Source organism: Typopeltis vanoorti, chromosome 26 (assembly GCF_054136105.1).
Source record: "Typopeltis vanoorti isolate ZY-2024b chromosome 26, IOZ_Tvanoo_1.0, whole genome shotgun sequence".
Lineage (NCBI taxonomy): Eukaryota > Metazoa > Arthropoda > Arachnida > Uropygi > Thelyphonidae > Typopeltis > Typopeltis vanoorti.
This window is the reverse complement of record NC_143574.1, coordinates 38640607-38712695: the sequence shown is the minus strand read 5'-3', so window position 1 is coordinate 38712695 and position 72089 is coordinate 38640607.

Genomic DNA, 72089 nt, shown 5'->3' with positions numbered 1-72089 from the left:
GTATACATATCCACATAGGAAATGTGTTTTGCATTATGGGAGATACTGGGTTAGAAGTGCCTGGTAGCTTGCTCCACCTTTGCCACGAGTTGCCTTGGTGTTGCACTACTTACTGGATAAGATAGTACAACACTATATTTAGTCCTGAAGATATTTTCAGGCGCAAACTTTGTTTGCTCTCACTGGGATAAAGGATTAAACTAAATCTATTATAGTCTAACCTAGTGATAAATAAATTTTCAACATCTTTCTCTAAATCCAGAGTAATTTTTAAAAAAGGTGATAAACCTTTTGGCAACTCCCATTGGCACAGATGACTTGCTACTGCTTCTGCCTGGTATCTCCAGCTCTGGGCCTGGCTCCCACTGAAGAGACCTCAATAAAGGTCGAAACTAGTCTGGGTAGATGGCCAATCCCTTTAATGCATAAGAGTATACATATCCACATAGGAAATGTGTTTTGCATTATGGGAGATACTGGGTTAGAAGTGCCTGGTAGCTTGCTCCACCTTTGCCACGAGTTGCCTTGGTGTTGCACTACTTACTGGATAAGATAGTACAACACTATATTTAGTCCTGAAGATATTTTCAGGTGCAAACTTTGTTTGCTCTCACTGGGATAAAGGATTAAACTAAATCTATTATGGAACTGACATTGGCATGCCTGTTTAATAAGAGTCTTGCATCAGCACAGGTTCCAAGGGAGTGGAAGGTGGTTAAAATTGTCAGATAAGGCTGTAGCTTTAAATTATAGGCCAGTCTGTATATCTGGATTGTGGTGAAGGTATTGGAGTACTTTTATGAGTTCCTCTGAAATATCATTGGATAGAGATTTTTGATATTAAAAAAAGTCTCACAATTGGAATGTGAGTAATGCAATTTAGCATCATTTTTTGTTCATAAAAACAGAAAAGCTTATTTGAAGCATGACAATACGTATAATGGTATTTTGCAAGAAAAGAATACAAAATTCATATTTATTTGAATAAATGTTATTTGAAAAATATTATAAATTAACATAATTATTTCAGAGCAAGTATTTCAGAATTGCACAAAATAATTTCTGCAATAGTGTTATTAAAATGAGAGAACATGAATTGTCTTGTTCCATTGCACTGATTATTTGAAGAATAAAAGACAGCAAATTTACTACTACTAAATGAATTCATTGCAAAGACTGATCTGTGGTCATTTTATGATTGATTATTTATTTTCACACATGTGACATTCATTTTTATCTTTAGAAACATACACAGTAAATAAATTTTGCAGGAAAAAGTTCAAATATTGAAAGACAGTGAAGGAAATTCCAAGTAACCAGTATATTTTAAGTCAAGTGTGGTAAAGGTCATTCCATTACATTTAATCTGTTAATGGCTCTATCTACTATTAAGGGATTAATGACAGAGGAGGATAATTACATGACAAAAGTAAAATGCCAATTATGTTTTGTCATGTAATTATCCTCTGTCATTTTATGACAGAGGATAATTACATCACATTGCAATTAGATGTTTTACTAGCCAGAAATGTGCATGTTGCCAGAAGTTAGTACTAAAAGCTGTGAAACTGAAAGTATTGGAGTGAATAGAGTTCCAGGTTTAAACGATGGATGAAACAAATAGGAAATAGAATATAAATGAGGTGATTGAAAGTAGTGGTAAGATAGCATATACGAAAATTGCTGTGGCAGAAGTTCAGGATAAACTAGAAGACCTGAACAAAGAAAGAGCTCACTTATATGTAGTCCTTCACAGGACAAAGTGCGAGATTGAAAATCTGCAGAATCAGCAAGAGATTAGTCGAAATGAGAACAGCAAAAAAGCATGAAATTCAAAGTTCAAAAAGAAAGTTGAAAGAATAAATGAGAGAAAGAGCATTAAGTAGATAATATTTTATGGTTATTCTGTGATAATGGGTGTACTTCATAAAAATGCTACAAAATCTTGTTTCCCTGGTGAAAAAATAAATAACATTAGTAATGCTCTCCGAATGGAGAAAGGGAAGGTGAAAAAATGATTATTTTGGCTGGAAAGAATGACCTGAGAAGTGAGAAGTATTGCATGAGGGAAGATGTGAAAGAATTATTGGAAGAATCAAAACAGAAGAGCGAGAGGGTGAAGCTAGTAAGTCTTCCTGCCATTCTATGATAGAGACGAAATGAGAAAAAGGGTGATGATAGCTAATGAATGAATACACAGGTTGTGTAGAAGGAATGATGTAGAGTTTCTGGACCTGTGGTCTGAATTTGATGGATAAAAAGATTTATACAATGCCGATGGACTGCAGTTAAATGGATACAGAGTTAGGTGTCTAGACAGAGAGAGAGAGAGAGCTTTATCACTGACAGTTTCTAAGTGCAAAGTGAGGAAAACTAAAGCAAGAAGAATGGATGCAGACAGTGTGTGTGTGTGTGTGTGTGTGTGTGTGTGTGTGTGTGTGTGTGTGTGTGTGTGTGTGTGTGTAAAGGCATCCATGAGTCAAATGACTGAGAGAATGACCAAGTTCATAGTCTAGTCTCTAACACAAAAATGTTGAATAGGGTAGTCACCTCAGTAAGTAAACATGGTTGAGGATCTAAAGGGATGCAGTAGTTTCTATATACTAATGCCAGAAATATCAGTAATAAGAGGGAGGAGTTTTAGAATTGGTTAGTGTAACATTGCCAAACATTATAGCCATTAATGAGACTTGGCTAACAGCAGATGATGTAGTTATAGGGATTGAAAGTAATCAACTTAGTATTTTCAGGGAAGACGGAGTTGACAAGGCAGGAATATTGCTGATGATAGCAGATAAATTGCAGCCAACAAGAGTAGGAGTTAGTCAGGCAAGTGGTAGTTCTTTGGAGTCTATCTGGTGTGAGATTGAGACTAATATGAGAAAATATAAAATGGGTTACTGCTATAGGCAATGGGGTGCCAGGGATGATGTGGATGGCATGCATCAGCAGATTAATATAATGCAGCAAGTCCGGCAATCATAGGGAACTTAATCTTTGGAGACATAGATTGGAAGGATGAAAGATTACATGGCAGAAAAGAAATGGAATTTGTACACCTACTGAAAGATAATTACTTGAAGCAGAATGTGATGGAGGGGATTCAGGGAACAAGAGTGTTGGATCATGTTATAGGATAAGAAGTCCTGTCCATAACTAATGTGATTATATTGCCTCTAGTTGGAGAAAGATATCATGTGGTCTTGACTTGGGTGGTTACAAAACATCGAAATTCCAGTTAAGAAGGATATGTGTAACTACTAGGCAGGTGATTATGACACACCTAGATTTTTATGCCATGGTACTTGAAGCAGCACCATGGCATAAAGATCTGCAAGGGAAGAGATGTTCACAGTGCATGTGGGATGGACAAGGGGTATCTGGAGGAAGCAATATCACATTGTATGTCAGGAGAGTAAATTGGGTTGGAGTTAGATCGGTGAGTAGTATCAAACAAAGAAAGAGAAATGTGACATTTCTTGCCTGAAACAAGGAATCAGGCAAGAAAGGTGACCAGCATGGTAAAAAAGTTAAAGAAGTCAAAATCAGATTAGGAGAACAGATTATCTGAACATGCAAAAGGAAATTCAAAAGAGTTCTTTATGTGTCAAGTAGGAGGAAGAATGACTATGAAATGATAACTTTCATCAGCCCAGATGGTAGAGAGATTATGGAGGCAAAAGAAATTGTTGACATACAGAGTAATAATTTTGCAAGGATATACCATCCAAGTGAAGATATTGCTACGACAGATTCTGATGTGAGAACAGAGTTGGAGAATTGGAGGTACGTGGTATATTGCAGAATCAGAATGCAAATACATCTATGGGATTGGATGAGATACCAGTTTTCCGTTTTGAAGAATGTGCAGGGGAACTGGCAGCTAGCAGTATATAAAGGAGCAGAATCCAGGAGAAGTTGTGTACTACAAGGCTCTTTGCTGGGCCCACTGCTGTTTAATTTCTACATAAATGATATTGGAAATAATCTGTAGGGAGCTATTCAGTTGTTTGGTGAAGATGCAAAGTTGGATTGGATAATAATTAATCAAAGTGATGTAGAGAGCTTGTGAGATGATTCAAATAGACTGACTGTATGGACAAAGCATAATGGATGTCAATTTAATGTGGAAAAGTGTAACTCACACATTTTGGGATACAATGCTTACAAACTGTGTACTACATTGAATGAACTATAGTCCAGGAAATTGGTGAAGCCATAGATCTGAGGGTAGTGATAGAGAGCTGAAATTTAGAGGGCATATTGATAAAGTCGCCAGGATAGTTCACTGAATTTATGGTTATTGAAGAGTACACTAATAAGCAGAGATAAGAGAGTTCAGATATATGAGATAAAGTTAAGAGACAAAAGATTAAGCTTTGATATAACCGCATTTGGATTACTGTTCTCAAGTCTGGTCACCTGGGCTTCATGGAGATGATCTGTGGAATTACTCCCTAATGAGAATGGATCATGAGTTTGTGGATTGCAAAAGTTGGTTAATAGACAAAAAATGGTGAATGTGATAGAAACGTTTACGTTACTTAAAGGATTTTATAACATTGATGCAGGGAAAATGTTTCCACACTTGGCTGGCTGGGGCTGGTGGAAAAAGCTTAAAAGTTGGGTAATGATGTTAGCAAGGATGTCAGGACTAGATTTTTAACTTGAAAAGTAGTAAATGAATGGAATGGGTTGCCTGAGTCAACTGTGAGTCCTTTGTATGTTAATGGTTTTAAGAAGAATAAGATTGATATTAAGCGCCTTCGTAGCACAATTGGAAGAACGACGGTACATTGCGACCTTTGATTCTCGAACGTCGCGATGGGAGGAATCTTTATCTGGACGATTTTCAATCGAAGGTGAGTTAGCCGATCTTATACGGAGGCAGCAGGTTTTTTCTCCTGGAAACTCGGGTTTTTCATCCCGCATATAGACAAATCGGCCCTTCAGAACACACGCAATTTAAAGACATTGAATACCAGTTGTGGTGGTGGTCGAAATGGGTGGTAGATGGCGTTGATGGAGACGATTCATAGTAGAGGTTTGGTGTAGTGGTTGAGACAGTTGTGTCAGTTGAGACAGTTGTGTCAGTTGAGACAGTTGTAGGTGTCCTCCCGGCGATGAGTCTTCGGACTCCTTGGAGGCGTCAGGAATAATAATAATAATTGTGTTCATAGTTTAGGTCTCCCAAGAGGTGTCTTGGGACTCTACGGAGGTCCAGTGCAATAATAATAATAACAACAATAATAATCTATGACATTTAGGTATAATGAGCTTCTAAGTTCTATGCTTTCAATGATGTTTCTTAAGGGAAGAATGTGATGTACAATACTCCCATCTGTTACCAACTTGCTCATTCTTTTACATGTTCACACTGGGCTATTTCTGCATGTGTAGATATTGCCCAACCAAGCTATGTCACTTCCACATCATGCAGGCATGTTTTCACACAGTTTATATGGCACATTTCAACTTTTCAAGTAGAAACTTATTTGTAAAATTAACATTTGTGAAATCCTTAATGATATTGAAAATCTCGAATGCCTTTCGAACTGATTTCAAGTGTTTTTATTAATTAAAGATCCCAATAAATTATACTTTAGGTTTAATCCTTTATCCAAGTGTAAGCAAAGTTTGCACCTGAAGTAATTTCAGGACTGAGCAACTCACTTGCCCTAGTATCCCATAATGCAAAACACATCTCCTTATGGACATGTATTTGTAGAATAGTCTGAATTGTCCACATTGGAAACATAAAATTTCCACAGCATAAAATTTTCAAAATTATTTAAAAGATGAAAAATATAGTGAAAACCTTTTTTTTGCCTTGACAAAAGTCATAATAAACTGGTAACGATAATTTTTTCATTATTATAATATCCAGAATTCAGATAATATTCTAAATATTATTATTATTGTTATTCAAGTGAAGTCAAAGGACTCATCTTGGGAGGCCCTTCCTAAGAACATAGAGTCTGTCAAGAGTCATCGAGGGGAGGTCCCCACTAAGAAACACAGTCTATCATACCACTCCTTAAACTCATTGACCGTTCTCGCTCTCACACTCCACACTCCATCAGGCAATGCATTCTACGGTTCAACCACCCTCCATGCAAAGAAACCACTCCTCACCCTCTTTCTCACAGTTTCATTTTGTAACTTCCAGGGATGGCCTCTTTTCACACTCCTTCCCGCAATTCAGCCAAGTGAAAGAACTCCCCAGTGTCAACCCTGTAACCACCTCTCAACAGTTTAAAAGTCTCAATCATATCACCTGTCCTTCTTCTATCCACCAAACTCTGCAGTCCACATTTCCTCAGCCAATTCTCATAACCAAAATTGTACAGTCCTGAAACCATCTTTGTCATCCGTCTTTGTACCCTTTCCACAGTTAATTTATCCCTTTCAAATGCTGGGGACCAAATCTGAGAACAATAGTCCAAGTGTGGTCTGATCAGAAACTCATACAATGGAATGATAACCCTTTCATCTCTGCAGGTCAGTGTCCTTCTCATAATTGCATATATCCTCTGTGTTACCCTCACCACCTTTGCAATATTTCCCCTCAATTTCAGGTTTCTATCAATCATCAACTCCAGATCTCTTGTCTCCCCTACTTCCTCCAGTATAACTCCTCCCATACAGTATGCAGCACCCATCAATGTTTCCCAAACCTCAAGACCTTACATTCTGCTGCAATAAACTGATATCTCCATTCATTTGCTCATCAATCTAGCTTATTCAAATCCTCTTGCAGGGCTACCACATCTGCACTATTACTAATAATCCTTCACAGCTTCGCATCATCGTCAAACAACTGAATATCCTCTTGCACTTCACTGGCAATGTCATTGATATAAAGGTTAAACAATATAGATCCTAGTACTGAGTCCTGTGGGACCCCACTTGTAACCCTCTGCCTCCTTGAAACTGCTCCACCATACACAACTCTGTGATACCTATGAGACAACCAATCCCGAATCAAGTTGACCGATGTGACATCCAAAATCATGTGCAGCAACTTAAATATCAGCTTATCATGTGGCACCTTGTCAAATGCCTTCGCTAAGTCTAAGAAAATTGCAGTATATTCCTTTTCCTCATCTAATGTTCTTGTAACTTTATTATAAGAGGCTAGCATATTGCTAAAAGAAGAGCACCCTTTCACAAATCCATGTTGTCTCTCACAGATAACATTATCCTCATCTGCCCAATGCTGTATACAGTTCCCTCACTACTTTTTCCAAGATCTTAACTACTGATGACACACAAACTGGCCTATAATTAGACACTACCAGTCTGTTCCCACCCTTATGCAATGGCGCTATCTTACCCTCATTCCATTCCCTGGGCACCTTTCCCGCAGCCAGACTTTCATTGAAAAGCCAGGTTAAAGGCACTGTCAGTTCATTAGCACATTTACTCAAAACTCGTGGTGAAATACCATCCAATCCCAAAGCTTTATTGACATCCAGAGTACTCAGTATCTGAAACACACTCTCCTCCTGTCACTCTAAACTCGAACCAGCCCTATCCATCTAGCATTAAATCCTCCTCTAGGATGAAATACTCCAATAAAGTGTTCATTGAACAATTCCACTATGTCCTCTGCATCAGTCACTCTATTCCCATTTTTATCCCACAGTATCATTCTTCCACAGTCATTTCTCCTCCTACTGGCCACATAGCTAAAAAATTCCCTAGGATTTTCTTTGGATCTTAGGGCCAATCTCCTCTCATATTCCAGTTTCGCTTTCCTTACCACACTAGTCACTCTTCTGGCCTGTGTCCTGTATTCCTCATGCATCTCTTCATCTGTCTCCTTATATCTCTACCATAGCCTCTTTTTTGCATGCAATTCCTGTTTAATATTGTTTGTCATCCACTTTACTCCAAATTGTGTCCTCTTCTTCACTCGTGGTATACAACTTACCATTGCTGCTAACAAATATTCTTTCACAATTTCCCATGCACTAATGATATCCTGGCCTTCGAATTCCTCCCTCCATGAAACTTCCCGAAGTTGGCGTCTAAGACTATTATAATCGCTTGCTTTATAATTACACATAAGTTCTTGTCTCTTTGATACGCCTGCATGTCTATTCATTTTCCAAGTCAAAACCATATGGTCACTCTCTCCAACAATTGGGAGAGATGTCATCTCAGTTATTATGAACTCTTCTGATGCTATAACCAAATCTAAAACTCTTGAACCTCTTGTTCCCTCTCTTACATGTTGCCTAAGATTTGTCCCTCAAGAATTCTAGAAATTCCATTCCACTATTGCTACATGCATCTTCCTCTCTCCAATTTATACTGCTGAAGTTAAAATCTCCCATAACAATCATTCTTCTTGCACTTGCCAAACTTAACTGTCTAAAGATTTCCTGGTCCCCATCCTCAATGCTCCTGGGTGTGTAGCAACACCCCACTAAATATCCTGTCTTGCCTACCTCTACCTCACACCACACGCTCTCAAAATCATTTGTCTCACTTGCTTCCAAAGCCTCCACGCTTAGAGGACATAGGTCGTCGCTTATCATAAGCAGTACCCCACCGTCACGTTTTCCCCTCCTATCCTGCCAAAAAATGCTGAACCCAATGACTTCTATTCCTGTTATGATATCCTCTTCTGTCAACCACGTCTCAGTGATCCCAATAATTTTTGGCCAGGCTAATGCTATCTGAGCCACCAATTCCTCTCCCTTATTCCGGATACTCCTTGAATTAGTATAAAACATATAAATGCCATTGTTTCTATACCCAGCATTATCCCCTCTAGACTCCACTGGGCTCAGTGTTTCCCAATGTTGTCTCCCTTCTCCCAAGTATCCATTCCCACAAGAGGCCACTCCTGCTATCATTCTCCCTGGCTCGTTCAGAACAGCAATCTCTCCAGATGCCTACGTCCTTCCTCATTGAAATGTAAGCGGTCTCTCGCATACAATTCCTCTCTTTCCTCAAATGCACTCCAAGCATCCACATATACGAGTCCTCTCTTGTCACACATTCTAGCTATTATGTCATTCAATATTACTGCTCTTCTTCTCAGCTTGTCATTATCATACCTAGGCAACACGTACACTATTTTTCTTCTCTCTGTCTTCTTCCATACAGCCTCAAGCAAAAATCTCATATCTCTCACTGCCTGACTTACATTACCACTCAAGTCATTTGTTCCTACCATCACAATCATCTTATCCACTCTTTCACCTCTCTTAATTGCCATAGCCACCCTTTCTATTGTTCCTCCTGGCAAACACTCCTCATTCATCCTATCTTGAACACCACAGATCATTGAGTCCCCATACATTATACCTCTTACCATTCCCTCTGTCCTATTGTTTCCATTCTCTCCTCTTCTTTCATTCCCATAGGTTTCTCTCCTCTACTTATATTCATATTATAGCATTCCCATACCTCTCTCTCCTACTGTTTCCATTCTCTCCTCTTCTAGCACTCCCATATATAACCTCTCACTCATTCTCTCTCTTCTACTGTTTCCTTTTTCTCCTCTTCTAGCACTCCCAAAATTCTCTCTCTCTCCTGTACTCTGATTTGCCTTCCATTTATCTCTTCCATTCTCCTAATCTTATCTTTCATACTTCTGCTCTTATTCACAAGACATTCCACCTCCTCTTTCAGCTCATCTATCTCCTTCTGCAGGTCAGTCACTCTTAATATAAATTCACTCTCTCAAACAAAACCATCTCCTAAACTTTCAGTCACTCACGCTTCTACACTATCAACTATTATTTTCTCATTCATATATATTTTTTTTTCATTCTCTCCTATCGCACTACTTGTCTTCCTACATTCATTCCACATTCCTGGAGCAACAAGGTCAGATATTGATATTTCTAATGCACTCATTTCCTCCCACTGCCTGCATTTTGCACACATACATTCTCCGCTCTCTTTCACAAGCCACATATCCAATTCTCGAGATGCATACATGTCACAAAGTCCCTTATGATATTGCTTATAATAGAGTTTTTAAATGGCAGAGGACTCGGCAATATGCCACTTGCGACTGCAGCTGAATCCGCCATCATTCCTTACTGCCGAGTAGCGTAATCGTTAATTATTCAATTAATAAATTCCGTTAAATAAATAAGAAAAAAGTACAAACAATTACAAGCAAAAGAAAACATTTAAGTACACTAAATAAAATGAAATATAACTAAATACAGTAATGAAAACTTAGCTTCGTTTTGTCTTCCACTGTTATGCATTCGATTCAGACGGTAACCAAAATATATTATATCGCGACAGCAACTAACTTCAAAAAAACAACCACTGAAGTACGCTCGTATTCAGAGAAACAATTTAGCACTCAAAAACGGGGGGGGGGGGACTGACTATTCACCGATTAAAAATCGCTTCTGAAAAAAAGTCATGCTGCTCCTAATTACCTAGATTACCTTGACGGACTTGTGTTTTATTAATGGATTTCTCCATGAGAGCAGTCATGAGGTCACAATGATGCCTCCAATGATCTCGATCTTGAGCCTCTTTCTCTTCCATGTTATACCCATAGATTTCACTAATGGGTCTTCCCATCTTGTGGGTGGTTTTCCTAGTTTTCTCTTTATTCTTGGTTGCCAATTAAGTATTCTATATGTCCATCTGTTATCCCTGAGTCTAGCTATATGGCCTGCCCATCTCATCTTGTTTTCGTACACTGCAGTTACATCTTTTACACCAGATCTCTTTCTCTCTCTCTCTCTCTTAGCTCGATTGTTGTGTTCCATGTTTCTAATCCGTTTGTGAGTGATGGAAGAATATCACTATTAAATAGTTTTGCCTTCACAAAGATGTCAAGATTTGATCGATGAGTGTCTTTTAGTCTGTTGAATTACATGCAACTTTCTTTCTTTACACTAGTTCTTCAGATAAATCGTAATTCATTTTTATTGTTTGTCCTAAATAATTGTTAGAGTCAACCTGTTCTATAGCGATGTTATTAATACATAGGTGGATGTCGCTTATGTGGGTGTTGTTTAATCCGTTTTTTTTTTTTTCCCTAGATTCATTTCGGAGCCCATGTTGCTGCTGTTTGTATATATTTTTTCTCCCATTTCTTTTAGGTATTTTGAATTTTGAGATATTAGTACTAGATCATCAGCAAACGTTAGGATTTGTTTCTCTGTTTAGGGCTATTTTTCTCAGAATATATTCTAAAGTGTTGGTAAATAGATTTGGGAGATCACATCGCCTTTATAGGTTGATCAAATACAGTTATTTGTGCTGTTTGATTTTTGTTAATTTCTTTTATCATTTTGATGTGAGTAGGGTCTGCATTTATTTGCAGTAAGGCATGGATTACTGTGTTGTGTGGTATCAAATGTTTTTTTAAATCAATTTTAATATCAAAAGAGGAAACATAGAGATATTCGATATTCTCTGCATTTTTCTGTTAACTGCAAAATAACCTGGACATGATCTATTGTGGAGAAGCCTCTCCTGAATCCTGCCTACTCTCTACTGGAATTGTCTTCAAGAGTGTTTGGATTCTATTTAGTATTACTGTGTTCATGATTTTATATATGTGAGAGAGTGGACAGATCGATAATTGTTTTTTTGTCTTCCTTTTCTCTTTATTGAGAAGTATGATTTTTGAGATGTTCCATTCCTCTGGAATCTTTCCTTCTTTCAAATACCATGTGAATCAGGTAGCCAAGGCTTTGAATATGGTTCGTCCACTTCATTGGATTTCTTCAGCCTGCCTTAACATGATCAAGTCCTGAAGTTTAGCTTTATTCATTTTATTACGGGTGTGTTCTATTTCTTCTGGAAGTACATCTGATATATTGCTTGGTTTTGGAATAATAGGTCCTGAAACTTGCCATTTACTTGAATAAAGGTCATTGTAGAAATTCTGCACAACTTCTGTCTTTTTTCTATTAGTATCATTTTTTTTTTTTTTTTTTCATTTTAATCCTGTAGAGCAGATGGAACTGACTTTCAAATTTAAGCCTCTCTATTTTTTTTAAGGCTGGTTTTTCCAGTGTTACTTCTCTTAGATTTCTTTAGGTCTTTTTTCTTTTACAGTAGTTCTATGGTTTGAGGTGAGAATCATTCTCTTTTCTTTTGTTTCACAGGAATTTCTGATTTTTACTTGTACTAGTTGAATTTATTAATAATTTCAGTATAGTCATCATTTACGTAGCAGCTCTTAATAGCCCATTCAGTCTCTTCTATGCACTTCCTGAACTTGTGGTAGTTTATTTGTTTGGGCTGTCTTTTGTGGTTTGATGTTGCCCAAATATGTTCTTCTTTTTTATGGTCTATTCTTATAATTGCTCCGAGAAGTCTGTGGTCAGACTCTATGTTGAAATATGTTTCACCAATTGTGCCAACATTTTGTACTATTACATCTTTAAAATTGTGGAAGCAACTACCATGTTAGAGTAAAATTTCAGGCAAGCACGTTCATTGTCAATCACGCGATATCGCGTGATGCGAGTTCTCACCTCGCGGCCGATCGCGCGTTATCGCGTGGGCGTCGTTAACTAAATAAAAAAAATAAAAAAAATTTGGCCACCACGAAATTCCAATTTTCAGCTTGGCAATGAAAACGATATCGGGCGATGAGAGTTCTCACCAAACGGCCGATCGTGCGTTATCGTGTCGGCGTCGTTAACTAAATAAAAAAAATTAAAAAAATTGGCCACCACACGAAATTCCAATTTTCAGCTTGGCAATGAACGTGTTAATATAAACCAAAATAATCACTCAACATTTTGACCTTCACATTAAGGTTATCAAGCATACAGTCTACATGATGTGCTAAAATAACATTGATTTAGTCAGCCATTAAAACTACCTTGGAGCAGAGCTACTGTGACCAAGCGGGTCCCTAGGTGGCGGATAGGGGAATGGCCATCAGAAATGGTGGTTGGCTGCAAATACCAAATAAACAGTCCCAGACCAATTCGGACATATCTGGAGGCCCTAAGATGGCAGCCCCATCACCAGAGTAGGCTGCTGATGGTTGGTAACTAGCCCAGATGACAAATTCTTTTACTCGGAAATTTCAAGGGAATAAAAACGGACAGCCTAAACTGATAACGAAACGGAAGTGGAAAAAAGGACTATAAACTGAATACGGATTGGAACAGTAAACATAAGCAGCATCAATCACAAGATCAAACAAATACAAAAAGCTTTAACAGAAATGAAAATAGAAATAGCAGTAATTTCAGAAACAAAGAAAAAATCAAAAGACTGTACAGAACTTCAGGACTACAGTTACAGTTTAGTATCCAATATCCAACGAAAAACGAGCAGCTTCAGGTATAGCCAGCATGATCCAGTAATAAATGGAAAGACAAAATTGAATCATATAACTGTATCTCTGAAAAAATAATAATGGCTAGACTTAAATTAATTAAGAAATTTATTACATCATAGGAATATATGCTCCTGAAGAAGGAAAAAAGTCTGAAACAGAAGAATTCTATAAAAACCTCCAAAACATAATTCAGAACATAAATAAACAAGACTACTTAATCATTGCAGGTAATGCATTTCACTGCTAGAATTAAATCAAATACATTTAAAGATTTAATAGGTAGTCGAGGAGAAAACATTATAAATAACAATGGAAGAGAACTCAGGGAAGTTGTAGCCTATAATAGTTTGAAAATCACCAACAGCTTCTTTAAACATAAAGATATACATGGGAAGCCAGAAGACATAAAAGCATCATTGACTATATAATAGTGGATGAAAAACTAAAAAGTTGGTAAGAAATTGCAGATTATACAGAGGATACAATATTGACTCAGACCACCATTTATTAATCAGTACTGTTAAGATCCCAAACCAGAGAAATGGAAACAATACAAGAACACAAAAGCAGGAGCAATTTAAGATAAAGTCATACAAAGAAAATAAATGAAGATACAAATATAGAAAATGAATGGCAAAACATTAAACAAATAGTAAAACAGGCAGCATATGATGTCATAGGAACAAAACTGTGAAGAAAAAGGAAAGGACTCAGAACCTGGAACCCAGAAATATTTTCTTTAATAAGAAAGAAATCTACCTTGAATGGTTAAACAACAGAACCATAAGAAATGAAATAGAATATAAAAGAATCACAGCAATAAAAAGAAGAGAAACTAGGAAAATCAGAAAACAAGACTTGGAAAAATTTGTATCGTGCTCAAATAAAGAACTATAAAATCATTAAAAAATGACTCGAGAAACAAAGGACAATCTACAATTAGAAGGCCCGTCCACAAAAGAATGGACCAATCACTACACCCAACTTCTAAACAATAATAATCAAATTGAAATAAAACAAGTAATAAATCAAAAAAACAAATGAAGAACCAATACAGCTAAATGATATAAAGAAAATATTGGAAAAACTAAAAAATAGAAAAGCTACAGGAGAAGATGGAATAAATTCAGAACTATATAAATACAGCTCTAAACCATTTCATTTACTATTAATTAAATTTCTAAACAGAATATGGGAAGAAGGAAAATCCTTCAAGAATGGAAGACAGCAATAGTCATACACATTCAAAACAGGAAACAGAAAGGATTTTGGAAACTACAGAGGCATATCCTTATTAAATACATGCTATAAAATATATCTAGGCATAATTAAAATTAAATTAACACCATTGGGCGAGGATATTATTGGAGAAGAACAATGCGACTTTAGGAAAGGAAGATCCTGCACAGATCCCACATTTACACTCAAACAAATTATAGAAGAAAGAACAGAATTTAACCTGCCGACATATATGGCCTTCCTGGATTATGAGAAAGCATATGATCAAATCAACAGAACAAAATTAATCAATGTCCTGTATGAATTGAAAGTTCCACCTCAAACCACAAAACCAATAGCAAATGTAATGAAAGAAAGCTATATAAAAATTAAAATTAATAATGAAACAACCGAAAAAATTAAAACCTATAGAGGTCTCATCAAAGGAAGTGGCTTATCACCAATACTTTTCAAAAATTAAAATAGGAAATGAAGAATTAACTAGCCTTTTGTATGATGACAAAGTTATTTTTGCTGAAAATGAAGACCAATTACAGAAAAATCTACACATATTGAACAAAACAATAGAACAGTATGACATGAAAATCTTAAGAAATAAAACGAAATCAATAGCATTTCAAGATAAAGAAATTAAAAGATGCAAACTAGTCATCCACAACAAAGTAACAGAACAAGTGAACAAATTTAAATATCTAGGAAATTACATAAGCCCCAATGGAGAAATCGACACTGCATATATAAAGCAAAAATTCCTAGCAGTCATTTGAACTTTGAATAGACACTTCAGTAAACAGATGTAACCCAAATAAAACTATAAAAAAAAATAATAGCCAGACCAATTCTGAAATATAGCATTGAAACATGGACTTGGGGAGAACAAGATAAAAGACAAGTGGCAGCTGCAGAAATGAAGTTCCTAAGACCACTTGTAGGCTATAAAAGAATAGCAATAGATAAGATAAGAAATGAGGAAAACAATTATCCATAATTTATATAACAGAAGACATCATAAACTATAGAAAGAACTGGAAAAAACACACAAAGAATGAATGAGGAGAGATGACCAAACATTGCTTGGAAATATAAACCACAGGGACACTGATCAAGAGGAAGACCCAGGAGAAGATGGGCAGAAGACTTCTTAAACCCTTGAAAATGTTACACGCAAACAATTGCGGCCAAGAAGATGAAGAAGTTAAAACTACTGCTTGACCTCTGGTGGGAAAAAACAACAACCTTACTACATCAAAGCTAGAGCCCTGTCATTATTATTACCTATTAGGTTACAAAATTAAGCTACACAGCAACAAGTTCACACAGAAAAAGTTACATAAGTATACATATATAGCCATATACATGTAGGCTGGCCTGGTTGGCAGAGAGATTCAAATCCCGCTATGGGAATGGATGTTTGTGATTGACTGTGAAAATACTAGTGGTGGTGATGGCAGTAGGTGGTATATGGCATTGGTATAATTGCGGTTCATTGCAGTTGGTGGATTGAGTGGTGGAGACAGAGCTGTAGAGTAGGTGCCCTCTGACGATGAGTCTTTGGACTACCTGGAAGTGTCAAGTAATAATAATAAATTAAAACAAACCTGTATGGATGGTGGCCAATAAAAGTTAAAAAATTGCTTCTAGTCCAAAACTCACGGTTTGCTGGAAAACTCAAAGAACTGAGTGGGCTGAATGTGTGCCATCCAAATTCTTGGGATTTTTATGCCACCATTATTGTCAAGATTAGGGCAGTTAATCAAAATTTCACAAGCTTCTTTAAGTTTCCGTTCATACCAGGTTTTTGTATGATGTAAAGAACAAGTACTTTTCCAATCAATTTGATGTAGGATGTGAAAAGCATGATCTGAGAGGCCTGCTTCACCAAAATTATTAACTTTAATGTGACGTTTTTGTTCTTTTTTACAGATAGGGATTGTACGTCCAGATTCCCTAATATAAGGTAGGTTACATGTGCAATAGATACAATAAACTCCACAGTGAGCCAATGTTGGGAGAGGATCCTTAAAGGAGTTGAATATATTTTTTAATTTTATAGGTGGTTTAAAAGTGGCATTGAGATAATCATGTAGAATTCTATTAATTTTTTCTGATAACCCTTTAATGTATGGAATAACTAACATTTTACTGTAAAAAAAAAAAAGGAAAAAATCAGCTAACGCCTTTTTCTTATTTCGCCTTATTCCCAACCAGACATAGCTGGTCCAAGGCTATCACTAATTAAGCGGCACACAGTGAAGAGGCAGCTCAATAAGTGCAGCCATCTCATGGTCCCTAACCCTAACACAATATATTTAATGTATAAAATAGGGTGGGTTTTACGGTCGATTTCTTGGGTTTACGGGACAAAAATCCCTAGTTTCCAGGGGAAAAAACCGGCTTGCACACGCCAGAGATCAACTAACTCGGGAACAGGTTGAAGAAAGGCTTAAAAAAATTTCCTCTCTACTCACTGACTAGATTCGAAACCAAGTCTCTCTTCGTGCAGTCAAGAACTGTGTGCAAATGCCACATGCACTGAGCTATACAGGCTTGTGATTTTACTGTAACCTATATTATTTTTTGATGAAGTTTTATGAAAAACTTTATTAATAGTATTCTCTATAGTGAATATTTATAAATGTATTGCTATTAATTAGTAATTCTTGTTTAAGAGTTTGTTCATTAGAGCAAATTGTTATAGCTCTGTGTTTTGAGGGTTAATGACTCCAAGTTTTTACGTAGGGTGATGATATGAGTTAGCATGTATATATTGGGCAGTACGTGTAGGCTTGTGGTAAACAGTGCAGGATAGACTGGCTGAGGGAAGAGGCGTGATCAGTGTATCCAGAAAAGAAAGAGAATTCTGATTTTCAATTTCAATAGTGAATTGTATGTGATCATGTTGTTTCTTCAGGTGGTTAAGGAATGTGTTTAACATTTGGTGGCTGTGTGGCCACATAACGAAAATATCATCACCACATCTAAGCCAAACTGTGGGTTTTAGAGTAAAGGAATATAGAGTATTTTGCTCAAAAGCTTCCATATAAAAGTTAGCAATTGGGGGAGTATGGTGGAGAGTCCATGGCCATACCTTCTTTTTGTAAATAAAAATTATTTTATTATTATTATTATTCTTTAGGCCTCCATGGAGTCAAAAGACTCATCGTGGAAGGTCCTTCCTAAGAACATAAAGTCTGTCAAGACTCATCGAGGGGAGGTCTCCCCTAAGAAACACAAAGTCTATCATACCACTCCTTAAACTCATTGACCGTTCTCACTCCCACCACTCCATCAGGCAATGCATTCCACTGTTCAACGACCACCACTCCTTACCCTTTTGCTCAAATTAAGTTTCCAAACCTAGGAAACACAAGTTTATCAAGACTCATTGTGGAGGTCCCTCCTAGCAAACACAAAGTCTATCATACCATTCCTTAAACTCATTGACCGTTCTCGCTCTCACCACTCTATCAGGCAATGCGTTCCACGGTTCAACCACCCTCCATGCAAAGAAACTACTCCTCACCCTCTTGCTCACAGTTTCCTTTCATAACTTTCAGGTATGGCCCCTTGTCATCACTCCTTTTTACTGTTCCACCAAGTTGAAGACTCCCCAGTGTCAACCCTGTAACCACCTCTCAACAGTTTTAAAGTCTTGATTGTATCACCTCTTCTTATATCACCAAACTCTGCAGTCCACATTCCCTCAGCCAATTCTCATAACTAACATTGTAGAGTCCTCACACCATCTTTGTTATCCATCTCTGTACCCATTCCACAGTTAATTTATCCCCTTCAAATCCTGAGGACCAATTTGAGAACAACAGTCTGAGTGTGGTCTGATCAGAGTCTTATACAAAGGAATGATAACTCTTTCATCTCTGAATGTCAGCGTCCTTCTCAGTATTGCAGCAATCCTCTGGGTTACCTTCACCACCTTTGCAATTTGCACCCTGAATTTCAGTTTTCCATCAATTATCACCCCCAGATCTCTTATCTCCCTGCTTCCTCCAGTACAGCTCCTCCAAATGAGTATGCAGCCTCTTATTGATGTAGCCTAAACTTCATTTTGCTGCATTAAACCAATCTCCCATTCATTTGCCAATCTTTCCAGTTTATTCAAATCCTCTTGAAGGGTTGCCACATCTGCACTATTACTAATAACCTAGACAAGCTTCATCATCTGCAGACAACTGAATATCGCCTTACAATCCATTGACAATGTCATTGATATAAAGGTTAAACAATACAGGTCCCTGTACTGAGTCCGGTGGAACACCACTTTTAACCTTCTGCCTCCTTGATATTGCCCTACCATACTCAAATCACTGATACCTATCAGACTGCCAATCCTGATTGACTAACCAAACATCTAAATCCATGTGCTGTAACTTAAATATCAGCATATCATGTGGCACCTTATCAAATGCCTTTGCAAAATCCAAAAAAGTGGCATATTCCTTTCCCTCATCAGCTGCTCTGTATATGGTGCCTCACTAATTTCTCCAAGACCTTCACAACTATTGATGACACACAAACTGGCCTATAATTAGGCACTTCCAGTCTGCTACAACCCCCTTATCCAATGGCACTATCGTACATTCCTTCCATTCCATGCGTACCTTTCCTGTAGTCAGACTTTCATTGAAAACCCAGGTCAATTCTCAGTTCTTTAGAACATTCTCTCAAAACCAGTGGTGAAATACCATCCAGTTCCGCCAGCTTTACGGAAATCCAGAGTACTCAGGATTTGGAACACACTCTCCTCTTGCACTTCTAAGCCTCGAATCCGCCCAGTCCCTCTTATTAAAACCTATTTCTCTAGGATGAAATAATTCAATAATTGTTCATTGAACAATTCCACTATGTCTTGTGCATTAGTCCCTCTTTACCCATTGTTATCCCACAATGTCATTCTTTCACAATCATTTCTCCCCCTACTGGCCACATAGCTAAAAATTCCCTAGGATTTTTTTTGGTTCTGAATGCCAATCTCTTCTCATATTCTTGTTTTGTCTTCCTTACCATAATAGTCACTCTCCTGGCCTGAGTCTTATATTCCTCATGCATCTGCTCTCCAACCCTCTCCTTATATCTCTTCCATAATCTCTTTTTTTCACCTGCAGTTCCTGTTTGATATTGTTTGTCATCCACTTTACACCAAATTGTGTTCTCTTCTTCATGTGGGGAATACAGCTTACTATTGCTGCTAACAAATATTCCTTCACAATTTCGCAACCCTTCCAATTCCACCCTCCATGGAACTGCCTCTAGTTGACATCTAAGACTATTATAATCACCTGCCTTATAATTCCACATACGTGCCCTTTTCTTTGATACACCTGCATGTCTATTCATCTTTCAAGTCAAAACAACATGGTCACTCTCTCCAACTGACAGGAGAGATGTCATCTCATTTACTATCAGCTGTTCTGATGCTACTAAATCCAAAACTTGTGTACCTCTTCTTCCCTCTATTACATCTTGCCTAAGATATTTGTCCCTCAAGAATTCTAAAAATTCCATTCCCTTATTACAACATGCGTTTTTGTTTTGTTTGATTGATTGTTTCCCAAAACAATCAATCTTCTTGCACTTGCCATGCTCAACAGCCTAAACATCTCCTGCTCCCCACCATCTGTGTTCCTTGGTTTGTAGCAACACTCCACAAAATATCTTGTCTTGTCCACCTCCACCTTACACCATATGCTTTCATAACATTAGTGTTATTGCCTTCAAAGCCTGTACTCTTATAGAATGTAAGTCATCACTTATCATAAGCAGTACTCCACCACTGCAAGTTTATTTTTCACTTGGTTAGACTGTAATAAATTTAGTTTCATCCTTTATCCAAGTGTGAGCAAACAAAGTTTGCACCTTTAAATATCTTCAGGACTGAATATGGTGTTGTACTACCTTACTGGGGTAAGGTAGGTGGTGTACTACCCGACCGGGGTAAGGCAGTACAACACCTTTGCAACTCATAGCAAAGGTGGACCAAGCTATCAACACTCCTATTCCAGTATCTCCCATAATGCAAAACTCATCTCCTTGCAGATATGTATAATGTTATGCATTAATGGATTGGCCACTACCCAGGCTAGTTTCGACCTTTATTGAGGTCTCTTCGGTAGGAGCCAGGCCCAGAGGTGGAGATACCAGGCAGAAGCAATAGTGAAGTCATCTTTATCTATAGGAGTTGCCAAAAGGTGTGTCACCTTTTTTATTAAATTACTCTGGATTTAGAGAAAGATGTTGCAAGTTTAGTTTTCACTTGGTTAGACTATAATAAATTTAGTTTAATCCTTTATGCAAGTGTGAGCAAACAAATTTTGCACCTGAAAATATCTTCAGGACTGAATATGGTGTTGTGCTACCTTACTGGGATAAGGTAAGTGTTGTACTACCCTACCGGGGTAAGACAGTACAACACCGGGCAACTTGTAGCAAAGGTGGACCAAGCTAGCCTTACCCTGGTAGGGTAGTACAACACCATATTCAGTCCTGAAGATATTTTCAGGCGCAAACTTTGTTTGCTCACATTTGGATAAAGGATTGAACTAAATTTGTTATACTCCACCACTGCGTTTTTCCTTCCTATCCTGCTGAAAAATGTTGTACCCCACTACTTCTATTCCTGTTATATCATCTTCTGTCGACCACATCTCAGAGATCCCCCTTAAACTTTGGCCAGGCTGATGCTATCAGTGACACCAATTCATTTCTTTTATTCCGGATACTCCTGGCATTAGTATAAAGCATAAAAATGTCACTTCTTCTATACCTATCATTATCTCCTCCAGAACCCACAGGACTCAATATTACCTTATGTCGTCTCCCATTCCTCATGCATAGAGTATAGTAGAGATGCGAAATGTAAATAGTGGCAAAGGATTTGAGGTGAAGGTGGAGAGAAAAAGATCTTTTGCTGAATGCTACTATAGACCAGGCAGTGTGGAAGGTACTAATGAAGAAATGTATAAATAAATTGCTTTACTGAACAAGGGAAATGATTATTATGGATGATTTTCGTTATTACAGTAAAAACTGGAATTATTATTACATGTTGCCAGAAGGCATCCAAAGACTTATCAAGCGAGCACACCTACTCTACAACTATCCCTCTTTATAATTTAATCCACCAAACACTGCAAACTACCACTACCATAATCTACACCAACGCCATCTACTGCCCACCATTACCACCACCACTAGCATTTTTTGGATGAAATTTGCATATTTACTCAAGGCCAATTTGTCTGTATGGATGATGAAAAACGAGCTTCTGGGAGAAAAATGCTCTTAACTCCCTGAGATCACCTAACTCGCCTTCAATTGAAAAAAACCATATAAAGATTCTTCTCATCAGGATGAGAATTGAACTTAGGTCTTTTACAATCGAAGGGCGCAATGTACTGTTGTTCTTCCAATTGCATTACAGAGGCACTTGAATGAAGCAGAAGGATATGGAATGAAGAGGGAGCATTTATAAATAAGAAAAATAAATGTCTTGATCCTCTCCTTTAGTGTTACATGGTGATCAGCATTCATTTCACTAAAATTAATGAGACTAAAAACCATGTTAGGAATAATTACTTTAATTTCACAATGTTTATACCTTCAATCCCACCAATGGCATGCTGTTTGTGATTGTTTGTAAAAATACTAGTGGTGGTGGTGGACAGTAGATGATGAGGTTGAGTGTTGGAGACGGAGAGTTGTAAAGTAGGTGCTCTCCCTCGATGAGGCTTTGGACTCCTGGAGGTGTCAAATAATAATAATAATGCTGACCTGGTTGGCTGAGTGGTTAGCATATCTGCTCTCCAGCAAAAAGTCTGTGGATTCAAATCCTGCATTATTATTATGAATATGATTATTACATGCCACTTAAGAGATTCCAAGGACCCATTGTCTGAGAGAGCACATTACTTCATTATGCACACAACTCACCTCCTCTCCTACTTAATCCTCCAACTACAACATAGAATGATACCACCGTCATCAGCACACAACAGCATCTGCTATCCACCAATAGTAATTTTCATCTGTAAATTTTGATTGTTGAAGAATGATGGTTCTGGTCATTCATTAAAAATATCAATACAATCCCTTTCTCACTGCAACCTGAAAGTCATGCTGTTAATGCATGAAAGGTCCAGACATCAGTTTTATTTTGTGATAGTGAAAGAAGAGTATTCTTATAAATTATAAAAGATAATTTTTTCAAAAAAACTATACCTGGAAAAAAAAAATGTAATCTCACTAATTTATTTAACATATAATAAATGATTAAGCTAAATAATTTTAAGTGTTTAATTGCTGCATGAATACTATGCATACAAGAAACTATGAAAACTTAATTCTGTTTCAGATGTGTATTGAAGAATGCAAGTTGAATACTTCTCTTATCAATTCAGGATGTGTGCATAATAGTATTTATTATCTAAATATAGAACGGTTATGTATTACCCAAGAAGGTAAGAGCTAAATAATTAAGAGTGAAGTAGTGATAATATTTGATATATTGTTTAAGCTCGTATTGCTTCTCGCATTGTTGCCTTTCAATAAAAATAAATACATTTGCTAGTCAAATATTATTATCATTATTATTACATGGGCAACTGAGTAAAATCTGCAGACTCAACATTCACACAACATCTGTCATTATTATTATTAAGGTATCTCCATGGAGTCAGTAGACTCATCACAGAAGACCCAAACTGTCAAAACAATATCTATCATACCTCTTCTTGAATTCATTTACAGATGAAGAACTGACATCTGAGTCAGGCAATGCATTCCACTCATTCACCCCTCCTGCAGGAGAAAACTCTAGTTCTCACACCCTTGTTAACCATACTTTTCCTTAATTTCCAGGGATGACCTCTTGTTCTTCCATCACTATCACACAGCTGAAATATTTCCCCTGCATCAATCTAATAAAAACCAACATTATTTCAAAGCTGAATAGAGAAACTACAAGAGTCTCATGCCAAATATAGATAGAAACTATAAAAGTTTCGGCAGGTACAAGCGTAAGCCAACCTTTCATGACAGGGGCAATTCATAGTAAAGGTGGAGTAAGCTCCAATCACTATCCTTAGTATTTTTCCCATAATTTAAAACACATCTCCTAGGAGATGTATGATGTTATACATTATGGGGATCACTACCCAGACCAGTTTGGACCTATGTATAGGTGAAGTGGGCTCTAAAAATTAAACAATCCCGAAAGATCACCCAACTCAGCATTGTTCCACTCGGTGACAGGCTCACCCCAACACTAAGCAGAGCCATAATCTCAGTGGCTGCCCCATTCAGAGACAGGCAAAAACCTATCCCCAAGCACAGCCTCTCAGAGTCAGGCCTCAACCAGTTTCGACCTTTGTTGAAGTCTCATCAGTGGGAGCCAGATCCGTAAATACTCATGTTGTAGTGATTCAGAACTTATACTTTACCATACGAGTTGCTGAAAAGGGTGACACATCACAAAAGGCACCAAGAATTACTTAAAATGAGAGCTAAAAGGCTTCACTCTCTTTTTAAGTAATTCTTCATGCCTTTTGTGATGTGACACCCTTTTTAGCAACTCATATGATAATGCATAAGTTCTGCATTGCTACAACCTGAGTATTTACGGGTCTGGCTCCCACTGATGAGACCTCAACAAAGGTCAAAAACGATCTGGATAGTGATCCCCCTTATAATATATAACATCATACACCTCCTAGGAGATGTGTTTTACGTTATGGGAAAATACTAAGGATAATGATTGGATCTTACTCCACCTTTACTACGAGTTGCCCCTCTCATGAAAGGTTGGCTTATGCTTGTACCCGCCAAAACTTTGATAGTTTCTATCTATATTCGACATGAAACGCTTGTAGTTTCACTTCGGCTTTGAAATAATGTTGGATTCAATATCTACTTAATTTGAATAATTTTGCATTGCTGAAGTGAAGCCTTTTGGCTCTCTTTTTAAGTAAGTTATAAAAACCTTTTAGTAATTTAAATGTTTCTATCATATCCCCTCTTCTCACCTGTCAACCAACCTCTGCAATCCACAAGCTTTCAATCTATCAATCTAGGGAGCAATTTTTACACCATGCACCAACTTAGTCACTCCCCTCTGAGCCCTCTCCACCAATTCCTCATCTCCAAGGATGAGACTCTGGTCTCATCCTTGGACCAGGTGACCAGACTTGAGCACAATAATCCAAATGTGGAAGTATCAGTACCTTATAAACGGGAATAATAACTTCTTTATCTTTGAATGTTAGTGTGCTCTTCAATGTTAGTATGTTCTTGGACACCTTAGCAATATGCCCTCGAACTTCATCTCCCTAATCCACCAACACCCCGAAGTCCCTAGCCTCATGAATCTCTTGGAGTAGCGTTACATCAATGTAGTACACAGCTAGTAATCTTTTAATCCCAAAATGCATAACTTTACACTTTTCCACATTGAACTGACATCCATTACCTTTTGCCCATTTTGCCAGCTTATTTAAATCATCCTGCAAACTGTCAACATCAACTTGATTTTTTATTTCGCTACCCAACTTTGCATCATCAGCAAACAACTGAATATTTCCCCTCAAGTCATTTCCTCTTTCATTTATGTACAAATTAAACAGCAATGGCCCAAGCACAGAGCCCTGAGAGACACCACTGGTCACCTGCCTCATCCTGGACTCTGCTCCTCCATACACCACATTCTGGTATCTCTCCCTGAGCCATTCTCTTTTCCATATCACCAGTTTAGTATCCATCCCCATCTGCTCTAATTTGTGCAACAGTATTCCATGGGGTATCCTGTCAAAAGCCTTAGCAAAATTCAGAAGTATCATTGTGTAGCCATTTCCCTTGTCAAATCAGATGTCATTCTATTATAAAAAGTTCATAAATTGCTAAGGCAGGATCAATCTTTAACAAAACCATGTTGGTCCCTATAGAGTATCATATTCTGATACACCCATCAAGACGTCTTAGATGTCAAGATTACCATGGATGCGAAGTGCATATTAAAATTGTAATACCGATATTACATTGAAATATATGATGGATACGAAGTGTATGAGTGTATTTTATCCATATGGCTGGTAGTGTGGTTAACCTACTTTTCCATTACTTTTACCACCTCTCCCGAGATGGAGACTGGTCTGTAATTAACTACCACAGTCTTAGAACCATCTTTATACAAAGGAACCGCTCAGGGGCGATTCTCTATGATTGCTGTGCAAACTCATTAATTGAGAAAGTAATATTTATTTGTCAATAAATGCATGCATTTATAAACATTCCATTTAGGTTTTATTTTTGTGGACAGAATACGTCGTAAGCTTGCATGGCAATAATTCAGCTTTGCGTTGTATCGAAGGCCGATGCTTGCAGGTGTAGTCAAGCTACCTTGGCTTGCTCAGTTGCAGGAGCCCTCCAGGCCCTCGCAGCAGCACAGTGATTTCATGCGCAAGCATCGGCATTTCACATCGTCTCACTATGTTGCTTAAACACAGGCCATGACATAGCTCTAGCTAGTGAGCTTCAGCCAGCCTTTACAAGTGTGCGTGTTGTTTGGGAAAATTAAATTAAAACCAACTTTTTATGACTATGTTATTGACCACTTCATAAAGAAGAACCATAGAGTAGAATTCGTATTCAAGTAGCTAAATTGAAAAAGATTGAATATCATTTGTAAAATAATTTTTTTTATTTCTATGATTAAATGTCCATAAATTTCTAAATATATAGTTTTAAATGGTCAGTAATTCATTATTCAGCTTATCAGACCAATCACACTTCTCACTCCCTGAATGATAACAAGAGCAAGCATGAATTTCAAGACCAGCATTCGACCCTAGAAACCACTTTGCCTGCCTTTCACTGCCTTCTTAGGGACCATACAAGAGTTCAAACTTAAGCTCAATAGCCAAGTAAGAGGCATTGACTATTCCTTTGCACATTCATGCAACACCTGAGCTGACAGGTTCAGAGATATTCTCATTTGGGTAATAGACTTTGAAAAGTAATCACTCAGTAACTTTACTATTACATCTGAGTTGATCACCTCAATACCATCAGCACCCACTAAGGTTATCCTTCCAAAGTATTCTTCCTTTTACTTGACACATAGTGGAAGAACTCTTTGGAATTATCCTTGATCTCCTTGGCTAAGGTCTTCTTATAATCTGATTTAGATTTTCTTTCTATGCTGGTAATCTTCCTGGCTTGAGCCTTGTACTGCTTATACCTTGTACTGATCGCCTTTCTCCTTGTAAATTTCTATAACATTTTTTTTTTTTTTTTTTTTTTTGCAGATCAAGCCTGATACTACTACCCATCCAACTAATGCCTACCTTGTTTGTCTTCCTGACCATGGGAATGCATTCTGATATTGCCTTCCTCAGATACCTGCTGATTATATCTGATGCACTGCTAACATTTTTTCCTTGCAATATGTTGTTCTGCCATGGGATGGCTCTAAGCTCACTCTGAAGCTTGTTATAATTACTAACCTATAGTTCCATACATATATATGTGTGTGTGTGTGTGTTAAAGATACCAAGCTATTTTAAAACCTGGTTTTACTCCATTTCCCAAGTAAGCAAACAGACAAGTAAGTCAAGTTTACCCCTGCAAGTAGTGCAAGTCTGGGCAACCATGCATGTAGTATAAGTCTAGGCAACTCATAGTAAAGTGGAACAAGCTCTGATCACTATTCTTAATATTACCCTTAATGCAAAGCACAACTCCTGGAGGAGATGTATGATGCTATGTATTAAAGGCAAGTGGCCACTACCCAGACCGGTTTCGACCTTTATTGAGGTCTCATCAGTGGGAGCCAGGCTTAGATATACTAAGATTTAAGTAATACTGAGCTTATAAGTATTTTACCAGAACAAGTTACCATAAGCAGGGCCGCATTTATACTTTTGGAGGCCCGAGGCACAACATCATTATGAGGCCCTCAAAAATAACCATTTTTTTAGTGTATTGAAAATAAAAGTCAACATTTCCATAATAACCCATTTTAATAACACAATACAACATTGGTATACATATATTTGCATTTTAAAAAAAGTATAAAAATAAATCGGTTCAAATTTAAATAAAAAAATTAATAACTAAAAGTTTTTTTTTTCTGGCTTTGGTTTTAGCAAATATATCTATAATGTCATCATAATTGATCGGATCCATTACATCTGATTCAATGCATAATAACGACAGGTCACTTGTTTAATTTTGGTGCAATTTTCTTCTTAAATAATTTTTTATTCGTTTCAACACTGAAAATTAGCATGTGAGTCCCTTTTTTTTTTTTTTTGACTTACAATTACTTACAGTATAAACACACTAACCACAATACATACAAAGAGTTCTTATTCTAATTTGCCAGTTGTTATTTCTTTTAAGACATAGTTAAATTGTGCCAAAATGGTAAGTATGCTCGTTTAATGGATATCTTCTGTTAGACCCTGGAAAGGTGACCTCATTTAGAATGAGGTCGCCCATTTCAGATCTAACATCGTCGTGGCCAGTTGGGGGGGGGGGGGGTAAATAAAAATCTCAGAATGAGAGATAGATGCAGAAAGTTTTTTACCTTGGGTATAATATATGTTAAAGATACCAAGGTATTTTAAAAACTGGTTTTACTCCATTTCCCAAGTAAGCAAACAGACAAGTTAGTCAAGTTTGCACCTGCAAGTACTGCAAGTCTGGGTGATCCTGTACATAGTGCAACTCGTGGTCAAGTGGAATAAGCTCTGATCACTATTCTTAATATTTACCCTTAATGCAAAGCACAACTCCTGGAGGAGATGTATGATGCTATGTATTAAAGGCAAGGAGCCAGTACCCAGACCGGTTTTGACCTTTATTGAGGTCTCATCAGTGGGAGCCAGGCTTAGAAATACTAAAACTTAAGTCAGGGGTTCCCAACCTTTTTGTTTCCTAGAGCATATTCTAAAATACCAGTAGGGCGACGGGCACCATCTATTTTTTCAAGCAAATTTTTTGAATTCTTTTGTTAAATGAATACATACAAAGTTTACATTATAATCAAATGTTTTATTACTTAAATGTTTACATTATATAAAAATGTAAATATATATATGTAAGTTAGTGTGATCTTTGGCATTGCATTTCATTGGCCAGTGCTTCATAATTAGGAGAATATGATGATATTCCAGTTCTTAAACTGGTGGGTGGGGGGGGGGGGGGGTGGGGGGGGGGGGGGGTGGGGGGGGGGGGGGGTGGGGGGGGGGGGGGGTGGGGGGGGGGGGGGGTGGGGGGGGGGGGGGGTGGGGGGGGGGGGGGGTGGGGGGGGGGGGGGGTGGGGGGGGGGGGGGGTGGGGGGGGGGGGGGGTGGGGGGGGGGGGGGGTGGGGGGGGGGGGGGGTGGGGGGGGGGGGGGGTGGGGGGGGGGGGGGGTGGGGGGGGGGGGGGGTGGGGGGGGGGGGGGGTGGGGGGGGGGGGGGGTGGGGGGGGGGGGGGGTGGGGGGGGGGGGGGGTGGGGGGGGGGGGGGGTGGGGGGGGGGGGGGGTGGGGGGGGGGGGGGGTGGGGGGGGGGGGGGGTGGGGGGGGGGGGGGGTGGGGGGGGGGGGGGGTGGGGGGGGGGGGGGGTGGGGGGGGGGGGGGGTGGGGGGGGGGGGGGGTGGGGGGGGGGGGGGGTGGGGGGGGGGGGGGGTGGGGGGGGGGGGGGGAATATTCTGTAAATTAAAATATTTCATATTAAAAAAAACCCTTTATTTAGAAATAAAATCACATTGCAAAATAAAATATATATATGAAAAAGCATTTCAGATATACCATCCCTATATTGGTTTTTGCATGGAGAGTTGTTGCTGAGTGAATGCATTTCCTCAAAGTGTGGTGAGTGGAGTTAAGGCTCACTGATATTTTTATAAGTTGATTTTTTTTTGCAAGCGTTGACCTTTATTTATGAGCAGCGCCGGCGCCTAGTATTTTTCTTGTGTGCATGATTAATTTTCGGTGCCTTTCCAAAAAAGTTTTTTTTGAATAAAGTGTGAATAAGTGGAAGTGACGCTGTGTCCTCTGCGCTTGGCTGCTTGTAGTTAGACCTAGGTTCTAGTCTAGTCGCTGACTGGAGGAACTTTTTCTAAGCCTGTCTTCGACCGGTTCCCGAGTTAGTCGATCTCTGGCACAGGCAAGCGGGTTTTTCGTCCCATAAACTCAAGAAAATCGACCGTAGTACATGCATTATTTCAGACATTGACATATCTTGTTAGGATTAGGTACCAAGAGATGGCAGCACTTGTTTGCCGGCCTCTTCATCGGTAGCCGCTATAATTAGTGATAGACATGGGCCAGCTATCTCTGATTGGCTACTGGTGGAGATTGAACTGCTTACTCAGTCTCCAAAAGCTAGATAGGGTATAAAGGCCTCGCCTACTCCCTATTAGGGAATAAAAGGCGTTAGTTGATTTTTTTTTTTTTTCAGAACCGCTATACAGTATGTTACCTATGGATTAGTCCTGCTTATACAAATTTTTTCAAGTTATACAAATTTTTCAAAATAATATAAAATAGTAATATAAAGTTAAGAGAGTTATTCAAATATTCTTTACATTAATTTTGCTAAAAGGAACTCTTCTGGCTTTCATTTTAGCGAAATCCTGTCACAGTCCATTGCGACTCTGTAGTCAACAGCACACAGAGGCTGTTTTTTTGTCTAGTATCCGGATTTTAATCAGATCGGATGCATGTGGTCTGACCCTTACACGGAGCTCAACAATTAATCATAAGTTGATTTATGATACATCAAAAAATAAAGAACTATTTTAGGTATATTTTCATAAATTTTAATAAAAAAATTACAGTGATATAATCGGGTCCAGGATACAATTTCGGAATTTATTTGTTCGTTTCCGGGAAGATCTGAAGGGGCCCGAACGGAAGATGACGTATATTCATAATTATATGTACCATTCGTTGTTCGTTTAAACTCTTATCTCATATTTTTTGACATCTTTTAGGCACCTTTTCTTCTGCGGTGCCTGTGTATATTGCACACTTCGCACACACCACCAGACGGGTGTATCAAGTATATACAGAGCTAGTATCAAAAAGTTTTGAGACTAGCTCTGTTTACGAGAAATTACTTTATTTATCTATGTTTACACACTATCACCTTCAAAATCGTCCCCTTGCATATCAATACAGCGCTCCCAGGGTTCTTGCCACTTCTGGAATGTGTCCTGAAAGTCTTCTTTTCGAAGCATGTCCTGCATCTTCTGCGATTCGCAAGTCTGCAGGAGCCAAATCTGGTGGAAGTGAGATCATGTTGTTTCTGGTGATAAACTCATGTGCAGAGAGCTCGGTGACAATGTGCACTGTCGTCATGGAGCATCCATTTTTTCACACGCCACAGATCACTTTCGCCGAATGTCCTCCTTGAGGTGCCTTAAAACTTAGCAATAGAACTTGCTATTGACGATCTGGCCGCTGAGGACAAATTCTCGATGCACAATGCCACAAATGTCAAAAAAGACGATGAGCATACACTTGGTTGAGCTGCGGACCTGCCTCGCATTTTTCGGTCGTGGAGATGATGGGCTCTTCCACTGTGAAGACTGTTGCTTCATCTCAGGGTCATACCCATACACCCAAGTTTCATCACCGGTAATGATCCTCGAATTACACGTTTTTTCAAACGTGAATTTCAGGTTTGCTCTTTGTTCTAACTTGCTGTCCATGATGAAATCACAGATGTGGTAACGCAGGTGGTCAGGGTAGCATCAGTTGCACAATGTACACAGAACAATGTCATTTGGCACACTGACTTATGAAGGTAGGTGCTCCCTGTGACTGTGCGTGCAGCCTTATCTCTTTTGCGTGTTACAAACCGAAACCTTTTGATACCACCTCATATATACACCCACATACAGGGTGTCCCATAAGTTCCAAAATATTTAAATAATTCATAAAAATTAGAAAAATTGGTATATTAGAGTGCAATTTGCATGAAGATGAATCAAAAGGAGGGGAATTTTTTCTAGCAGGGAGAAAAAAAAATACTTCAAATTTCACCAACAGAGGATGCTGTACCACATTCATTATTTGAAAATATGTGCAAATGAGAGTTCTATAAAATGCAGGGTGTACTGCTGACAGCTCATAATGAATGTGTGCAAATTCACAGTCATTGAGGGGAACAGAATTGTTTTTATGAAAAGAAAAATATCTTGCTATGATGCTTACTTTGGTGGATAAGGCATTCTTAAGGGTCAAAGCTGTATAACTGAGAGGAGACCTCCACATAGCCTTTAAAGGAATGCGGAGAACCGACAGGGCTTCTGACCTAATGTCCATTCCTCACCTTCTCACTGGTGGTGCACCCTGTTTGGTATCTACCTGAATACTGAACGAACGAGGATGGGCTGGCAATTTGGGATTTAGCCAACCAAATTGTATTCTTATTGCGTTTAAACCAAAATACAAAATGATGGTACAACATGACAAAATTTCAGGCCGGCTGGGGCATTGCCCAGTTAAACAAGGCCCCCTGTTGTTTTCGCCAGGGAACCAGAGTGAACAGTGAAAAGTCAGCTACTGGAACAAATCTGAAAACATACCCCAACTCAACATCACCAGAGTTAAAGATCGGTACTATCAACATAAGAAGCCTGAATGGCAAAGAAATGGAGCTAGCTAAGATATTAGATAAGAACCAGAATAGGGGTGACTGAAACAAAAAAGGCAAAAACTGGTCAGATCTTTTTGAGCAATAAATACAAAATGGTATATTTAGGAAATGACAATCAAGGAAAAGGAGTAGCCATAGTATTCAACACAAAATACGAGGCTCATCTTCTTGAATGGCAGGCAGTCTCAAGTAGAGTGATGTGGGCAAATATGAGAATGGGAAACTGGACAATGAGACTTATTTGTGCCTATGGGTCCCACAGAAGGTTCTACTAAGGTAGAAGTGGGGGAATTTTTTGATGCTTGAGAAAAAGCAACTGACACAATGAAAAAGGAAAAGTTGGTCCTTGTTGGGTATATAAATAGCAGAGTAGGAAATGATTGTCAGACATACAAAAATATTTTGGTAAAATTTGGAGAAAAGAGCAAAGCTAATAATAATGGCAAATACCTGTTGGATTTCTGCTCAGGACATGGATTGGTTATTACTAACACCATGTTCCAACATAAAAATGTGCACAAATTCACATGGAGAGAAGAGGCTAAGAATAAGAAAGTCTCATTGACTATGTTATTGTTGATAGTGATGTTTTCTCGCTGGTGCAGGACCAGAGTGTACAGAGGATTTGAAATTGGAAGTGATCATTATTTAGTCTTGAGCTGGATAAAATTGAATTTCATATTGAAAAGAATAACGTGAGAAAATTTTAAAGCAAATCAAAGTTGAGCAGCTCTCAGATGTAAACTGTAGACTAAAATACACAAAGATTATTGAAGAAAAAATGAAAGAGTTTGAGAACAGGAACCAAACCTTGGAGATTCAGTGGCAAACCTTGAAGAAAACTAATTGATTCAGCCAGAGAGGCATGTGGTGAGGTTGTCTGCAAGGATAGAAAAATCAAAACTTCATGGTGGACACAGGAAGTAAAAGAGGCAGTGAAGGAAAAGAAGAAAGCATATCAAAAGTTCTGGCAAATAAGACAGCTTGTGCTTTTACAGAATACAGAGACAAACGTAAGAAAGCTAAACACTGTGTAAAACTAGCTGAACAAAAGTCATGGGAGGACTTTGGCAAGAACATAGAAAATAAATATCAAGAAGGTGGCAAAATATTCTGGAGGTTGTTGAGGAAGCTTAGAAATGAAGGAATGAGTGCTTTAAAAGGAATTACAGATGATAAAGGTGACGAAAACAGGAGAAAAGATATCCTTGAAGTATCGTGTAATTACTTTGAAAAATTGCTAAATGAAACAAGCAGTGATAGCACAGTGGTAAAAAACACTCCAAAGGCATACAGTCAGGAATACATATCCATACTTGAAGTAGAAAAAGTCATCAAAGGCTTGAAATGTAGAAAGGCAGCAGGAGTAGATGATATTCGACCTGAAATGCTTAAATATGGTGGTATAAAAGTCTTACAGTGGCTGCACTGCATAGTTCAGAAGGCGTGGACAGAAGGATGAATTCCCGATGATTGGAGTAGAGCTCTCATAGTAACCATATATAAAAAGGGATATAAAACCGAATGTGAGAATTACAGAGGTATTTCCCTACTGAGTGTTCCTGGTAAGATTTTTGCTAATATACTTGAGAAACGGTTGAGAAGAATTGTGGAAGAAAAGCTTGGTGAAGAACAAGCTTGATTCAGGCCAAATAGAGGCTGTCAGGATCAGATCTTCACTTTACAAACAAATAGTTGAGAAAGCATGGGAATATAACAAAGATCTGTATTTAAGTTTTGTCGATCTGGAAAAGGCATATGACAAGGTGCCAAAAGAGAAGCTATTCAATATGCTACAGTTATATGGTGTCTATGGGGCATTATATCAAGCAATACTTAGTCTTGTTTGAGTTGTAAATCAGCAGTTAGGATTGAAGGAAGTACAGGAAGATGGTTTAATGTTAAATCTGCTGTGAGTCAAGGATGTATATTATCCCCTCTGTTATTCATTATCTATATGGATCATATTATGAAGGAAAGTGGTATTAAACCTGATATCAAAATTGGAGATGTTAATGTCAGCTCTTTGCTTTATGCAGACGATGTTATAGTTCTAAATAAATCTGCTACAAGTCTGCAAGATTCCCTGACTAAACTGAATAACTGTTGTAATAGATATGGTATGAAGGTCAGCAATAAACAGATAAAACAATGAAAATAGGCAGAATCATTGAAAATGTCAACTGCATTGTGAATGGAGAACCTGGGGAACAAGTAAAACATTTCAGCTACTTAGGCACGATTTTTAGTGAATATGTAAATTAAATATGGGAAATAGACAACAGAATCAACAAAGTTGGTATAGTAGGAAGTCAATTGAATAAATTCATATGGAATAAGAGAGAAATTAGTCGGAACACTAAATTAGCTGTATGCAAGACAGTGTTTAAACCAGTTTTAACTTATGGATCTGAGAGCTGGGTCAGAAGTAAAGCACTTAACCAAAGACTAGAGACCGCAGATATGAGAGTCCTGAGAAAGATTAGAGGCGTGAACAGATGGCATCAATGGCAATATCATATTAAAAAAGAGGATATTAGGAAAGAACTTGACATTGTCAGCATTCAGGAATGTGTTAGCAGAGCTAATCTCAGGTGGTATGATCTCTTAAACAGAATGGGCGAGGAAAAATTAGCAAAACAAGTATTCTCAGCCAAGTTGGCAGGAAAACGACCCAGAGGAGGACTAAGATATAAATGGATTGATACAGTACAAAGTGCCTTAGACGATAGAAATATAAGATCTGATAATGTTGGAGTCTTGACAAGTAACAGACTGATTTGGAGGAAAATTGTAGATGGGAAGTTAGTAATGAAGTACATTTTTCATGTAGTACTATCATATCCTGTACCCCCCTTGGAGGGTACATGGCAGGAATTTGATGATAGTTTAGTTGTCTTATGTAAATAGGAAATTAGTAGCAGAAGTTTTACAAACCTTTCGAATGCAGAAAAGAATGAAGAAAGGTGAAGGTCTTATCACTCCTGTCAGAATACAGTATCTAATAAAACGTTTTGAGAAAACTGGAAATTTGTCAGATTGCCCTGAAACATGCAAAGCAGTGTTATCTGAACCCCATACCAGCATTGTGATATCACAAATGAATGCCCTAGTGGCATTCAAGCAGTGTAAGCAGTGCATGGGAAGCTTTAAGAATCACAGGCATAGCGAAAACATCTATATTCTGCATCCTTCATGGTGCATATGCATCGCATCACTAAAGTAAGCATCACAGCAACAAATGTTTCTTTTCACGAAAAGAGTTGTGTTTGCCCCAATGACTGGGAATCTGCATGCACTCATTATGACCTGCCAGCAGTACATCCTGTTTTATAGAAATCTTATTTGCATGCATTTCCAAATGATGCATGTGGTACAGCACCCTCTATCGGTGAAAAGTTTAAGTAATTTTTTTCTCCCCGTCAAAAAGAAATCCCCCCCCCTTGCAATTCAGTATCATGAAAACTGCAATTTGATGACCAATTTTTCTAATTTTAATGAATTATTGAAATATTTTGTTGGAACTTATGGGAGACCCTGTGTGTGTGTGTGTGTGTGTGTGTGTGTGTGTGTGTGTGTGTGTGTGTGTGTGTGTGTGTGTGTGTGTGTGTGTGTGTGTGTGTGTGTGTGCCATGTTATAAGTATATATAACATGGTACTTTTCAAGTCTCTTGGTCACCCATTTGTAGGGTGGAGTCATACTAGGCAGAAAAAAAAAAAAAAAAAAAAATGGCTGTAACATAAAACATTGCCAAACATTCCTGCCACAGCCAAATTCAAACCTATAGCCTATTGGTTGGAAAGTAGAATGCTATGCACTCAGCCAACAAGATCTATGAACATGTCTGTGTTATTAGTATATGTTATCAAATAAACTTCACATTACGAAATATCTAATTCGTAAGTCTTTTCAAAGTATTTGGATAATTATTATTTTTTTAATAATCAGAATTTTCAAATTAATTAGGGTTGTGGGACTCAGTTATTGGAATGTTGAGGATAATTTACAAGAGCAGATATTTTGTCCCGTGTATAGGAAAATCAGCTATAAGAACACATGCAATTTACAGACAAAAAATACTGGTTTTGTTGGTGATGGGCAGTAGATGACGTTGATGGTGGTCGTGTCATTGTGTATATTTGGAAAATTTAGTAGTAGGGAAAAAGCTCAGTGTGTGTAACAGAGTCGAATAGAGTAGAGTGCCCTCCAATGATGAGACCTTGGATTACTTGGAGGTGTCACTTAATAATAATAGTAACATTCAGACAGTGGTTCTCTTTGTTTTCATCATCTTTGCGTATGATTCAAATTTTATTTCAATTTAATTTTCATTTCTTGAAGCAATTGGATACTGTCAAAGTAACATAGTGCTACATATTATTCAGTAAATATATAGCAGCCGCTATCTATACAAACTCACTAAGTTTCTGTTTTCCATGACCATTTGGTTGTAAAACTAATATCACATTTGGTGGCTGAAATACTAGCTTAATCTTGGACAAATTTTGAATCTGGAGATGTGCAGGACAGTTAATAATTAAAATAAAATATTTTTCTTCTTTTTGAGTATCTCTTTATTCCAATCATGCAAGTACTGCCAAAAAATATCCAAAAATCATTCATGCTGGCTTGGTTGGCTGAGTGGTTAGCATATCCGCTCTCCTGCCAAAAGGGTGCAGGTTCGAATCCTGCCGTGGGCATGGATGTTTGTGATTGTCTGTGAAAATACTACTGGTGGTGGTCTGCGGCAATTGGCATTTGGTGTAAATGATGAAGGTAGTTGCGGTTAGTGGAGTGGTGGAGACGAGGAGTTGTAGAATGGGTGCCCTACCTCGATGAGAGTTTGCCAGTCTGGTTAGCCGAGTGGTTAGCATATCTGCTCTCCAGTCAAAAGGCTGTGGATTTGAATCCTGCAGTGGGCATGGATGTTTGTGCTTGTCTGTGAAAATACTAGTGGCGGTGGTTGGCAGTAGATGTTGTTGCTATAGATGATGAAAATAGTTAATGGATTGAGTGGTGGAGAGTTGTAGAGTAGATGCCCTCCCTCGATGAGTCTTTGGACTCCCTGGAGGTGTAATGTAATAATAATAATAATGTAATTCACAAGAAGTTTCCTTATGTTTTTGAAACACTAAGATCTTAACGATTTTCTGATAAAAAAAGCTTTATTTTCTTTTATATCGGTTTCTGTCATATTTACATGTGAGCACTGTGAAGTGAATCTTTGATTTTTTTTTTCCAGTTTGAATTTAAATGTATTGTCATCTGGCAAATTAAAGTCCTGTTTTGTTGCCATTGTGTCTTCATAATTGAAAGCCTTCCTGATTTCTGCCTAAACACAGTCTTTCCATTAATTTGGCATTATAGGATCTGTAAATCAAGATTCTCCACTAATTTTTGTATAAATGATGTTATGCCAGTTTTTAAATTGATCCATCCAGCCATTGTTACATACACAATCAATATATCCAAATAGATTGGACTGTCTGTTGAGAATCCAGAGCTCTTCTTTGTGTAGTGAGCTTTTTTTTTTTTTTTTTAGTTATAATGTTTTTGAGTGCTCTTCCACAATATTGAAACTGTCGATGAGGACAAAGAAAACTTTTTGCACACTTTAATATTTTTGTACTACATTCTAACTCAAGAATAATTTTGACTTTTTTGCAAACTGAGAGACACTTTATTTCAGTAGACTTGTTTTTCACAAAGGTGTTCATTTCTAATTGACTTTACAGTCATTGCAGTGTTTTGGTAAAGTGAGGGAGAAGGATCAGGGTTAGACACTGGAAACTAGAGTGGGCATGGTTCCCAAGGACAAGATTAAATTATAAACAATAAATTAAAGCTGCCAAGAAGAAATTATATTATTGGTTTCATCCTTTATCCAAGTATAAGCAAATAAAGTTTGTACGTGAAGAGGCTAATGACTTTGCATCAATTGCCTTAGTATCCCATAGTGCAACATACATATCCTTACAGACATGTATAAAGCTATGAATGATGGGAAGGGCCACTACCCATAATGGGATACTAAGTAATTGATGTGAAGTCATTAGCCTCTATATACAAGTAGCCCAGTTGTGAAATGACTCCACATGCAAACCTTGTTTTCTTACACTTGAATAAAGGATGAAACCAAGAATATAATTTCTTGGGATTTTTAATTTATGTCAAAAAAAAAAAACTTTCAGCATGTATCTCTAATCCAGAGTATTTTAGTATAAGGTGTGACACCTTTTGACTACTTGTGTATTGAAATATGACTTCTGCATTACTTCAACCTTGGTCACTTCTGGGTCTGGCTCCCACCGATGAGACCTAAATAAAGGTCGAAACCAATCTGGGTTAATGCCTTTTCCATAATGCATAGCAATCTACATGTCTGTAAGGATATGTGCATGGCATTATGGAATACTAAAGCAATTGATGTAAAGTTATTACCCTCTATACACAAGTAGCCTAGTTGTGAAGTGACTCCACGTGCAAACTTTGTTTTCTTACACTTGGATAAAGGATGAAACCAAGAATATAATTTCTTGGCATCTTTAATTTATAGTATAACCATGTGAAAAAACTTTCAACAAGTCATAAACTGGCCCTTAATCCAATGCAAGTAGTCATTAAAGCTAAGTTAATCCTTTCATTTTTTTCTATTCCAAGACCTGAGCAATTCAGCATAAATACCAAAATTTGTATGCTATATCCATGTAGTATGCTCATTATAAAAGTGTCCGTGCAGTTAGCCTAGTGGCTATGCGCTTCGCAGCCATATGCCTGGGGAAGGAATGTCCTAGATTTGATTCTCATCGATGACACGAGGAGCTTAAGGACCTTCCTCAGCCATAGCCAAGTTAGCCAGTCTTGGGCGTGGACAGCACGTTTTTTTTCCACCAGTTTACCTGGGGTTTTTCATCCTGCAAGCAGGCAAACCGGTCCAGTAAACACACACGGATTACAGTCAAGAATACTGACCCAACCATAGGTCTGATTCGTCAGCTATGCCGGTTCTGGAGCCCGGATAAAATTTGGGAGGGGGACTGAGATGGTACCGTACCTCCCCGTAAAGGGAACTCACGGCCGTGTATCATTATATGATTATTATTATTATAAAAATGAGCGGTTTTATAAGAATATGTGCAAATTAAAATCATGACTTTTGCCTGTTACAGCTGTGATCTTGTTATTTCCGTGCTAGTTACAACAAAGTTTGACTGCATTTTGAGGAGTGAGTGATGATCATTACTTTTCAGATATACTACTAAACTGACTAAACACTCTTCTTCCTTTTAGATTTTTTATCTCCCCTGTTCACACTCACAGTCATTTACTTGGAAAACTCCATTTATGCATTCTTCCTAATTTGTATTCATTTCCACATCTATTAACTGTCAAAATTCTGCAGCTACTTCTTGGAGATAGATGTCTGTCACTGGCTGATGGAATTTGACTATCATGTCCATATGACTTCTCTTATTTTGGCCAAACTGGACGTTTGTGGAGTAAAGAATGTAAGAACACAAGTCATAAATTATCACTGAAAAAACCGGAAAAATCTAGCCTTGTACATCATGGAATAGATACCAACCACAATACCCTATGATCAGAAGCACTTACTCCATCAATGTCAACATAAATTTGAATGTTCATTTAAAGAAAGCACCAAAGCTTTGTTTCATTGTCCAAACTTGAATCGGATTGACTGCCTCTCACTTTCAAAAATATGGGAAAGTCTTATTCTAATCATACATACAATCCAACAGATAAGCTTAGCCTTTGACAGTTATTCGTGTATGAACAACACCAAATTAACTATTTTATAAAAAGATGTTAATAACCTGCTTATATTTCATGGAATGCTGATTTGAATATAATATATACAAGTCATTATTAATCATACATAATTAAAGTTTTATTATTATAATTATTACCCAAGACCCCATGGAGTCAAAGACTCATATAGGAGGTCCTTTTATCATACACACAGCTCATCATACCATGCTTTAAACACACTCAAATTCTCTGTAGACACCACACTCCCAGGCAAGGCATTCCAATCATTCACAACTCTGCATGCAAAAAACCTGCTTCTCACTCCCCTGTTCATACCCTCTTTATACAGTTTCTAGGGATAAACTCTGGTTCTCATTGATCTCAGACTGTTTTTATAGAACCTCTCCAACATTCATCCTATATCAACCCCTTACTAACTTGTAGGTCTCTATCCTATCTCCCCTCTTCCTCCTATCCACTAGACTGTAAATTGTATCTTCTCAATCTTTCCTCATATTCGACATGCCAGAGGTCAGAAACTTTCTCACTCAGACACCTCTGGATCCTTTCCAACACCTCTTCGTCCTTTTGAAAACCCACTGACCAAATCTGGGCACAGTAATCCATGTGTATTCTAATCAAAGCCTTATACAATGGAACAAGAATCTCTCTACTTCTACAAGTCAGTGTCCTCCACATCATTCCCAGAGGTCTTTGTGTTGTCTTCACAGTTTTGGCAATGTGTACCCTAAATTTCAGATCCTTATCCAATATCAACCCAAGATCTCTTATTTCCTCCACCTGCAACAATATATTCTCACCAATCATAAATTCTGCATCCCATCTTTGTTTCCCAAATTTTAAAACCTTAAATTTTGCAACTTTGAACTCATATTCCCATTCCTGTGCCCAATCACTGAATTTATTCAAGTCTTCTTGTAAGGCCACAATATCTTCTCTACTCTTCATAGATCATCCCAACTCCTAACATTGCATCACCTGCAAACAACTGAATATCTTCATTCAAATCTTCGCTAATATCATTAATATTTAAAACAGTAATGGCACTAAAACAGACCCCTGAGACACATCAGTAGTGACCTTCCTTTTTCTGGATATTGCTCTCCCCATACACAATTTGCTGATACCTATCATATAGCCAGTCTCAAATCCACTACACTAATGTAATATCCAACATCATCTGCTCTAGCTTGACTATCAACTTATCATGGGATAATCTATCAAAAGCCTTTGCAAAATCTAAGTACAGTCATCCCTCGACTTACATCGGGGTTCCATTCCATCAGGAAGGATGTAAGTCGGTTTGGACGTAAGTCGATACATTAAATCAACAGAGTTATAGGGGTTAGGGACTTAACAGTAATAAGTATGCTGTTATTTTAATTTTTAAACCTAATTATAAAACTGTCCACTAGGTTAACCTAGTGATTGTGTGCTTCGCAACCATATGCCTGGGGAAGGAGTGTCCTAGGTTCGATTCCTGTCAGAGATGTGAAAATTGAAGGGATCTTCCTCAGCCATAGCCAAGTTAGCCAGTCTTGGGCATGGACAGTAGGTTTTTTCCCCAGTTTATCCTGGGGGTTTTCATCCCACAAACAGGCAAATCGGACCCGTTAACATACAGGATACAGCCATAGGATATAGTACGGCAAGGGAGGCAATTGGAAACAGCCTTGCTCATAGTCACTTCCCTAGTATGGTAGCATAGCTGTCCCTACCATCCGTATTGATCAAAGGAAACTAATCATCATCAATCATTATAAAACTATAATGTGCATTACTGCCACTATAAAACAGGAGAATAATCACCCAAATCTTCTTCCACAATCACATCTTCATTATCTTCCCTATATGAAGGACCAGACTGCGGCTCTCCAGATGTAACCTGTTTTTTTTTTGTTTTTTTTTGATGAAAATGTACAATGTGCTTTGCTTAATCATCTTCTTTTCATCATAAACGTGTTTATAGCAAGCAAACACATCATGTACTTTCCTTTCTACTAATAAGTAGCGTTCAACATTGCGGTCCATGTCTTCAACCAATTCGAGAACATCACAAACTGCAGAGAACATTTCTGCAAGACCGTCACTGCTAATTGTTTAACTGCCTCTCCTTGTTTCTCTTTTTTTTTTTCTTCTTCTTCTTCTTCCTTTTCTCGTTCTTCCTCTTCTGCAGCACGTTGTTCCTCCAGTTCGACCAATTTTTTGTTAGTCATCCCTTCAGGGGCACTTTCTATGAGTTGAACTATGTCGTCATCATTCACTAGATTGTTTGCTAGTCCCACTATTTCTTCACTCAATTTACAAAGATCTTCAATTTTTTCAAAACTTCAAAAATCGTGCATAAACTTTTTTAATGTATTTTTCTGTATGCCACTCATACATTGAGAGGTCACTTCATCCCAAACTACAGCAATATTTTCAATAGCAAGAAATGGCTTGTGAAAAAGTTCTCCATAGATAATAAACCTTAAACACTACTAGAACTTTCTGATTCATCGGTTGGATCAATGAAGCAGTGTTTGAAGGGAGAAACATGACTTTGAACTTGGCAAAGATCAACGATATAAGACAGATGACCTGGAGCATTATCTAGAATTCATAAAATTTTAAATATTCTACATTTTTTTTTTTCACACAATAGGTTTCCATTTCACTTGCATAGCACTTGATTAAGGCATCTGCAAACAATTTTTGAGTCATCCATGACTTCTTATTGCTCCGATAATGAACTGGAAGAGCATGTTTCCTAATGTTTTTGAAGGCTCGTGGATTCTCACTGTGCCATATCACAAATGGTTTCAGTTTATATCCAGTCACTTTACTCCCTAACAGATTCATAACATGGCCTTTAAGAGCTTTCAAACCAGGCATAGATTTCAGCTTTTTGTTGAAGAATTGTCTGCTAGGGCATTTTTTACCGAAACAAGGTGGTCTCATCCATATTAAATATTTGCTGTGGCAAATGATTTTCCTCCATAATAATTTTATCCAATTTCTCCACAAACTCCTTGGCAGCCTTCTCATCTGCACTTGCAGATTCACCATACATTTTCGCAGTATGCATTGCAAAACACTGCTTGAATCTCATCACCCAACTGGAAGAAGCATTGAATTCATAGTCGCAACCAGGCCCTGCTTTCTCCTTCAACATGCTGAAGAGACTTAGTGCCTTAGCAGTTATGTTATAGTGCTAAGGGGTATGCACTTTTGGTTCAGGTCCTCCATGCATGATGGAAGTAACTTTACCAATCACCGAGGACCTTGTCATTGCTTCATCACTGTCGTAGATTTAATGGAAACATCATTTCAATCCTCTACGATTTTGCCCTTATTTCTCACAATGGTTGTCACTGTACAATGAGACCATCCGAAGTCATGTGCGATCACTGACAGACTTACCAGCTTCATGTTGCTTTATAACTTGCAACTTCGTTTCAAGATCAATTGCTCGCTTCTTTTTCTGTGATTCTTCACTAGGTTTTTTAATTGGGTGTGTAGGGACTATGTTGCACAAAATATCATGAAATAATTAATGATAAATACACAAATAACATATTTTTCAAGCACAAATTCAACAGAGGAACTGTTGAATCCAAGTGCCGACTGCTGAGGGAGATTGGCACTGAATGCGCTGTTGCCACTGCATTATTCATTGATGCATTGTTGATAAATAGAAACCTTTTTACTTTTCGTTCGCTTGCATCTTATTCGAAAGTATAGTCTAAAATGTTATTTATTCCCCTGTGGGACATATCTTCAAAAAGATGTAGCTCAAATGGACATAAGTCAAGGGATGACTGTAAATTACTGTATATCCCTCTCCTCTGTCCAAGGAAACAGTCACCTTATTGTAATAAGTATGTAGATTACTAAAACATGACCTCCCTTTAGCAAATCCATGCTATCCATCAAAGACAACACCATTGTTGTCAACCCTAATTCTGGATCCTAGTTCTCACAAGCTTCTCCAACAACCTAACCACAACACCTGCCACACAGATAGGCCTATAATTTGATCCTTGAGTTCTATTACCTACTTTGTGAAGCAGCACAATCTTGCCTTCCTTCCACTCCTCAGGAACCAGTGCAATACTCATATTACAAAAATATGTCAAGACACATGTCAACTCCCTGGCACATTCCTGTAGAATACGTGGTGATATATTTTCAAGCCCCTCAGCTTATTAACATCAACTCCCCAAACATCTCTTGCTCACTTAAAAGTCAGTCTCTCTTCCACATCATCAAAAGCTCTCAATCTCTACATGAAGTCACATTCACAAAATTGAAAGACCTTTATGAACTGATCATTAAGTATCTCCACTATATCTTCTGCAACAGCTGCTGTCTTTATACCATTTTCTCCAATCAATATCATCCTTCAATAATCTTTTTTTTTTTTTTTTTTTTTTTGCTGGCTACATATTGAAAGAATCATCTAGTATTCTTTTTGACTTCATTAGCTGCTCATACCTCACTTTTGCTACCCCCTTAACAACCAAGTCACCTGCCTTGCCTGGTCTTTGTAATCCTCATGGAATTGGTTATTTCCACTTCTCTTGTTCTGTCTCCATAATTCCCTTTTTTCTCAGTATCTCATGCTTAATCTCTATTCATCCATTTCACACCTACCTTATTTAACCTTCTGAACCTTGGAATACATTTATACATTGCTTCTACTAGATAGTTCTTGAAATTCCCCCAAGCTGCATTGATCTCTTTTCCAGCTAATCATTCCATGCTACACCTGCAAGCTGTCTCCTGAGCTCTTCATAATCACCCCTCCCTTGTATTTCCACATATACCTTTCTCACAAAAGTCCTCATACTACTCTCAACCACCCAGGTAACCACTTCATGGTCGCTCTCACAAATTGGTGGGTGATTGGATACCTCATTTATAATTACATCCTCTGATGAGATGATCTATTCCAAAACCCTCAATCCTCGTGTGTGATCTCTGTTACATACTATCTGAGGTAGTTGTCCCTCAAAAACTCAAGAAATTCATTTTCTTTACTTCTAGTTGCTATTTCATCATCCCAGTCTATATTGCCATAGTTATAATCACTGTTTTCTTATTTGCTCTAATTTCATTATACATTTCATTGTCACTACCATCCACATTACCAGGTGTATAACAACACCCAACTAAATATTTCATTCTATTCACCTCTATTTCACACTGTACTTCCTGAAAACCACTGGCACTATTACCCTCTTGCATCTCTACTTTGTATGCACATAACAGTTTTTCTATCATCAATAGCTTTTCCTCTCCCTTTTTACCCTTTTTATCATCACAAAATGCATCATACCCTTCCATATCTATTCCTGTCAGGATGTCATCCTCATCCAACCATGTCTGACTTATTGCAACAATTTTTGGGTGAATAGACTCAATTAATGCAACCATTTCATCTGTCTTGTTTCTTACACTTCTAGCATTTGTATACAAACACAGCAGCTCATTCCTGGATCTACAGCTAGAACCACTAATACTACTCACTCGATGTGATTTCTTGATGCTTGACTGGGGCCATTTCCCTTTCTGCTTCTTTGGGGAAGCAGATTTTGGGGTGAAAAGATTAACAGCAGTTTACTACATTGGTGGAACTGTACTCCAGGAATTTGATGAGGCCAAAGATTTGGGAGTGTTGGTGGATAAGGAGTTGAAGTATAGGGGCACATTGCAAAAGTGGCCAAATCAGCTCATCAAATCACTTGGTTGCTGAAGAATACTTTGACAAGCAGAGACAAGCATGTTATTGTTCCTATGTATCATGCCTTGATAAGACTCCATCTCGCCTACTGTGCCCAGATTTGGTCACCTAGGTTTCTTCTTGATGGGGAGGAGGTTGAGAGGATCCAGAGGCGAGTGACCAAGCTGATGGCAGGTCTGTGGAATGAACCTAATGAGAACAGGTTGAGGATTTGTGGGCTGCAGAAATTGGTTGATAGGTGGAGGAGGGAAGATATGATTGAGACATTGAAATTACTGAAGGGTTCTATAGGATTAATTCAGAGGATATTTTTGAGAATAGGGCTGGTGGTGGGAGGACTAGGGGACATCCATGGAAGCTGGGCAAGAATGTGGTTAGTAAGTGTGTTAGAGCTGGGTTCTTTACTTTTAGAGTGGTGAATGAGTGGAATAAGCTGCCAGAGTCTGTGGTAGGTGGTGTGACAGTGAATGAGTTTAAGGCAAAGTATGATGGATACTGTCTGAATGTCGAATAGCTGTGATGGACATGATTGGGCCTCCCTCGATGAGTCTAAGGACTCCCTGGAGTTGCCTGTAATAATAATAATAATTTCTGGTGTTGTTACACTTTTTGGATCATCTTCAAGGATGGTACGGCAACATTTAAACCTGACAGTCCATTTCTTAATTGTTGAAAATGAAGGACAAGAGTGCCCATAAACTTTTATGAACTTCGAATTAATATCTTTTTGCATCATTTTGCAGACTTTTTTAACCACATGGTACTCAATTTTATCTTTTTCAAAGGATGCAGACAACACTTTTGCTTCAGACAGCTATATAAAACAAACTACTTGTAGAATGACTTGCAATTTCACATGGATGCTTATGACATATGTACCAACTTAGAAAAAAAAATTCTCTTCCGGATAGTGTTGCCATCTATCCTATTGTCAAGGCAGAGAAACTTTTAGACCACCCACGCATATTGTTTAATCTAAGTTTCAGCTCTGGGTTAGTCCTGAAGGGAAATAGTTCTGAGACTGATGCAACTACTTACTGACTGATCAGGATATCAGGAGCTGTTGTCAAAGTACAGGAGAAGTTGGTCAAGAGCAAAATACAAGAATGGATAGATGGAAATGGGATACTGTATGGAGGGGGACAGCATGGGTTAGTAAAGTGTACATGACTCAGTAACTCGCTCACATTTAATAATACAGTAACAGTTGAGTTGGATATTGGTAATGGGTTTACAGTGATACTGCTGTACTTTTCAAAGGCCTTTGACAGGATACTACAAGGAATTTTAATCAGTACACTGCAGCACATATGGATGGATATAGGGTTCGTGAGATGGATAGGAGAATGGTCATGGAGAGATATCAGAGAGTAGTTTATTCAGGAGTAGAATTCAAAAGAACGCCTGTCAGTAGTGGCTTGATACAGGGTTCTGTTCTAGGAATACTACTGTTTAATTTGTACATTAATGATACAGGAAAGGATCTGAGAGGAACTGTTCAGTTATTTGCCAATCATGCAAATATGGGTAGAGCAATAGAGAATACAGATGATGTCAAACTTTTGCAGGTTGATTTCAATTGATTGGCAGACTGGGCAAATTAGAATGGATGTCAGTTTAATGTGGCAAAGTGTAAGGTTATGCATTTTGGGGTCTAAAGATTACCAGCTGTATACCACAATGGTGGAACTGTACTCCAGGAAATTGATGAAACCAGAGACTTGAGAGTGTTAGTGGATAGAGAATTAAAGTTTATAGGGCACATAGCAATAGTGGCTAAATCTGTTCATCAGATTACTTGGTTATTACTTAAAAAATAATTTGATGAGAAGAGACAAACAGGTTTTTGTTCCTCTATATCTAGCCTTGATAAGACCCCATCTTGACTATTGCTTGCTGATCTGGGCTCCAGGGTTTCATGATGAGGTAGTGGAGAGGATCAAGAGGCAAGTGACCAAGATAGTAGCAGGTCTTTGAGATGACCCTTACGAGAACAGGTTGAAAATTTGTGGGTTACAGAAAATAGTTGATAATCTGAAAAAGAGTAATATGATTGAGACATACCAATTACTGAGGGGTTTTACAAGATTAATTCAGAGGAAATTTTTCAGAACAGGTCTGGTGGTGGGAGAACTAGGGGCCATCCATGGAAACTGAGTAGTTAACGAAGGTGTTAGAACTAGATTTTTTGCTTGGAGAATGGTGAATGAGTGGAATAGGTTGCCAGAGTCATCTTTTGTGGGTGCAATGACTGTGAATGAGTACCAAGCAAAGCATAATAGATACTGTGCAAATGTTGGATAGTTCTTGACATGGCATGTTTAAGACCTTCCTCAAAGAGTGTAAGGACTCCTTGGAGTAACCCATAATAATAATACTAATAATAAAGGATATAATGTAATAAAGTTAATATAATAATAATCAAGGATATGATTAAGAATATAAATTCTCGGAATCTGTGGTTGCTTTTGACGTTTCTAAGGAATTTGATCAGGACTGGTGCAGAGACCTGATTAGTGAACTAACATTATATGGCCTGTGTTTAACTCTTTGCAGATGAGGTGACAGCTTCCTCTCTGGTCCAATCACTATGTTTCAGGATAGATGGTTTCCTCTCCTCACATTTCCCTACCAGAGGTAGCATCCCAAAGTTCCACAGTGCAGAAATAACCTGCTGTCATTGACTTCAAATCCTATTCATATCTTTGCTGATGAAAGGATGCTTCATTCTACTTCTACATTTGACAGATCTTGTAGTCACCAATCATTTGATACCAGTTGCTCTAAACTCAAACCTCTTTGCTCCTTTTTAAGTTGAGCAAGTATAACCTTGTGAACTTCAATACTACTGTAACACAGTCTGCTTTAATAGCTTGGAAGAAAGGTCTTCAATGGATTCTTGTTATTCTTGATAATACCCACATCATGAAATAGGATCAGATTTCTCTCCATGTGCTGACTTACACCTCTAGCCTCTCATGGCATATTTCATCCAAAGCTTCTTCAGCATCCAAAACCCCACTGTAATTTTCTGCTCAAGACACTACTTGGACACTATATAAATTTCGAATGTGCTCAACCCTGAAACACTGTTCACATATTTGGGATGGTGCACCCAAATCTACTAGATGATTCCCTCTCTTTATCTCATGGAGTGAATCTAGCCACTGCCCCATAGATTGTTTATTTCTTTGTCTCATCTGTAGGAACTTTCATGAACATAGTTTTGCTGAAATGGCCACTATCATTCCTCCTCTTTCTTCCAAGACTGCAATAATAAGAGCAGCTGCCAGTCAACATCCATTTACCATCTAGTCTCAAATATAGGAGCAAACTGCTCCTATTCCGGTTTCATTCCATTTGTCTCTATTGTTTGGAAAAGCTTTTCTCACCCTGTCTTCCCTGAAGATTACAGCCCTCAGCTGTTCAAGAAACACATCAATAGATTTCTTGTTTATTCTTGTCTTCCAATTCTTACATTGATGACTAAGGTTTAAATATTACATGACTTCAGCAAGAATTTACCTTCTCATCTGTACATGTTACTATTATGGCATGTGTGGTTCATATATTAAAAAAAAAAAAAATTAAATATGTGATGGAATTTAAGATTCACAAATATATATTTTGTGGCTTCTTTTACTTTACTACAGTAATACAGTAGTTTCCCATCCAGCTCTGTATGTAAATCTTTATATAAATATAAAATATTTATAAGCTCTGTATTACTCAAACCAAGGTTTGAGTAATACAGAGCTTATAAATATTTTACCAAAACAAGTTACCATAAGGTGTTTTGTCCTTAAATAAAAATCTCTGAATGAAAGATAGATGTAGATAGTTTTATTAAAATATCTTGGTATCTTTAATGTATATTTATAAAAATTTTCCCAAGTTTTTTACCCAAGGTAAAAAACTTTCTACATCTATCTCTCATCCTGAGGTTTTTATTTAATAAGGTCAAAGCACCTTATGGTAACTTGTTTTGGTAAAATATTTATAGGCTCTGTATTAATCAAACCTTGGTATTTCTAAGCGTTGCTCCCACTGATGAGACCTTAATAAAGGTCGAAACCGGTCTGGGTAGTGGCCCCCTTGCCTTTAATGCATAGCATCATACATCTCCTCAAGGAGATGTGCTTTGCATTAAGGGTAAATATTAAGAATAGTGATCAGAGCTTATTCCACCTTTACCACGAGTTGCCTAAGACTTGCACTACTTGCAGGCTCAAACTTGACTTACTTGTCAATTTGCTTACTTGGGAAATGGATTAAAACCAGGTTTATAAATTAAAATAGCTCTGTATCTTTAACATATATTATACCCAAGGTAAAAACTTTCTATATATATATATATATATATATATAACATTAGAACTTGATGCACTCCGCTTCCTAAGATCTGCTCTCTAGTGAGCCATCCAAAGCCTAGCCATCACAATCTAAAATATACTGGTGTATACAAGAAATGGTGAGACTGCAACATTCCTTACTTTGGCCAGACAGATAAGTCTATTGAATTGCGTATAGAGGAGCACAGGAGGGACATCGCTTAAAAGAGAACACGTGCCAGTGCTTTATCCAGCCATATCCTTTTTTCTGCTGATTCTGATGATCAAAACCACAGTCATACAATCCTTTGCGATAGATCTAACAACTTTTTTTTTTTCCATTGCCATGACGAATTGGAGAGAAAAATAGTAGAATCTAGAGAAATCATCCTCAACCTATACATTTAAATATTAATTTAAGCTACAACCTCCCAGACTGTCATTCTACTGTGATCACATACTGGCACTGACGAGATGCTATACACACACACTCACCCAACAATGTGGTCAACAAAGGAACAGCTTTGAATACGATAATTACAACGTTTTCATGTTAAATATGTACAGTGACTTTCCTGTGCTGTTCACAGTTTTTGTCTTCAATGTTTAATATTTTTTCTTTTCTTTTATGAAAACACCAGAAGGAGGCTGTAAAAAGCCGAAACTAGTCATGTGATACCATTAAACCTTTTCCCTTCACTCTCGGTTTATGTCATTCAATTCTTTTAAAAAATATGTTAACAACCAAGTAAATCAACCTCAGTGCAGCTGTATATATATATATATTTTTTTTTTTTTGAGTAGGACTATCCCTACTTAAACTTTGACAAACGAATAAACTTGTGTACTCAATAGCCTACATCGTAACATCTGAATTAGGCTATAAGATTAGTGAACCCAAAAGCAGTAAGGCTCAGGAACCAGAATGGAAGCATCGACTGGAGAATAAAATTCTTAAACTGAGAGCAGACGTAAGCAATTTGAAAAACCTTAAGGAAAAAGAAGCTGAAAAACAAGAAAATCCAAAATAACCTCATAAGGAGATGTAATATTGGAACACGACCAATTGATGAAGTATTAGAGGAACTAGAGCAAAAAATAGTTGCAGTTGCAGCTAAAATAAGAAGGTACAGTGCACACATTGAACAGTACAAGCAAAATTCGATGTTTTGCATGAATCAGCACAATTTTACAAGAAAATTGATTGCTGCAGGATTGATAATCTTAAAGAAAATATAAATACCACAGACAAAGAAAATACACTTAAATTTTGTCAAAGCCTATGGGACAACCCTAAGAGACACAATAACAAGGCAAAGTGGATTGAACGAATTATGAATGAATCTCAAGAACAAAAAATGAACCAACTGAAAATAACAACTGAAATGGTTAAAATGCAAGCTAAAAGGATAAAAAATTGATCAATACCTGGGAAGGATGAATTACATGGTTACTGGTTGAAATTTCTGACCGGTTTACACGAAAGACTTCTAACCAATTTAACAATGTTTTAGAAGGGCAAAGAAGAGTGGCTCACAGCAGGGAAAACGTTCTTGATCACAAAGGTTAAAGAAAAGTCCCAAAACTGGAAAACTTCTGAACAATAACCTACCTGCCAACAACTTTTAAGCTATTCACAGGCATAACAGCTGACAAAATATATAGCTATCTTAAAGCAAATTCTCTTTTTCCAGTTGAACGAAAAAGTAGCAGCAAAAATTCAAGACGCACTAAACACCAATCGCTGATTGATAAAATGATTCTGAAAAATTGCAAATGTAGAAACACAACCTTCATATGGCTTGGATAGATTATAAAAAAGCATTTGATTCAGTGCCTCTTAGTTGAATTTTAAAATGCACAGAACTCTTCGGTATTAGCGAAAATGTACAAAAATCTTTGCAATCCAGCATGAAAAACTGGAAAGCAATGTTGGTTCAGAATAGAGAAGAAATTGTAGAGGTAAACATAAAAAGGGGTATCTTTCAAGGAGACTCATTATTTCCTCTGTCATTGATCCCCTTAACTAGAATTTTAAATAAAACTGTTCATGGTTATCAAACTGAACAAAAAAGTGCAAAGATATCTCACCTTATATACATGGATGCTCTGAAGTTGTAAGCAAAATCAGAGAATGAACTCGGATCATTGCTTAATACTGTGCACATATTCAGTCAATATATCAATGGATTTTGGCTTAGACAAATGCACAATTGCTGGAATAACAAGAAGAAAGTTTGAAGATCTGAACGAAATCAAGCTACTCAATGGTGAAAAAATCAAGGCAATTAAATTCGAAGATAGCTACAAATATTTGGGAATTTTAGAAGCATCAGAAATTCTGCACAATAAGATCAAAGAAAAAACTAGAGCAGAATACATAAGGTGACTGAAGAAACTCCTTAAGTCAATGCTTAATCCTGAAATTTGATAAAAGCAATTGACACCTGTTCTGAGATACTTAGCAGGCATTGTCAAATGGACCAACCTAGAGGTTGAGGATTTAGACCGAAAAACTCGAAAATTAATGACAATGCACCATATCCTCAACCCTTGCAATGACACTGATAGGCTCTATCTATCATGAAAAAAAGGGAGGCAGAGGATTATTACAAGTAAAGCAAGTTATTGAATTAGAAAACGAAATTTGAATGATTATCTGCAGAAAGATTATCAACAGAAAATTTTCTAACTGAGGTAAGGAAAGAGGGTTTATTTAAACGCATGGAGACAAAATTGGAATATATAACCAACTTGACCTGGCAATGGTTGAGAAAGGGAGCACTAAAGAAAGAAAGGGAATTGGTAATATTTGAAGCACAAGAACAGGCCATTAAAATCAATACTGTGAAGGCAAAAATACAAAAAAATTCAAAAAGACAGTACATGTAGATTGTGCAAAGAAAAGGAAGAAAGTTTAGACCACATAAGTGGGTGCAGCAAAATCGTGCAAATTGAGTACCGTAAAAGGCATGATAACGTAGCTAAGATAGTTCAATGGCATTTATGTAAAAAGTATGAGTTTAAAGTATCTAAAGACTATTGGAAGCATAAAGTTCACCAGAAAGTGATTGAAAATGAAAAAGTACTAAAATACTCTGGGATTTCAAAATCCAGACTGACAAAAGCTTCGAATGTAATACACCCGATATAACAGTGGTTGAAAAAAAGTGAAAACAAGGATTTTCAATAAACTGATATTTCAGTTTATTGAAATATCAGTACCAGGAGATAGTCAGAGATTGATGACAAAGGAACTGAAAAAATTACAAGGTATCGCAAGTTGCAAGACGAAATTGAATGAATATGGCACAAGAAAAATGAAAGTTGTTCCCATAATAATAGGTGCTTTAGGTGGCATCCCTAAAACATTGAAAACACATCTGGAAGCACTCGAGTTAGATGGATTAAAAATCAAACAGGTGCAAAAAGGCCACTTTTTTGGCACAGCATTCATAATGTTATTCCAGCAATTGCGCATTTGTCTAAGCCAAAATCCATTGATATATCGACTGAATATGTGCACAGTATTAAGCAATGATCCGAGTTCATTCTCTGATTTTGTGTACAACTTCAAAGCATCCATGTATAAAAGGTGAGATATCTTTGTACTTTTTTGTGCAGTTTGATAACCATGAGCAGTTTTATTTAAAGTTCTAGTTGTTCAGAAAGTATTTCATAGGCCTTTGGTAGGGCTTGAATTAGTGGATATAACCAGCCTTTTACTTAAGACTGAGGAAGCAAATCAAGTTTGGATGAATATTATATATATATATAATACATAACTGATTCACTTGGCTGAGAGACATATTTTTTAAAATAGATTAAATTACTATAAGCCAAGAGATAAAAATAGAAACACTATTTTAATTAAGACATAGACAAAGATTTAAATGTCTCTTACTGCAAAATAAAAGAATTTTTTCTATTTAACTGAATGCATTGGAGAGAGAAATGACATCAATACTAGCCATAATTTGTTCATTTTCAATATATATGTTTTTGACACTGGAAACAAAATCAACAAAATTTTTGATGAAAGAAGAGGTTGAGCTGAATAAGCATTTTAGGGTTTAGAAATACAATTTTATTAATACAGACCAGTATTTTACAATAAAAACATTTATTCAAACCTACCAGTAATAAACATCATCCAAGTCCTCTTTCCTCTAGACATCACACAGATGTTTAGACACTGCCTTCAATCTAATTTCTTCAAGGTTAACAACACCATATACCAACATTTAGAAGGCTTAGCAATGGGAAGCCCACTATCACCATCTTGTGCAGACCTTTTCATGGAAAAACTTGAAAAATAAATTCTCTCTGCAATCTCTCCGAGACCATCTACATGGTGGAGATATGTGGATGATATATTCATCATATGGCAAGACAGCTTAGACAACCTAAAATCGTTTGTGGATAAAATCAACTCAATACATAGCAAGATAAAATTCACTCTGGAAGTAGAAAACAACAACCAACTGCATTTTTTAGATATTTTGATAAAAAAAACAACCTAACAGTGTCAAATTACCCATTTACAGAAAGCCCACAAATACTGGAAGATATCTTCACTACACTTCAAACCATCACAAGTCACACAAACTGAGTATTATCCACATGTTGAAACATAGAGCCAAAAAGTTTATATCAGAAGAGGAGGATACACAGAATGAACTCTCACTAATAGCCAACACATTATCACAAAATGGATATCCTCAAAACATCATCAAAAAATATCTATACAATGACAACCCCAGACAAGAAGAATCCCACCGTCAGCACGTTTCTACTGTAGTGATACCTTTCATCAAGCCAATTTCTTATCAAATAGCAAGAATACTAAGAGCCCACAACATCAGAGTGGTCTTCAAACCAACCACCAACATCAGACAAGTTTTAGGATCTCCAAAAGATAAAGTTCCGTTCTACAAATATCCAGGAGTATATTACATTCCCTGCTCCTGTGGTCTTGCCTACATCAGACAAACTTCACGAAGTTTAGAAATTAGACAAAAAGAACATGTTGGTGATGTAAACCACAACAGAAGCATCTCTTCCGGCTTAGCACATCATTTCTGCACGTCTAACCACACGATAGATTGGCAAAACAGCTCCATGCCATATCTTGATGACGACTACAGGCATCGTGTATTTAAGGAAGCCACAATAGTACTAATAACCAGCAGAAACCTCAACAGGAATCAGGGTGTAATTCTAAACAGTTCGTGGAAAAACTTGATCCTCTCTCTCAATCAATCTGAACTACAGCTAGCCAGTAATCACATTACAAGTCTACAACAAACACGCATGCGTGATAATGAATAAGAACAATAAGTCATCTCTGTCACGTGAAACGTGTAACCATAGATACTAGTTTGGTTTACAACGTTTTTTATGTTCCTTTTAATTTGCATTTACTAACTTTCGTATCTCCGTAATGCCTTGAAAAAGCCAGACAGTTTGCTGGCGAAACTGGTAGGTTTGAATAAATGTTTTTATTGTAAAATACTGGTCTGTATTAATAAAATTTTATTTCTATTATAAAATGACCAAAAATGTATACTTTAAACATTTTAGGGTTTATTATTATTATATAATTGATACACAGTCAAAACAAGATATCATATAAACAAAAATTTGACTGTGATACAGAATAATTCAGATTCTACCCAAGAATCTAAGAATAGTCAGGTAGCGTCATAAAATATGGACTGTTCCAAATAATGCTGTTTTTTGTAGGTCATATGGGGTCACTACGTTGATGTTTAATTTCTGTTGGATAGCTTCTTTGAAATTTTACCAAGTGCACCGATAACTATTGGGATGATTTTGGTGTGTTTATGCCACAGTCGGCCAACTTTGATTGACAGATCTCGATATTTAGTAATTTTTTCCAGTTCTTTGTTGTTAATGTTGTTATCACTGGTACTGCGATATCAATAATCCAAACCTGTCAATGTTTGATAATTGTGATGTCAGGTCTATTGTGTTCCAAATGCCGATCAGTTTGTATTCTAAAGTCCCAGAGAATTTTTGCTGTTTCATTTTCCAATACAGTCTCTATTTTATGCTACCACCAGTTATCAGAAGTCAGAAAGTCATATTTCTTTTATACATGCCAATGAATTATTTTGGCAACTTGATCATGGTGGTATTTGTAGTCAGTTTGAGCTATTTTGCTGCAGTCACTGATTAGATGTTCTACAGTCTCATCTTTCTGATCGCATAATCTGCATTTGCTGTTATTGTTGATGTTCAAAATTTTTGCCTTAATTGCATTAGTTTGTAATGCCTGTTCTTCAGCTGCTAGAATAAATCCTTCTGATTCTTTTTTAATGTATCCGTATTGTAGCCATTATACTGCGATATCAAGTATAATGTAATGCAATATCTCGAAGAAATTGGCCATGGAAGGATTTATTTTTCCAGCACACATATCGGTTATTTTGTTGTTTCTTTTTTAATGTGATTTGTTTCTTGGCGCTTTTAGAAGGCCCTCTTGTGTAATTGCTTGAAGCACTGGCCCAGAGCTATTGTCGATGTAACTTCTTAAACTAATTTCTTCTTCTTCTTCCACAGTCTCTCTCACTTGCAGCAGTCCCCATCCACCTATTCTTCTCGTTAGGTACATCCGGTCAACATCACTTCGTGGATATAATGCATGATGCATAGTCATTAGTTTTCTAGTTTTGCAGTCCAGTTTGTCCAGGTCTTCTTTTGTCCAATCTGTTATGCCGGCTGTGTATCGGATCACAGCCGGCATAACAGATTAGAGCAATGACTTCTAATTGTGTTTAATCCATTTAGTTTTGGTTTCAGAATATTTCTAACTCTTTTGATGTATTCTGATGCTGCCTGTTGCTTAACTTTCAAGTGGAGAATATCATTGGGTTCTAATATTCCTAGGTATTTATAGTTTTTGTCTGCTGAAATTGCTTTTATATATTTCTCTTTATCCAAATCAAAACTGCTAGCGTCATTGGAATGGATACTAAATTGGTGATATGGATAGGAGAATGGCTCAGGGAGAGATACCAGAAGGTGGTGTATGGAAGAGCTGAGTCCAGGATGAGGCAGGTGATCAGTGGTGTGACTCAGGGATCTGTGCTTGGGCCATTATTGTTTAATTTGTATATAAATGATATAGGAAATGGCTTAATGGGAGATATTCAGTTGTTTGCTGATGATGCAAAGTTGGGTAGTGCAATAAAAAAATCAAGCTGATGTTGAAAGTTTGCAGGATGGTTTAAATAAGCTGGTAGAATGGGAAAAAGGTAATGGATGTCAGTTCAATGTGGAAAAGTGTAAAGTTATGCATTTTGGGATTAAAAGATTACCAGCTGTGTACTACATTGATGGAACAGTACTCCAAGAGATTGATGAGGCTAGGGACTTAGGGATGTTGGTAGATAGGGAGATAAAGTTCAGGGGACACTAAGGTGTCCAAGATTGCACATAGGATTACTTGGTTGTTGAGGAACACTGACATCCAGAGATAAAGAGGTTATTATTCCCCTTTATAAAGAATCGATACTTCCACATTTGGATTACTGTGCTCAGGTCTGGTCACTTGGATTCCTTGGAGATGAGGAGGCTGTGGAGAGGTTCAGAGAAGAGTGACTAAGTTGGTGATTGATGTAAAAAATGCTCCTTACATTGATAGATTGAGAGCTTGTGGATTGCAGAGGTTGGTTGATAGGCGGAGAAGAGGGGATATGATAGAAACATTTAAATTACTGAAAGGTTTTTACAGGATTGATGCAGGGGAAATGTTTCAACTGTGTGATAATGATGGAAGAACAAGAGGTGTCATCCCTGGAAATTAAAGAAGATTGTGGTTAACAATGGTGTGAGAACAAGGTTTTTTGCCTGGAGGGTGGTGAATGATTGGAATTCATTGTCTGACTTAGTTGTGAGTTCTTCATCTGTAAATGAATTCAAGGAGAGATATGACAGATGTTGTTTTGTCAGTTTGGGTCTCCCGTGATGAGTCTACTGACTCCATGGAGATACCCGTAATAATAATAATAATTAATTTTTCCTCGTTTAAGATATATATTATTATTCTATTTCCTTAATCCATTTGGTTCAGATAAAATTGCACATTTATCTGAACCAAATTCCATTTTGTTTAGATATTACATGTAGGAATTTCATATCCAAGTTTTGTTTTCTTCAGAATCATAGACAAAGTTATCAAAGAAATGTTGAAGAGCAATGGTGACAAGGAATCACCTTCGAAAATCCAACGTTTAATGATGATATCTCCGAATCGTTTATTATTCATTATTAAAGATGTTTTTCATAATTTCATGGCAGCAGCCAGAAAAGAACATTGTTTTGTGAATTCCAAATATTTTTAGTCATTTTAGGATCCAGGAGTGTGGGAGGGAATCGAATGCTTTCTTGTAGTCTATCCATGGCATGTTTAATTAATTTTTGTCTTTTTGAGTTTCTGAGAATCGTTTTATTAATAAGGATCTGGTCTTTTGTTCCTCTAGATTTTTGAAAATTGCCTATTTGTTCAATCGGATAAATTTGATTATATGATATGTAGTGGAATATGAAATTTGCTATGATTGTAGTGAATAGCTTAAGCATAGTTGGTAGTCATGTTATTGGACGATAGTTACTTGGGTATGCACCCTTATCCTTATCTTATATGAAGAGAAAAGTGTGCCCAGATATCATCCAGCCCTCCACTGAGCCTGACTGCTACAAATAATTAAATTGTTCTGCCATTCAATCATGTAGAATGGTTAGATGTTTTAACCAAAATCCATGTAGTTTGTCTTTGCTAAGTGCACTCCAGTTTTTTAATTTTCTTGCTTGAGCACTGACTTTTAGTGATAATGACATTTTGCATTTGTTTTATTTCTGATTCTATTTCCTTAATCCATGAGGCATCTTTATTGTGTTCTATAGGATTATCGCAGATTGACTTTTAAAATTTGAGTGTTATTATTAGTATTATTATTATTATTATAACAGTGTCTCCATGGAGTCAAAAGACTCATCGTGAAAGACCCTAACCATTATTCACACAATACCTGTCATACTTCTCCTTAAGTTCATTCACAGACGAAGCATTCACAACCACCTCTGACAATGCATTCAAGTCATTCATAACCCTCCAAGAAAAAATCTAGTCCTAACTCCCTTGTTCACCATACTCTAATACAGCACTTCCCAAACTGTGGGCTGTGGCCCCCTTCGGGGCCGTAGGTTTTGTTGAGGGAGGCCGTGAAATAATGAAAATGAATTTTGAAATGTTTTAAGACTTAAGTAGATTTTTTTATTTTAAAAGAAATGTATTTAACTTTTATTTTTATTTTTTTTTTGTTATTTTTTATATTTTAATGGAAAAATTCACACATTGGTGTTGGTTCACAAACTTTGCTTCCTACGTATTTCGACGCTTAATGAATATTAGTAAATATTGCGTATTCATATGTTTCATTTCAAAGCAGTGGTTAATTGTATTTACTTCGAATGCTCTCCAGGGAAGCTCAAAATCTTCCTCTCCCTTTCATCACGCGTTTGTAATCAGGGACTGTTGATATTGACTTTATATACATATCAAAACTCATTTTATATTATCACTGTCATCCGAGCTGGTTTTCTGTTACCAATAAAAGTTTCGCATATACTTCACACATGAAAAAAAGCTTAAACAAGTTCATGTGGGGAGATAGTAACTCGCTTGCAGTGGTAAACAACACGCCCTCCCTAACAGCCACTATACTGCAGAGGCAATAAAAACAAGTACTTTTATTATGCCAGTGAATAAGGTATGAGGAGTCTGTGTAATATATTTCTCAACAAATAGTGCAATTAGAGACAACTGGGATAAAAACACAGTAATTAATGAATCATGTGTCCCCTCATACAGAAACTATGCTGTATAGACTGAAACAAAACCATATGTTGCCTGGGCAAACACAGTATCTAACTAAAAACTATTGTTATTAATTAGATGTGTGTGAGTTCGATTTCCCAAGGCAGCAATAAAATTCAGCCGAACGTGTTAAAATTCATAAAAGTGTTAAAACTAAGTAATATATATATATAATGAATGTTATGGCAGTTTCACATATGGAATTCGGTTGAAGAGAGTTAGCATTTCAACTCAATTGTCAGCTATGCTTTTATCTTTCGGTTGCGGGATCTTTTGTTAATACCACACCAATCATATGCACGTTTTAATAACTTGCCTTTGCTGTCTTTCGCGTTAGGCTTAATTACCGTAAAGAGAGAAAAGTCACAAAAGAGAAAAATGTTCCTGGTCCGGGGATTCCCTTATTCAGGTAATATTCACTAATTTCATGTTATCAGTCTGTGGTGTGCCAGTATCGGTAAGTGGTGATATTATTTGATCTATTCTACGTTAAAAAATTTAACCCTGAGATGGATAAGTGGCTGATAAAAAATTTTAAAAAAATTCCTGCGAACAATCAGAAGCAGAAACAGACTCAAAAAAAAAGACAGTATTTCATATTTTACCAGAACAGCCCGCATCGTCTTCAGAACCAAACGGTAAGAGTCAAAAAATGTAATATATGCATTTGATTTTTGCAATATTCGCTGTGTATGTTTTATATTGAATATAAATACAATAAATATTATAATAATATATCTCTATTACGATTTTGGGGGGGGGGGCTGTGAAATATTTTAATTTTTGCAAAGGGGGCCCTGACATCCAGAAGTTTGGGAAGCACTGCTCTAATACAATCTTTAGGGATGGCCCCCTCGTTCTCTCCCTTCCTGCACTGGTCTTAAAAAATTCATTAGCATCAATCTGATAAAACTCCTTTAATAATTTGTCTCTATCATATCTCCTCTCATCAGCTAGTTTTTGGAGCTCACTGACATTCAATCTATCCTTGTAGGAAACATCCCACAGACCTGTAACAAACTTTGTAAACTCACCTCTGAATCCTCTCTGCCATTTCTTCATCATCAAGAAATCCAGGTGACCACATCTGTTTGTAATATTCAAAATGCAGTCTTATTAATGCCTTATAAAGTGAGACAATCACTTTCTTATCCCTGCTTGTCAGTGTGTTCTTCAACAACCATGTAATTTGATGTGATGTTTTTGGCAACCTTTGCCGTATGCCCTTTAAACTTAAGTTCTCTGTCCACAATAACTCCCAATGGACTTGGGAGTTATTTTATGCTTTGAGAGTTTATAAATAGGTGAATCCACAATTGGTCTCAGGGCAGTATTTTCTTTGCGAATTTTTGGTAATCCATATAATTGAGGGATTAAAGAATGAAGTGAACAAAGAGACAATCGAATATTTCTAGGAAATTGTAGGTGTTCTTAGGTTTATTTGAAGGTGGTTGTTTGAATGGTTATGCAGTCGGTGGCATAGCTGGGGGGGGGTGCAACGGGGCGGTCCACCCCGGGCTGCACTTTGAACTTTTGCATTTAATTCTAAAATACATTCTCGAGAGTTCAGTTCAAAATATTGTAATACCACTGCAAATTTTCCTCACAATTGTTGTAAAAGTTGCTAGTTGTGAGAGGAGGTTTTCTAAATAAAATTGATTAAGGATTACCTACATTACTATGAAATAGACTTCGCCAATGTCATCATACCAGAAAAGCAAGAAAAATAACATTGTAGAATATTGAAATTAAAATTTTACTTCAAAAATAAATGTAGTTTTTTTTATTTATTTTCCTATACATCATTTTGATTTTTTGTATTGTTTTTGGTGTGCACCAGTGGCGACTGGTGAAAATTTTAAGTGGGGGTGCTACATATACAAATTAAAAAAAATCAGTAACCAATTTATTAATAAATAAATTTACATATTAAAAAATTGCTTTATTTAAAATATTTTATCTTCACCACGAACAAACACCAATAGTAAAAGTTTCGTATCTCACAAAAATGACGCTCAAGCATATGATACACTGCTTGTTTGAGCAGTGTCGGAATGACTTGTAACGTGCAATCACGAGCGTAAACAAATATCGGCGAGACTGGCTGCAATTGGTCAAAAGTGATATCGACATTGCATTAGATCGCAGTGTATTTGTTTCATAATCTAAAGCGTTAATCGAACAATTCCAATTATTAACTATTCAATCACTGTTGAAACATAAGCTACTACCTTTAGCATGTTGTATTGCATTTATATAATGTTGTAATCATTGTTATTATTTATAAACACAAACAAAATTTAAATTTTTCATTTTTTCCTTGGGGGTGCTGTAGTGTTGCAGTGCTTATCTACGAGCTGCCACTGGTGTGCACTGAGAGGGGCAGCAAACTCAGGGACCGCCCCAGGCAGCAAAAGCTGTAGCTCGCCACTGTATGGAGTTCACAAGCTGGATCTCTGTCAAGAATCAAAGTATCTATTTGTAGTAATTGGAACATTTTGTTATTACATACTTCAGTATTCAGGATGACAGTGGAGTTACCTTTATCTGCAAGAAGAATTATTATATCTTTGTTTTTTTTATTGCTTGATGCTCTGCTGGAGAGATATTGTCTGTAGGGGGTTTTGGATTGTTGATAATAAATATGGATTCAATATGGAGTAAATTAACTCCTTGAGTAGGAAGGAAAGATGTAACCTTTGCAATTTTACTAATGGAATGGAACTTTGGAATGGATTTTGGTGATATCAGAAATTAAAGCCGTTTTTTAAAAGATTTATGACACTGGAAAGGTTGTTGCTGGATTTGTTTACAATAATTTTGTCAGGATAGAGTTGAAACATTGATTTAAATGATTTTTCTTGTTCTTGCTTTATAGCTTCGAGTTTTCTAATTAATTTTATTTTGTTGTTATTTTGAGGCTTGGAAGCTTGTAATTCGATCATCTTTTTGATAAATTTCCAATTATCACTGTCTAAAGCATAATAAATTTAGTTTAATCCTTTATCCAAGTGTGAGCAAACAAAGTTTGCGCCTGAAAGTATCTTCAGGACTGGGGTAAGGTAGTGCAACACCAGTCACTCCTTGCAAAGGTGGAGCAAGCTACTAACACTTCTATCTCAGTATCTCCCATAATGCAAAACACATCTCCTTGCGGATATGTCTAATGTTATGCATTAAGGGAAGGGCCACTACCCTGACTAGTTTCGACGTTTATTGAGGTCTCTTCAGTGGGAGCCAGACTCCATGTGGCAACTCCTATAGGTAGAGATGACCTGCTAATATTTCTGGCTGGTATCTCCACTTATGCCTGGATCCCACTGAAGAGACCTGAATAAAGGTCGAAACTAGTCTGGGTAGTGGCCCTTCCCTTAATGCATAACATTAGACATATCCACAAGGAAATGTGTTTTGCATTAGGGGAGATACTGAGATAGAAGTGTCAGTATCTTGCTCCACCTTTGCAAGGAGTGACCTGGTATTGTACTAACTTACCCCAGTCCTGAAGATACTTTCAGGCACAAACTTTGTTTGCTCACACTTGGATAAAGGATTAAACTAAATTTATTATACTCTAACCAAGTGAAAAATAAACTTTCAACTGTCTAAAGCATATTCAAATAGCAGATAAAGAAGCTTTCTGAGTAAATAAATGTGCCAAGGTATGTTTTGTGTCATAAATTTTTTCACTCAGAAGTTCCTTTTTAGCTCTATGGTGTATTTTCTTTGCCTGTTCTGTTTTAATGTTTTCTCTTAAGGAAATGAATCCTGGAAAGAGGATATGGAATTTACAATGCTTGAGAAACACCAAACTGTTGAAATTGAGGCCAATTCTTTGCAAAGTCATTTGGAAGTCTCTTATGTTTCTTTACGGGCCTTGTCATAAAAGCTAGAGATATGATATAACTTATTTATTGTTTTTACATTACACCTCCAGGAAGTCCAAAGACTCATCGGGGGAGGGTACCTATGCTAAAAGTCTCAGTCTCTACCACTCATCCACAACTACAGCAAAACTTATCATCTACACCAATGACAGCTGCTGCCCACTACTACCACTAGTATTTTCATAAACGATCACAAACATCCATGCCCATGGCAGGATTCAAACAGACAGTCTTTTGGCAGGGGAGCAGATATGCGAACCACAGCCAATTTACTTGGCTGAAAGACTTATATTTTAAAATAGATTAAATGACTATAACCTAACCTAAAAGATAAAAATAGAAAATTTTTTAAACTATTTTATTATTATTATTATTTCCCAAGACCTCATGGAATCAAAGACTCATCTGGGAGGTCCTTTTATCACACACACATCTCATCATACCATGTCTTAAACACACTCAAACTCCTTGCAGACATCACACTCTCAGGCAAGGCATTCCAATCATTCACAACTCTGCAATATGAATGATTGGAATGACTGCCTCTCACTCCGCTATTCACACCCTCTTTATACAATTTCCAGGGAGGACCTCTGGTTCTCATCTTATTTCCCACTATTCTCTGTAGAACGTCTCCACCATTCATCTTAAAACAACCCCTTACCAACTTGTAGGTCTCTATCATATCTCCCCTCTTCCTTCTCTCCACCAGACTCTGCAAATTACATCTTCTCAATCTTTCCTCATACTCAACATTCCAGAGGTCAGAAACTACCTTAGTCAGTCGCCTTTGGACCCTTTCCAACATCTCTTCATCCTTCTGAAAACCCGGTGACCAAATCTGGGCGCAAGAGTACATGTGTGGCCTGATCAAAGAGACAAATGATTTTGAGAGCGTATGGTGTGAGGTAGAGGTAGGCAAGACAGGATATTTAGTGGGGTGTTGCTACAGACCCAGGAGCACAGAGGATGGGGACCAGGAGATGTTTAGACAGCTAAGTTTGGCAAGTGCAAGAAGAATGATTGTTATGGGAGATTTTAACTTCAGTAGTATAAATTGGAGAGAGGAAGATGCATGTAACAATAGGGGAATGGAATTTCTAGAATTCTTGAGGGACAAATGTCTTAGGCAACATGTAACAGAGGGAACAAGAGGTTCAAAAATTTTGGATTTGGTTATAGCATCAGAAGAGTTGATAATAACTGAGTTGACGTCTCTCCCACCAGTTGGAGAGAGTGACCATATGGTGTTGACATGGAAAATGAATAGACATGCAGGAGTATCAAAGAGACGGGAACTTATGTGGAATTATAAGGCAGGTGATTATAATAGTCTTAGACGTCAACTTCGGGAAGTTTCATGGAGGGAGGAATTGGACGGCCGGGATATCACCAGTGCGTGGGAAATTGTGAAAGAATATTTGTTATCAGCAATGGTAAGTTGTATACCACGAGTGAAGAAGAGGGCGCAATTTGGAGTAAAGAGGATGACAAACAACATTAAACAGGAACTGCATGCGAAAAAGAGGCTATGGAAGAGATATAAGGAGACAGGTGAAGAGAGGATGGGTGAAGAATATAAGACACAGGCCAGAAGAGTGACTCGTGTGGTAAGGAAAGCGAAACTTTAATATGAGAGGAGATTGGCCTTAAGATCCAAAGAAATTCCTAGGGAATTTTTTAGCTATGTGGCCAGTAGGAGGAGAAATGACTGTGGAAGAATGATATTGTGGGATAAAAATGGGAATAGAGTGACTGATGCAGAGGACATAGTGGAATTGTTCAATGAACACATTATTGGAGTATTTCATCCTAGAGGAGTCAGTTTTAATGCTAGAGGGATAGGACTGGTACGAGGTCTGGAGGTACAGGAGGAGAGTGTGTTTCAGATACTAATACTCTGGATGTCAGTAAAGCTGTGGGACTGGATGGTATTTTCCCACGAGTTTTGAGAGAATGTGCTAGCGAATTGACAATACCTTTAACGTGGCTTTAAAATGAAAGTCTGGCTTTGGCAAAGGTGCCCAGGGAATGGAAGGAAGGTAAGATAGTGCCATTGCATAAGGGTGGTAACAGACTGGAAGTGTCTAATTATAGGCCAGTCTGTGTGTCATCAGTAGTTGTTAAGATCTTGGAGAAAGTAGTGAGGGACCGTGTACAGCATTGGGCAGATGAGGGTAATGTTATCTGTGAGAATCAACATGGATTTGTGAAAGGATGCTCTTGTTTTAGCAATATGCTAGCCTTTTATAATAAAGTTACAAGAGCATTAGATGAGGGAAAGGCATATACTGCAATTTTCTTAGACTTGGCGAAGGCATTTGACAGGGTGCCACATGATAAGCTGATATTTAAGTTGCAGCACATGGGTCTGGATGTCAGATTGGTCAACTGGATTCAGGATTGGCTGTCTGATAGGTATCAGAGAGTTGTGTATGGTGGAGCAGTTTCCAGGAGGCAGAGGGTTACAAGTGGGGTCCCACAGGGCTCAGTACTAGGACCTATATTGTTTAACCTTTATATCAATGACATAGCCAGTGGATTGCAGGGGGATATTCAGTTGGGTGCGGATGATGCGAAGCTGGTAAGGATTATTAGTAATAGCGCAGATGTGGTAGCCCTGCAAGAGGATTTAAATAAGCTAGATAGATGGGCAAATGAATGGGGGTTTCAGTTTAATGCAGCAAAATGTAAGGTCTTGAGGTTTGAGAAACATCGATGGGATGCTGCATACTCTATGGGAGGAGTTATACTGGAGGAAGTAGGGGTGACAAGAGATCTGGGGTTGTGATTGATAGAAACCTGAAGTTTAGGGGACATATTGCAAAGGTGGTGAAGGTAACACAGAGGATTGCTGCTATTATGAGAAGGACACTGACCTGCAGAGATAAGAGGGTTATCATTCCGTTGTATACGTCTCTGATCAGACCACACTTGGACTATTGTTCTCAGATTTGGTCCCCAGGATTTGAAGGGGATAAATTAACTGTGGAAAGGATACAAAGATGGTTTCAGGACTGTACAAGGATAGTTATGAGGATCGGCTGAGAGAATGTGGACTGCAGAGTTTGGTGGATAGAAGAAGGAGAGGTGATATGATTGAGACTTTTAAACTGTTGAGAGGTGGTTACAGGGTTGACACTGGGGAGTTCTTTCGCTTGGTTGATCAGCGGGAAGGAGTGATGACAAGAGGCCATCCCTGGAAGTTACGAAAGGAAACTGTGAGCAAGAGGGTAAGGAGTGGTTTCTTTGTGTGGAGGGTGGTTGAGCCATGGAATGCATTGCCTGATGGAATGGTGGGAGCGAGAATAGTCAGTGACTTTAAAGAGTGGTATGATAAACTTTGTGTTTCTCAGGGGGGGGGACCTCCCCTCGATGAGTCTTAACAGACTTTATGTCTTAGGAAGGATCTCCCTCGATGAGTCTTTTGACTCCTTGGAGGCCTAAATAATAATAATAATAATAATCAAATCCTTATACAATGGAACAAGAATCTCCCTACTTCTGCACGTCAGTGTCCTTCGCATCATTCCCAGAAGTCTTTGTTTTGTCTTCACAATTTTGGCAATGTTTCCCCTAAATTTTAGATCCTTATCCACCATCACCCCAGATCTCTTATTTTCTCCACCTCCAACAACATATCCTGACCAACCATAAATTCTGCATCCCATCTTTGTTTTCCAAATTTTAAAACCTTACATTTTGCAACATTGAACTCACATCCGCATTTCCATGCCAAATCACTCAATTTATTCAAGTCTTCTTGCAAGTCCACCATTCTGATTACCAATTTTTTTGTCACCATTTACTCTAAATCGTCAAATCAGCTAAAAATCACAGAAAAGAAAACAATTTAAAACATTCGACAATGTTGCATTGTTGTTTATTTCATTAATTAAATTAATGAAATTTAATTAATGAAAAAACCTTCTTAAATTTTCCTTAGTACTTGGTAATAAGGAAAATTTAAGAATGGTTACGCGGATATCTGAACTTTCAGAAACACACATCTTCACTACTGTTTATGGTTCGTCCCAACTTTGCATCATCTGCAAACAACTGAATATCTCCATCCAAATCTTTGCCAATATCATTAATATGCAAGTTAAATAGTAATGGCCCTAAAACAGACCCCTGAGGCACTCCACTAGTGACTTTCCTTTTCCTGGATATCGCACAACCAAAAGACAACTCGTTGATACCTATCAGATAGCCAGTCTCCAATCCAATGCACTAATCTAGTATCCAACACCATCGGCTCTAGTTTGACTGTCAACTTATCATGAGGTACTCTATCAAAAGCTTTTGCGAAATCCAAGTATATTACTGTGTATCCTTCTCCTCTGTCCAAGGAAGCAGTGACTTTATTGTAATAAGTAAGTAGATTACTAAAATAAAACATGACCTCCCTTTTAATTAAGTAAACTGCACAACTGGTTTCATATATATACACTATCTATCAATAATTATCTGGACACTTTAGCAAATTACAGTTGATAGCAGACAAATATTAGTATGTCAACATTTGGCTTTGATCACCTCCTGCACTGTTTGAGGGAGAGTTTTCACCAATGTGCAGCAGACATCAGCTGGAATTTGTCTCCATTCCTTCACCAAAGCAGCACTGAGTTCAGCAACAGATAAAGAATGTGCTACTCTTTAACTCAATCGCTTCTCCAATTCATCCCACAGGTGCGATGGGGGTTGAGGTCAAGACTGCACAGGCCAAAGCTGCAGCTTTGTGGCATAGGGCATTGTCTTGTTGATAGTAACATGGGTCCATTCCATAAAAACTCCACAATATAGGCATCATCTGATTATTTAGAATATCAAGGTACCAAGCCATCTTAATGGAACCACGGACAATGACTAGTGGTCCACTCCAAACCAGCTGAAGCACCCCACATCATTACTTTTCTACCACAAACTTTGCTGTGGGTAAAACACACTGTGGTAACAAGAATTCACCAGGCTGCCTCCACACCCTGCCATCAGACTGGAAACATGTAAACCTAGATTCATCGCTCCAGAGTACTGTTTTCCACTGGTCAATTGTGCAGTTCAGTTCACATGGTCCTTGCACCAGCCAGACAAGCCACCTTGTGTTGTTATGATATTTGCCTTGTATACTGCTGCTTTTCCATGGAAACTCAGTAAATGGAGTTCTTTTCATACAGTATTAGCGCTCACCATGATGTTACTGGTGCTCTGGAACTCTTCACGGACGGTCTGTGCCAATTGATCACAATTGACACAGCTCTCGATTTTGGAGACTCGAATTGAGCAGCAATGGAACATATGGACATGCGATTAATGTGACAGCCCATGATGACACCTCTCTCGAAGTCACTGAGTTCATGTCGTGTTGCCATACCACCTGTATTCAACTACTTCAATGAAATTCTGCTTTGTATTATCTGTACACCAGTTTTTATGTTATTAACAAACCTGGAATGTTCCATAACTTCAAATAACAGGGTGTCCAGACGATTATTGGTAGATAGTGTATATATTATATGTTTCCTGATGGGTATGTTCATTTTGCAAGAAGAACCTTACCATCTCCATGTGAAATCAGCTAAATCATCTTCAGTTAAAAAAACTGTTATAAATATTTGAAATATTTTAAATATGTTATAAATATTTTAAAATTCAGGCAACTTCATAATCGTCACTGACTGTTGTGTAGACATTTTTCATAAATTGTTTTGGTAAAATACTTTATCAAAATAACTCTAGAATTTCCATGTTATACTGTATGAATAATTTACTGGAAAGGCTTAATATTATTTAAAATTTTACTTTAACCAAGTGGAAAGGTTTGGAAATCTTAATTTTTATTTATATGCATTATTATTCCATTCCCTGTTATTGTGTTTTTATTTTATAGAGAATCAAATTGCTCTTACATTGACAAATCTGACTGATTGCTATCATAGGTGCAAAGATCCATGTTTGTAAGTATAAATAAATATATATATTGCTAGAAGAGGAGAGAATGGAAACAGTAGAAGACAGGGAATGAGAGAGAGGGATGTGAATGCTAGCAGACGAGAGGATGGAAACAGTAGGAGAGACGGAATGAGAGAGAAATATGGAAGTGCTAGAAGAGGAGAGAATGGAAACAGTAGGAGAGACAGAATGAGAGAGGGATATGGAAGAGCTAGAAGTGAAGAAAGTGGAAACAGTAGGAGAGAGGGAATGAGAGAGATGTATGGGAGTGCTAGAAGAGGAGAGAATGGAAACAGTAGGAGAGAGAGGTATGGGAATACTACAAGAGAGAATAGCAGTAGAGGAGAGGGAATGAAAGAAGAGGAGAGAATGGAAACAATAGGAGGGAGGGAATGGTAAGAGGTATAATGTATGGCGACTCAATGATCCGTGGTGTTCAAGATAGGATGCATGAGGAGTGTTTGCCAGGAGAAACAATTGAAAGGGTGGCTATGGCAATTAAGAGAGGTGGAAGGGTGGATGAGATGATTGTGATGGTAGAAACGAATGACTTGAGTGGTAATGTAAGTCGGGCAGCGAGAGATATGAGATTTTTGCTTGAGACTGTACGGAAGAAAACAGAGAGAGGAAAAATAGTGTGCGTGTTGCCTAGGTATGATAATGATGAGCTGAGCAGTAGAGCAGTGATATTGAATGGCATAATAGCGAGTATGTGTGACAAGAGAGGACTGGTATATGTGGATGCTTGGAGTGTGTTTGAGGAAAGAGAGGAATTGTATGCGAGAGACCGTTTACATTTGAATGAGGAAGGACGTAGGCATCTGGAGAGAGATTGCTGTTCTGAACGAGTCAGTGTGTCACAGGGAGGATGATAGCAGGGGTGGCCTCTTGAGAATGGATACTTGGGAGAAGGGAGACGATGTCAGGTAACACTGAGCCCAGTGTAGTCTAGAAGGGATAATGCTGGGTATAGAAACAATGGCATTTATATGCTTTATACTAATGCCAGGAGTATCCGGAATAAGGGAGAGGAATTGGTGGCGCAGATAGCATCAGCCTGGCCAAAAATTATTGGGATCACTGAGACTTAGTTGACAGAAGGGGATATAACAACAGGAATAGAAGTCGCTGGGTATAGCATTTTTCGTCAGGATAGGAGGGGAAAGCGTGGTGGTGGGGTACTGCTTATGACAAGTGATGACCTATGTCCTCTAAGAGCGGAGGCTTTGGAAGGAAGTGAGACAAATGATTTTGAGAGCGTATGGTGTGAAGTAGAGGTAGGTAAGAGAGGATATTTAGTGGGGTGTTGCTACAGACCCAGGAGCACAGAGGATGGGGTCCATGAGATGTTTATACAGCTAAGTTTGGCAAGTGCAAGAAGAATGATTGTTATGGGAGACTTTAACTACAGTAGTATAAATTGGAGAGAGGAAGATGCATGTAGCAATAGGGGAATGGAATTTCTAGAATTCTTGAGAGACAAATGTCTTAGGCAACATCTAACAGAGAAAACAAGAGATTCAAGAGTTTTGGATTTGGTTATAGCATCAGAAGAGTTTATTATAACTGAGATGACATCTCTCCCACCAGTAGGAGAGAGTGGCCATATGGTTTTGACTTGGAAAATGAATAGACATGCAGGAGTATCAAAGAGACGGGAACGTATGTGGAATTATAAGGCAGGTGATTATAATAGTCTTAGATGTCAACTTCGGGAAGTTTCATGGAGGGAGGAATTGGAAGGTCGGAATATCATTAGTGCGTGGGAAATTGTGAAAGAATATTTGTTAGCAGCAATGGTAAGTTGTATACCACGAGTGAAGAAGAGGACACAATTTGGAGTAAAGAGGATGACAAACAACATTAAACAGGAACTGCATGCGAAAAAGAGGCTATGGAAGAGATATAAGGAGACAGGTGAAGAGAGGATGGGTGAAGAATATAAGACACAGGCCAGGCCAGAAGAGTGACTAGTGTGGTAAGGAAAGCGAAATTGGAATATGAGAGGAAATTGGCCCTAAGATCAAAAGAAAATCCTAGGGAATTTTTTAGCTATGTGGCCAGTAGGAGGAGAAATGACTCTGGAAGAATGATATTGTGGGATAAAAATGGGAATAGAGTGACTGATGCAGAGGACATAGTGGAATTGTTCAATGAACACTTTATTGGAGTATTTCATCCTAGAGGAGTCAGTTTTAATGCTAGAGGGATAGGACTGGTTCGAGGTCTGGAGGTACAGGAGGAGAGTGTGTTTCAGATACTGAGTACTCTGGATGTCAGTAAAGCTGTGGGACTGGA